The sequence below is a fragment of the Monodelphis domestica genome, chromosome 5 (genome assembly GCF_027887165.1).
Source record: "Monodelphis domestica isolate mMonDom1 chromosome 5, mMonDom1.pri, whole genome shotgun sequence".
In the NCBI taxonomy this organism is placed as follows: domain Eukaryota; kingdom Metazoa; phylum Chordata; class Mammalia; order Didelphimorphia; family Didelphidae; genus Monodelphis; species Monodelphis domestica.
Genome location: NC_077231.1, coordinates 275,074,940 through 275,135,887, shown reverse-complemented (window position 1 = coordinate 275,135,887; position 60,948 = coordinate 275,074,940). Strand labels below are relative to the sequence as shown.

General features: G+C 38.2%; 1 protein-coding gene across 3 annotated transcripts; it reads right to left on the bottom strand.

Moving 5' to 3' along the window:
* Nucleotides 1-4,614: 4,614 nt before the first annotated feature.
* STEAP2 (STEAP2 metalloreductase) lies at nucleotides 4,615-47,845 on the bottom strand. 3 transcript variants are annotated; one of them, XM_007504983.3, is made up of 6 exons: nucleotides 46,255-46,332; nucleotides 45,352-45,427; nucleotides 23,928-24,445; nucleotides 13,398-13,925; nucleotides 11,600-11,764; nucleotides 4,615-10,082 (listed from the first exon to the last, which is right to left on the bottom strand). In XM_007504983.3, the coding sequence occupies exons 3-6, from the start codon at nucleotides 24,417-24,419 to the stop codon at nucleotides 9,798-9,800; spliced, it is 1,470 nt and encodes a 489-aa protein (XP_007505045.1). In that variant the 5' UTR covers nucleotides 24,420-24,445; nucleotides 45,352-45,427; nucleotides 46,255-46,332; the 3' UTR covers nucleotides 4,615-9,797. The 3 variants fall into 3 exon arrangements, with proteins under 3 accessions (XP_007505045.1, XP_007505049.1, XP_001368664.1); XM_007504987.3 differs by lacking the exons at nucleotides 45,352-45,427; nucleotides 46,255-46,332 and adding an exon at nucleotides 47,664-47,845; XM_001368627.4 differs by lacking the exon at nucleotides 45,352-45,427 and having other exon boundaries at nucleotides 46,255-47,346.
* Nucleotides 47,846-60,948: the final 13,103 nt, after the last annotated feature.

The window sequence follows — 60,948 nt, the reverse complement described above, 5'->3', positions numbered from 1 at the left end:
TGTAGTATCCATTGCTGTGGATAGCTGAAAAGTCACTTCTATCTGATCCCATCATTATGCATTCATTTCTGAGTTTAAATATTAACCCCTTTATTGTTTTTTAAACCCTTAACTTTTGTCTTAGAATCAATATTTAGCATCAATTCCCAGGTAGAAGAGTGGTGAGCTAGGCAAATGGAGTTAAGTGACTTTTCCAGGTCAAACAGCTAATTAGTGTCTGAGGTTTAATTTGAATCCAGGATCTCTGGCCTGACTCTCTCTCTTTCACCCTCACCCCCCCCCCCCCAACTTAGATCTATTTGGCATATAGACCTAGTAGTGGTATTGCTGAGTCAGAGTATGCACAGTTTGATGGTTCTTTGAGCATGGGTCTAGATGGCTCTCTAAAATTGTTCTATCAATCTGTAGCTCCACCAGCTATTACTACTCTAATTTATACTACTACATATACTACTACATACATACTACATAATTTATAATACCACTACAGCTATTACTACTCTAATTTTTCCACATCCCCTCTAAAATTTATCATTTTCCCTTTTTTGTCATGTTAACCAGTCTATTGAATGAGTTAGTTCCTCAGAGTTGTTTAAATTTCTTTTGCTCTAATCAATAATGATTTGTAACATTTTTTCATGTAACTAAAGAGTTTTAAATTCTTTATCTGAGAATTGATTTCATATCCTTTGATCATTTGTCAATTGGAAATGTTTTGCATTCTTAAAATTTGACTCAAGAGAGAGTTCTCTCTATATTTGTGAAATGAAACCCTTTGTCAGAGATTTTGCTATAAAGATTTCCCCTCTCCCCCTAGGTTGTTTGCCTTTTAATTGTGTTTGCATTGACTTTGTTTGTACAATAACTTTTTAACTTAAGGTATTCAAAGTTATATCCTTTACATCTAATGTTCCTCGTGTCCTCTTTTGACCTAAACTCTTCTGTTATCTATAGGTCTGACAGGCAAACTATTTTATGCTCCCCTAATTTGTTTATAGTATCTCCTTTTATTTCTGAATCATGTATCCATGTGCCCAAAGGACTTTAAAAGACTGTCTGCCCTTTGACCCAGCCTTATCACTGCTGGGTTTATACCCCGAAGAGATCATAAGGAAAAAGACTTGAACCAAAATATTTATACCCACGCTCTTTATGTGGCAAAAAATTGGAAAATGAGAGAATGCTCTTCAATTGGGGAATGGCTGAACAAACTGTGGTATGTGTTGGTGATGGAATACTATTGTGATAAAAGGAATAATGAACTGGAGCAATTTCATGTGAACTAGAAATATCTTCAGGAATTAATGCAGAGTGAAAGGGGTAGAAACAAGAGAACATAATACACAGAGACTGATACACTGTGGCACAATCGAATGTAATGGACTTCTCTACTAGAAGCAATTGAATGATCCAGGACAATCCTGAGGGACTTATGAGAAAGAATGCTATCCACATTCAGAGGAAGAACTGTGGGAGTAGAAACACAAAAGAAAAACAACTGGTTGATCACATGGTTCAATGGGGATATGATTGGGGATGTAGACTCTAAATGATCACCCTAGTTCAATTATCAATAATATGGAAATAGGTCTTGATCAATGACATATGTAAAATCCAGTGCAATTGTGTGTTGGCTATGGGGGGGGGAAGGAGGAGATGAAAAGAACATGAATCATGTAACCATGGAAAAATATTCTAAATTAATTAATTAAATAAAAATTTTCAATTAAAAAATAAATTATGTTTCCATTTTGACTTTACTGTTCATATAAAGTGAGAGCTTTTGATTTATGCCTAATTTCCATCATACTGTTTTCCAATTTTCTCAGCAGTTTTTGTCAAATTTGTAGTTTTAATTTTAATAAACAAATTAGACACCAATTTCAGTGAAATCTTAAAAATGGAATGATTAATATGCTGTAACATTTCAACTTTTAAAAGTATACAAGGCCAAATTTTATATATGTATTTTTTGGGGGTAAAGATATTTTATTTTACCAATTACTTGTAATAAGTTTTCAACATACATTTTCTGAAGTTATATGATCCAAATAATTTCCCCCCTCCCTCTTGGAAATGGTAATCAATTTTATCTGAGTTATACATGTATTGTCATGCAAAACACATTTCCATATTGCTCATTTTTGTAAGAAAATATTCATATAAAACCAAAACCCCCAAATTAAAATAAAATGCTTAAAGAGAAAACTCATCTGCTTTGATCTGCATTCCAAATCTAACAGTTATTTCTTTGGAGATGATGCCATTCTTTTTCCTTGAGTCCTTCAGAACCAAATCATATTTCTCAAAGTAGATTAATTATGAAGAAAGAATCTGATGTTCATTGATTTTTTTCAGATTTTTGTTATACTCATTTGCTGTTTTCAGTAATGTACACAGTTGTATATTTGCTACTTGTTTAAATTAAGAAAGTTCTTACTGATTATTTTAGATTAGATATGGGAATTTAATATGTTCTATACTCATTCCTAACTTTAATGTTGTTTCTTCCTAAGCCACAACAATTTGTTTTATGCAAATAATTTTTATAGTACTTAATGTATATAATTGAAGGAGAGTCTTGGCAAATTAGCTTTAGAAAATGCTTATCAGAAAAAAATAGCTAAACTTAAGTTTTCTTATACTTTAGGGCAATGATGGTGAACCTTTTAGAGACAAAGTACCCCTCCCACTCACCAAGTGCTGACCACACCTTGTTCCCCCTCCCTCCACCCTCTGCCCTTGTTTATCCCACACAGGAGGGAGAAATCGATCCCATTAGGCTTTTGGGTGGAGGGGTGTGTGAAGTGAGGAATGTACTCAGGGGGTGTGGAGAGGGGGAGAGGAGTGACCTGAGCACTGCTCCTCCAGCTTTGTCTCCAGTGAGTGGCCTGGGCTCTCGCGTTGGGCTGCTGGGCAGAGGGGCAGGGAATGTAGAAAAAAAGTCATCAGAGTGGTGGAGGAGAGCTGTTCCACCTGAGTCCTTCTCCCTTTCTAGTAACAAACTCTTGGGGGTTGGGGGTGGCCAAGTGCCCACAGAGAGTGCTCTACGTGCCATCTTTGGCATCTGTGCCATAGGTTCACCATCACTGCTTTAGGGCAATGGTTTGTCAATTTTTCAGACTGCTAGAGTTGCCAGAAAAATTAAGTATTTTTTATAAACCCAAGTGAAATAATTATAATTTCCAACAAAAATTATAAGTGTAAGTCTAGGGAGGGCAGCTGGGTAGCTCAGTGGATTGAGAGCCAGGCCTAAAGATGGGAGATCCTAGATTCAAATCTGGCCTCAGACACTTCCCAGCTGTGTGACCCTGGGCAAGTCACTTAACCCCTATTGCCTAGCCCTTACCACTCTTCTGTCTTGGAACCAATACCCAATATTGATTCTAAGATGGAAGGTAAGGGTTTAAAAAAAAAACAAACAAATAAACAAATGTAAGTCTAAACCAGTAACAACAAATAGGTTCATGGATTTGAATCTTAGAGTTCATTTAGTCCAGTATTCTCATTTTACTGATATGGAGTCTGAATCCTAGAAGAATTAAGTTGGGTCACACATTACTATCTAAGGTGCTAAGTGGCAGAATGAACTAGACCTTTTGCTTACTATATCTCTGATACTGAAAACTTAGAGGAATAATTTAGATATTCAACATCTTGCATAGCACCTGCCACATACAAGGCATTTAATATGTGATTTTTTATTGATTTATGAATATGACTCTTCTCTTAAAGGACAAATCAACAATAATCCAACTCTAAGATAAGGTGGCACAGAGGGTTAAATGTTGGGCTTGGAGACAAGAAGACCTGAATTCAAATTCAGCCTCAGATACTTACTTTATCATGTTTGTTTCAGTTTCCTCATCTATAAAATGAGCTGGGGAAGGAAATGGCAAACCTCTCCAGTATTGGTGCCAAGAAAACCCCCAAAGGGGTCACAAAGAGTCAGATTACTAAAACAACTGAACGACAAGAGGCTTTTACTAAGTAACTGGTCAGTGAAAATATTCTTTAAAATTAAGTTGGAATTTTGGTCTTAAAAATGGCCAGTTAATAATGACTTCTATAAGACTCTTTGTTGTTAAACTGCTTTCCCTTCTGTGGGACAGTATATAAAATAAAATCTTTTTAAGGATTATACATATATCATACGATAAAAACTACTTATTGGGGCAGCTGGGTAGCTCAGTGAATTGAGAGCCAGGTCTAGAGACGGGGGTCCTAGGTTCAAATCTGGCCTCAGACACTTCCCAGCTGTGTGACCCTGAGCAAGTAACTTAACCCCCATTGCCTAGCCCTTACCACTCTTCTGCCTTGGAACCAATGGCACAGTATTGATTCCAAGACGGAAGGTAAGGGTTATTTAAAAAAAAAACAAACCAAAAAATTACTTATTAGCTGAAAAGACACATCCATTTAAGAAAACAATTTCATTAATGGAGTTTTTAATGACCACCATGTTGTAGAAAATACCTATAATATATGCAGTATCTTTTAGATCAAAAGAAATCAGAAAAATATTAAATACATGAAATCTTTTTCAAACTGCTTAGAATTATTATAAAAAGAAAAAGAAAATAACTGAAGCATTTCAAATGAAAAGTCAAAACATTTGATTCGTTACACTGTATTTAGTTTTATATAAGGCAAAACTATGGAAATACTGTAAAAGCACTACTTTTTAATTTGATATCTCTATTTAGAGAGATGACAAGAGGGACCGGCAAACATCATGTACATAGTTACACACAGAAGAAATCAGAAATACATCCACAGTAGACAAACTCTTTGATGTCAGACTACATGAGGCATCGATACAGCACATAATTAACAAATCAATTCTTTTGTAAATCACGTGTTCCAATTTCAAAGTGTTGGCTTTTAAAGGAAAGAATCATCGCAGTCCAGTTCCTTCTTGCCATATCGTGTTATGACACAATACTGCTGGTTGTTGGCGGGATTAACTCATATTTGAAGAGACTATCATTGTCAGAAACAGACTTCTTTGAAGGTAACATCATTGACAAAACATTTCATGAAACAATACAACTTGTCTGCTTCTGCAGCTATGAAAACTCCCTTTGGATGCTTTATAGAGTGGGCATTAATTTTGGCTTTTTTTAAACAGTACATACACTGGAAAGGCAAAAAATGAATGTGAGCCTTTTTGTTCACAGGACTGTCAAACAAACTGGTCTGACTCTATATAATAGGTGCGCAACAAATGACATTTGATTGATTGACTCAACTGGTGGTTTTAGTGTCATTTAGACATAGCCTTTATTTAAGACGTATATTTGCATTTTCTTATTACTATATCTTCAAAAGTACTCATATTTTCAAGAGAAGATCTTAGTACTTATTTACGTGTCCTATAAATGTCTCTATTCCAGCATGCAAAGTATCTCTACGAAGATTGTTGGCTTGAATTTGGTAACACTATATTGTGTACTGATAGAACATTGTTATAAACCAAGACATTTACATGTTTCTAATATTTCAAAAGCAGAGATTTTAGGCTGGCTACTGGGAGAATTAACTCAATATTCTTAAATGTACATGAATTACATTTATGGCACTTCAGTTAAAATGCCAGAAGAAAAATACTAGTTTTAGTGCCTTAACAAAAAAACATGTTTTTCAGTCTGGTTGGAAGGTGAGGGGGAAGGGGATGGAGTCCAGAGAGAGATTTCATCAGAATGAGGTACACGCTGTCTCCCAGTGCCCATCTACAACTGCTCTAGAGCTCATAGCTTTAGAGAGCTAGGTGCCTGAGGCCTTGAGATATATAACATGACTTCTCAGGGTTCCACAGCCAGAGGTCAGGTTTGACCCCAGGTCTTCTACACTCTAAGTTCAGCCTCTTTTAAAAAATGGGTATATGGGGGGCAGCTGGGTAGCTCACTGGATTGAAAGCCAGGCCTAGAGATGGGAGGTCCTAGGTTCAAATCTGGCCTCTGACACTTCCCAGCTGTGTGACCCTGGGCAAGTCACTTAACCCCCATTGCCTAGTCCTTATCACTCTTCTGCCTTGGAGCCAATACCCAGTATTGACTCTAAGACAGAAGGTAAGGGTTTAAAAAAAATGGGTATATGCATAGACATATGTATTATCTGATAGGATGTTTCCAGTATTGTATGATACACGCAGTTCTTTGTTTTCATGGAAAAATGCAATGTAAAGGGGAAGGTAATCTTTTTATTATATAAGATATAACCAATAAAAAGTTATGACTACAATGCATAAAACAATATATGGCCCAAATTCCTGCAGCCCTTGTGCACAAATAATTTCAATAATTTGATTATAGTAAAAGTAAGATTTTACTTTAGGATTCAGTGAATATTATTAAATATAATCTTTAACATAAATATTTTAAGTTGATATGTTAATTTGTAAGAAATTAATTATGTATCTTAACAATGGAACTCATTATAAAATCCCATAGATAGCACAAAATAATTATATCTGATAAATACCTACAAATATAATCTATTCCTATTTTAAATAAAAATTGTACATTTAACCAAAAGGCTTAAATTTTCACACATATTTTGAAAAATATACAATAGCATATTAATATATTCCTATTTAACATGGTTCTAAATATTGAAAGAATTAAGAATCTTCATACACAGAGGTTAAGCAGCATGATATAATATGGTCATTTTCCTTTTGGAATAAAATTACTTATTGCATAGGAATAAGAATTGATAGATTTCTCAATGACCTATTTTGGTTCAGGAATAGGGATATGCTACAAAATACAGATCTACCGCAAAGTCTTCAATGCTCAGTTTCCATTATATATCCTCTCATTCCAAACATAGGCTACCCCAAAATATCGACTGCATGCATGCCTAAAATGTCAGCAGTTTGAACAGAAAACAAATGCTAGTGTTCACTGAAAAAATACTTAGGCAAATTACTGTTGTTATAAATAGCGCAAAAAATTGTAAACTTTTAAATTGAAAGAAAAATAAAGAAATCGAAATAAAAATGACTGTTTATTATCACTGGTCTCATCATCACTTGTATTGCCATTTAAATTATTTTCATGCTTACGGACCTTGCTTAGGTTAGATTAGAGGAAAAAAAGGTATTGCCTATATTCTATTCAATGTTGTAATTTTGTCATAGTAACAAGTTTCTCTCTTTCTGTTACATCTGTCAAGATGGCAATAATAGAATTTAGTATTATTTTGAGAACAGTGAAAAATCATGAAAAGAATCCAATAAAAAACATTAAAGTACTCACTATAAAATTACCTTTATATATATTTCACAGTATTGTATTGTGAATAAACTTCATTATAATACTGTGTTTTTGTTTTGTGATACTTGACAGTGTATTAGTAGATGTATTGTGCAAAACTCAGATCCATTAACATCTGAACCACTATTTCAACAGTCATTCTTTTAGATTTTTTTTTCTAAAAAGCTTAAAAAATCCTTCAGACTTCATTAGTGTACATTAGTGATGAGTCTATCTGTACTATTGGCCCCTTGACATATTAGCATTCCCCTTAGAACCAAATGGCTTGGATACTGAAGGAGTGAAACCTTTCTCATACTAGGATTCTAATGATAAAGACCAAAGTAGTGGCATGTGGCATAGCATATGCAATAAACAAGTGCAATCATTTCAAAATTTTATTATTCTAAAGTAATTCTTAAATATTTGCCTTCAGGATTTTTTACACAACTAAATTTCTGTGAGGTAATAAATTACTAAAATGAACATCCATTAGAAAACATTGAAACTCACTGGGGATGGATGGATGAATGTGATGGGTGGATGGATGAATGAATAAATGAATAAATGAATGAATGAATGAAAAGGCATTTAAAATAAGCCAATTATTATGTTCAAAGCATTAAACTAAGGGATCCAGCCTCTGATTTGTGGGATCGCACATTATAATAGGGTAGGATAAAAATTGATGAAGGAAGAAAAGATAATACACTAATAATTTACCAAATATGCATATAAGCAGGAGTAGGGGAAGCGCTATAAGGAAGAGTGTTATCCTAAAGGGGAAAAGCCTCCTTTTTTTTTTTTAATGAAGCTCATACTGAATAAGAATTCCTTGGTGAGTAATTATAGGATCTTGCTCTGAAAATCCACAGAGGATCTATGAGCAGTAATTTTCCTTTTCAACCGAAATAGAGAAAATGTACAAAATAAGATACTAATCAAATATTAAATTCAGTAGAAGGTCGATACTGAAAAATGTTATGAAATAATTTATGGAAACAGAGTTTATAAAGCCAAATTATTTAAACATATTTTACATGTATGTAAACTTCACAGATGAATGCCGGGGCCGGAAGTCTTTGCAATGATTTTAAAAGGCCTGAATAAAGGAGAAATGATACAGCATGAGCTTTTTTCTTGCCTTTTGGAAGAGATTATTAGTGTGTAGGGAGTTGTTCAGCCTGCCCTTGGTCCAAAGGCTGACCTTAATTAGATTGGAGGGTGGGGAGGAATGAGGGCAAGTTACCATGTGTTGTTCAAGCTTCCATGTCTTAAGTCTCTCCTTGTCAGGCAGACTTTCTCCACCAATTAACAAAAAAAAATTTCCATCATGGCTGGCTACCAGACAGTTCCCAGGTTCATTAGGATCTTCCTGTTTCCCCCTCATTCAAAAATATACAAAGGAGAAAGGCCACCCCCAAAGCTATTGTAGAATTGGCCTCTAGGTCTTTGTAACTATTACATCCCTTGGAGCTGAGGTGAGAAGAAAAAGGGTCTTTATGTGGATGGAGGTAATGGATTTTTAAAACAAGGCAACTTTATGTGGCACATTACCATTTATTTTATCTTAAGTCAAATCCCACATGTTAGCCTGAAAACAGGGGTCAGGGGGCTTGCCTACAAGCTCATCTTGGCTTTGTTAAGATGCTCAGTTATGGAGGTAGAATATTGCAGAGACCTCTGTCTAGTCTATAATATACCAAAGTAATTGCTATATTGTGGACTGAAGGAATATAATCATGAGATGAACATTTTTAGTATATTACATGATTTTGGTACTTAAAACCACATCTAAACAGAATACAAATCCACATCCTTAATATATGTTCTAATGTAATTACTTGTTTCATTTTTCTTTTAGAAAGGAATTACTGTGTCCCCATATGTATGTTGATATTGTGAGACAGGTAAGCAGTAGAGGATAGTGACCATCTAACTGTGTGTGCCCAGTTTCCTATGCAACATTTTTTAATCAATCAAGTTTTTTTTTTAACTTTATGTAGTTTAAAACTTACCACAAAAGTTTTATAATGAACAATTTCTTTTAAAGGTCACAAATGTAATGTACATGTATAATGAGCTATGTTAATTTTTTATGTGAATTGCTTGGAAAAAGATTTTTTAAAACATTGATTATATGTTGGTGTTACTAAACAGAAATAGCATATACCTTGATTACAAAATAGAGCTTTGACAAAGTGATGGCAATAGTGATTAAGGCCGTGCAAAAGAGCAATTAAAATTCCAACAAATATGATTGGGTCCCTAAAAAATTGCAAATTGGCTAATATGACCTTGGGAAAATTATTTTTAAGGAAAAAAAACCCAATATCAATTTGGGTTTTGACTTTCTTGACTACATCTCAAAAGTACTATTACACCAAGTTAATGATATAACTACTCACTTTTACTAACAAAGGATACACCAGCCCCATAAGCAAGTTTTGCAGTCCAGTTAGATAAACTTCTGAAAATAGAGTTTATAATGATAACTCAAGTATAATTTCATATGATACCATTTCATACTATTTAGCATCACATTACTGTAACCCTTTCAGGTGAAAGGTGTGGAATTATTCCACTGGCTACTTCCAGAAACTGGCTCTTCTCCCAACCCTTTTTAATTCTTTTCAGTTTCCTGCTTATACATGGAAAGAGTAAAATGATTTTCCCCAGAATGACAATAGAGGGCAAAACGAGAGCAAGGACAAAGTTTGGTGGTGTATAAAACCTGTAGTACTCTTCTTCAAAAGCTCTTTTCCATCCATATATTAGAACATGGAAAGTACTTATGAGCAGAGCCACGTATCCAAGTGTAGACTTTAGGAGAGAAAAAAAAAGGAAAAAATTAATTTTCTTGACTTTCTCAGTAGCTTATCAATGGTATTGCTTCTAAAATTTGATTTTGAAATGTACCGAATTGCTCTTTGCTATGATATAAATTTGACTAGATTGAATATTAAAATTAACTTCATTTTGAAAATCTTGCATCACTTAAAGAGTTTTAGAAAGTAATACAAATAAATCTACATTGGGATGATTGCTTCAAATAAATCATTATGAATGCAACAGTTTGGCTCTTTATAATTTCAATATCAACCAGTCAAGATTCTTAAGTCCCTAAAATTATTTTGATTAGGATGATTCTACTTTGGGTTATTACATTTATCATATAAAATGAAGTATTTCAAATATAAAGTATTTCAAGATAATGATATAACAACTAACCTTTACTAACGTAGGATACAATAATCCCATAAACAGACCAGACTCTGCTGTTTGCAATTACTTATCTAAATTTAAAATATTTTGCACCTGTCTAGCACCTTTTATTCAAAGGCCTCCAACACTTTCCAGGTGTGATGAAAATCTTAGCTGAGAAAATATTTCTACTTCTTTACCATTAGCTAGAAAATTAATTTGGACAAGGATCAGGCCTTCATTTTGGGTAGAATTACAAGAGGACATGCAGACAAGAAGGAACTGAGGGTTATGCAAAAGAATTAATCACAATGTCTTCCACCATATTGTAAACATTTATTTGGACCCATCTAATTCAGAATTAGTGGAAATTAAAGTAGCACACAAGCTAATATCTGTCTTTTTCCCTTTATGCCAACTTCAAATATGTTTTAGCACATTTATCTATAAGATTCTAACTGGTGGTGGCAGCATTGTAGAGTGGCTTGAGTCTTAGCTGTGCCATTCATTACCTGTTTGACTTTGGCCAAGTCACTTAACCTTCTAGGATTGGGGAAGAGTAGAAATGATCAGACCTGTGCTGTGTAGAGAATAGATTGGAGATGGGAGATTCTGTTTTTGACATGTTGAGTTTGAGATGCTTATGGGGACAGACAATCCTCAAACTTTTGACTCCAAGTCCAATGCCCTTTCACCACCTTATGCACAATCTAAATGTTCTTTGATATTATGATTGTCATCAGGAGTTCAATATTCTGGTCCCATCCTTTCATTTTATGAACTAAGGTGCTACTGAACTGATCTGGATTTAACCACTCCTGTATGGCAGCTCAGAAGGAACTAATTTTTAACAAACAATGTCATTAAAAATGGAAATACCGGGGGCAGCTGGGTAGCTCAGTGGATTGAGAGCCAGGCCTAGAGGTGGGAGGTTCTAGGTTCAAATCTGGCCTCAGTCACTTCCTAGCTGTGCGACCCTGGGCAAGTCACTTGACCGCCATTGCCTAGCCCTTACCACTCTTCTGCCTTGGAACCAATACACAGTATTGACTCCAAGACAGAAGGTAAGTGTTTAAAAAAAATGGAAATACCTTGAATGAATAATGAAAATATTTCCTCCTTTCTCTACAACTTACCTGGATAAAGCTGAACTCTCTCCAGTTTAAGGCATTGCTCACTGAAGGGATAGAAGTTACTGCTAATAAGGAAAGTAAGCCAAGGCTCATTATTCCAAAAGAGATATACATTTCAATTCTCCACACTTCCTCTTCATTCCAAGAGTTTTCAATATTTGCATGAACCTGATAAGAAAGCACATTTCAATTTCCTTTATTTGAAAGAACATTCCCTGTATCAGCAACAGGACTTTGTATAATAAAAGGCAGTTTATATAAGAATATATTTTTAGTAAAAATGTCTAACTTCTATCTGATTTTTATTGTGAAATAACTTACTGGATACTGTTGACCTATATTAGTTCGTAAGTACTATATTTTTAAATTTTAATCTCTTTATTCTTCTCCTCCTGTGTATTGTTTCAAAGGCAGAAGAGCATAAGGGCTAGATAATGGAAGTTAAGTAACTTGCCTAGGGTCACATAGCTAGGCTATCTCTGAAGCCAGATTAATACAGGACTTCTGATCTCTAGGCTTGGCTCTCAATCCATTGAGCCACTTAGCTTCCCTCAGTACTATATTTCAAGAGATAGAATCTCTGATCAATCTTTTGTTGCTTTCTGAATTTTGTAGCAACAAGAAAATTATCTCTCTAATAAAAGTCCCCTTTTGATCTGCTCTCTGATTTTCTTGAAAGAATTAGATTCCATTTGTAGATGTTTGATGTAGGTTTTTTGTCAAAGAATTTGAGCTTTCATCTTGTAGGAAACATCAGCTCAGAGAACTCTCTACACCAAATAAGATGGGCAACTCATGTCTGTCTTATAGTTTTAGAGAGTACCCTGGGATGCTAAGTCATTAAGTGATTTGCCCATTGTCATTCTTTTTTTTTTAATCCCTACCTTCCATCTCAGAATCAATACTATGTGTTGGTTCTAAGGTAGAAGAGTGATAAAGGCTAGGCAATGGGAGTTAAGTGACTTGCCCAGGGTCACACAGCTAGGAAGTGTCTAAAGGCAGATTTAATTAAACCTAGGACCTCCCATCTCTGGTACTGGCTCTCATTCCACTGAGCCACCCAGCTGCCCCTCCCCCATTGTCATTCTGATAGTATGCATTAGGGGCAAACTTATGCCAGGTCCCTGGACTCCAGTGCTGGTCCCTTTGTCCACTATTTCTACATTGTTTCTCTTAATGCCTCAGATATATGAAAAAGTAATCATTGCTGTGACGTATCTTTATTAGCATTAGGGTATTTATGTATTGACATAGTAACAAATAATTCCTATAAAAGTAATGCTGAATATAATGTCTCTTATTGATGAAGATTATAGAATTTTCACAGATCACTTATGCTATCTGGTAGGTTTCGGGGGGGGGTATAGAATAACTGTAATCATCTTTTCTGTGACTTGTGGTTAGGTCTTGAGTCAAACACACCTTTCTTGTTCAACACTACAGTTTAAGACCTTTAACTTCTATATTAAAATATTATACCAAGGGGGCAGCTACATGGCTCAGTGGATCGAGATCCAGGCCTAGAGATGGGTGGTCTTGACTCTTCCTCGCTATGTGACCCTGGGAAAGTAATTTAACTCCCATTGCCTAGCCCTCACCGCCCTTCTGCCTTGGAACTGATACACAGTATTGATTCCAAATGGAAGATAAGGGGTTAAAAAAATTATGTCAACTTAAAATTTTCTGACAATTGAAGATAATTTGTTATTAACCTCATAACTTGTTATTAACCCATAATTATAAGATTAACCTCAACACAGAATTTGACTTCAACTGGGCAAATAAAAAGCATACTCCTTACCTGCTGATAAGCCATGTTGAGAAATAAGTATCGCTCTGATCTTCTCATTGGTAAGCAAAGGCTGTAGGCAACATGGACTGTAGCAAAGAAAAAGCTTAGTAATCCAAGCTGTTTTCTACATTGTAACCAAGTCTCTAGCCAGGGAGGAAATCGTCTATATTTGGTGCCATAATAAAGCTGATAAGCAGCAGCCAAAAGACCTGCTAGGTAGACCAGAGAGAGCAAAGTGATGGCAACAATGGGTAATGTCTTGTTCACGATTTCAATAGGAATCTTGTAAAAGTCACTCTGCTGGTTTCTTGCATAAGGATGTATCACATCTCTGACAAAAGAGTAAAGAAAGAAAAAAGTAGCCAGGCTTATTGCTACAACTACTGGCCCTCTCCACAAGGTGAACAGTCGCAAGGGTAAATTCTCAATCTCCCTGGCTGATGATAATGATCCCAAGTCAATAGGGATGAAGTTCAGTTGACGAGCAAGTTCAATAACTTGATGTCGAGCTTGAATATTGTTGCTACATAGATAGACCTGTATTTTGTAAAAAAAGAAAAAGATGATAAAATTCCGTAAAGATAATTTGTCCCAGAGTGTTAAAACTACAGAGTAGCATTGCTAGTTTTTAAGAAGTATGAATTACTAAAGAAACTAATATTAAGGAGTAACACACAAAGGTTTGTTATATTTGTCTCAGTGTGTGTGTGTGTGTGTGAGAGAGACAGAGACAGAGACAGAGACAGAAAGATAAGGAGAGAGATATTGAGACACAGAGATGTGACAAGTACTTCCTCTGCTTATGCAGATCACATTTCTTTGCTTTCACATCCTATATAATTCCTGATCATTTCTTTCCATAAATCCTTCAGAGACAATCTCCCCAATATTTGTTGCTCTGATTCAGTTCAACATGCAAACTATCCATGAGCAACCCACCCCATTTTCCAGGTATATGAGTTTTGGTCAAGTCTTTTACACCACTTTTTGTGTGGGTGTCATCATTGGGTATTACTATGTTACAGCCTTTGTCCCCATGTGTACCTCGCTATTGCCTTTTGGGTTATCTGCAATTTTTATTCACCATAATCTGTAATTCCCAATCATATAGTTTCACTGGAAGAATGTTGATATAAAAAAAACAGGGTTTGTAGTTGGAGGCAGACTGGTAATAATCACTGAAGAAGATGCTGCAGAATTTGCTGAAAATGTGAACTAGTCTGTTCTCCTGCTGGTCAGTTGTAGCCCAGCTCATGGTCTATAGGCAGTGCCTATTCAAAGCAGAGCTACTGATGGAGTCACTCAGTGTGTTTCCCTTCCAATTGCAGAGAGAAGTCCAAGGATCAAAGAATGAGAACTGAAGGGAGGCCATGTAGTTTGCGAACTCTCTTTGTCTCCTCCTTTGTTTTAGAGAAAAGGAACTAGGAATAAGTTAAATGACTTGTTTAGGTTCAACCAGCTAGAAAGTATTGGAATCTGGATTTGAATCTGGGGCTTCCAGATTACATTTGCTGCTCTTTGCTGCTTTTGTAACTGAACTGCTTGTTTTTGCCTTTATGGATTACAAGGTCAATTTCTGTTGAGTAGGTGAAGATTTCACTGGGGAGGCTCTGTGATAAGAGTTCCAAAGCTTGTGCTCTCTTCAAAGAAGGATACCTGGGGAACCTAGTCCTGCTAAAGAAATCCTTCTTCTCTTTGGATGTGTGCAGTACATTGTCCAGGACAGAATGGATAGCATATCGCTATAGTTTATTCCTTGATGCTGATAAATCAGAATCACTATGTCAACAGCATTTATTAAATGTAATTTTATGATTGCGTTTATCAAGTAATTTTATATGATCTTAATTTATTGAAAGAGAACTGTTGAGCCTATGTGTTGCTCTACCAAGTCAAATATTCTTTTTGTGTTTAATGAGGTTTTTACCACATGACCTTGGATTCTCTCTTTCTCTAAGACTATTGTATGAATATGAAAGCCAATGTCTGAGTCACCAGTTATCTAATAGGTCATATTGGAACTGTTGTAATCACTTAGGGTTATCTCAAGAAAGTTACTTGAGGCCAGGGGCTAATTTCATATTTGTTTTTGTTTTATCCCGGTCTTAGGACAGTGCCTGACACATAATAGGCACTTAATGCATGCTGACTTATACTAATGTAGTATTAATTTTGACTATTTCTCTAATCAGTTATTAATATTATTGGGTACTGAGAGCTGACTCCAAAATGACTGCTACACCAGTAATTAGTGGTTTTTTGTATTTCAGGATTGTGTGCTTTAAAAAAAAAACCTGTGTGCTGGAGAACTATATTCCCAGCCTTCTGCACCTTTAAGAAAAACTGTATGCTGGGGAACTACACCCCCCAGCATGCCTTGTACCTCCCAGGGTTCCCTTCCCCCTACATCCTGGCTTGCGATTGGTCTATAAATGGACCAATCCCACACTAGGGAGGGACCTTTGAATTGGACTTTGATCAGTGGAGCGAGTTTTTCCTTTGTTAACTTGTCCAAAACCCTTTTCTTTCTCACTCCATGGAAGTCTATTAACATCAGAAGGAAAAAGGGCATTTTTTTTTTTACTACAGTATAACGTCAACTTAATTTTTAAACCCATGTGCTTCTTAATGCCCTCACCCCCCTTTTCTACCAAGTCATCACTGAAATTAGGCGAGCATTGCAAGACCTGAGGATCATTTAGTATTTTTAGTTTTTAAGACACCCTCATGGCCAATGAGTTAATTATTCAATGATCACCTTGCTTTGACATAGGGCTACTATGAAATTTGTTGGGCTGGTTCTTAGGCACAGCTTGGAAGAATCTAGTAATGGAGCACGTACTCTGCTGGCATGATCTTTAAGAACCCAAGAAAATATCCCTGCTAGACAGGCATCAGTGTGGGACTTTTTATTATCTTAAAATATAATAACAAAATACAAACAAAATAGACTAGGAAGTCAGAAGAATAGTATAGGGATATTAGTCTCAGGGAAGAGAATTAAAGGGAGAAATTTGTGTTGCCCAAAAGAATGAAGTGGCAAAGTAAAATCTCCCTACAACCTAGCAGATGTTGAATCTGCACTGGTGGCCACCAAACCTATGTCCTAAAGCTCTATGCCTTAGCAGCAGTTATAGGGAGAAGTATAGTCCAGAAAGTGGCTCCCTGATAAAAAAAATTTTTTTTGATTGAATTTTGTTACCAAATTTACTAATTTGTTATTTGCGTTCATGTTCTCCTTGAACAATGGTTCAAGAACATGACTTTCTAAAAACATTCGGAAAGATGTAAAGCTGAGAGGAATGGCCACCAGTAAAAAGGGGGTGGGGTGGGGGAAAGGGATGCGATTTGGTACTATATTTCTTTTCCAAATGAATGATATGGTTGTGGGAACTCCTTGGGAGCAAGAGTTGGATTTGGTGGGGAAGGAGGTAGAGAGATAAGGAAGGAGTTGACTTTCTTTGTATCTCCAGAACTGCCGGGCACATAGTAGGCCCTTAATAAATGTACAGTGATCCCTCACCTTTCATGGGAGTTATATTCCAGAGACCCCCAGCATAGGTGAAAATCCATGAAGTGGTAGTTATATTTATTTTATTATATATATATATATATATATTTTAAGGCTTCATATGCCCTTTCCACTCTCCCATAAACCTTTTCTATGGTCTTATTATTATATAGTCACTGGGCTAATCAGTGCCCAGGATACAGAACACAGCACTGTGGTTGGTGGCCTTTCCTTCCATCAGTCAATAGCATGCCACTATATATATTTTTAAAAAAACCCATGATACAGTGAAGCTGTGATAAGTCAATAGTGATATAGTGAGGGACAACCATATCTGCATTCTCTGTTGAAGACTGATTCATCAGTCCAAATGTTTCTAAAAACCTTTGGATGGCCTTTGGCACAATCACTCAATGTCTTCAGTTCTCTTATTTCTAATGGTGATATCTCACAATACATATTAAAGTTAGCTAGCAAATGATAATAAAGCCATTTTTATGTTCAATGTTGTATAAAAGTTTAGTAGGGAAATTAACCTAATATGAAAAAGAAAAGTAAACACAAGTCAACTAAAAACATGAAAGATTCCAGATTCTTAAAGTCTAGGAGATTAATAATGTGATACACCACTCCCACCCAAATATCCCTTATAACTATCATTGATACTAATCAAATAAGTGCTTGGAAATAGTATGCATTTCAAAATTGTTACATAATTAACAGTATATAAAATGAAGGCTCCTAGGTGTCTTCTTTTTCTATAAATTATAGCACTTTATATACCAGAAAAAAAGGAAAATATCCTTGATGATTTAATCTATTAGAGTTTAACTGTCAGGAGTAAAATCTTGATTTATTTGAAGGAAAACATTCTCCCAGTTGATGACCCATGAGATCCATCACCATGGGCCATACTTTTGTCAGTTTCTCAGAGGTTCTCTTAAAACCCCCATTTTGAATTAATCATATGTATTTAATATTGTTTTCAAAGGAACAGACCAACTTAGATAGTTATTCAGAATAACTATCACAAAATCATTACAAGTGAGATCATTTCTGTGGTTTGTTAATGCCTGTAATTGTTTGACAACTTTATTTTCCCCTTTAAAAAATTCTAAGCAATGGGAAAATGTTGAACGAGGATTTAATTTGGGTCTCACAGAATCCCAGATCTGGTACCTTCAGTTCTCAGTCAATATTTAGTCTTTTGCAGTCACTCAAATAGAATAATAAACGAGAGGCAATAAAATAGGAAGAACTGCTGTACACATGGGGTAGGGATGAGAGGGAGAGAAAGTAATGCATTTATATAAGGTCTACTATATATATGCCAGTGCCTTCTTACAAATATTTTCTCATTTGATCCTCACAACAGCCTTGCTGAGGTAGGATTTTATTATCCCCATTTTTACAGAGAGGGAAACCAAGGCACACAGAAGTTAAGTGACTTGTCCAGGATGATATCTAGTAAGTGTTTGAGGCTAGATTTGAACTCATATCTTCCTGACTCCAGACCCAGTGCTCTACCCACTGTGCCACCAGCTCCTTACTAGGAGATAAGAGACCTAGACTCTACTTCCAGCTCCAGCACTGACAAAATGAGCTTGCCCTTTTGGGGTTAGATCAGTGGTTCTCAACCTGAGGGCTAGGGACCTCAAGGCCACAGCACTTTGTAGTGACACATAATGCCCGAAGTATCTCTTAGTAACTGGTTTCCTCCTAAGACATTTGGTATACACTTGCATAGTGTCCAATATATGTAAATACTGTTATGATTAGGAAAATAAAATTTATCTAAAAGCAGAACTGAATTTGTAACTTTGTCATTCACATTTTCTTAAGCATACTCTGTCCTATTTTCTAAATAAATGGAAATCTATTCTGTTTTTAAAGTCTGCATATGTAATCTTTTGTAAATGAAAAAGTACTCACTAAGAACCCTTTTGGGTAGATTTAAAATTTTTTTATTAAGTCCTGTCATATAAAAGGGAAATGCTAGTATCAAATGTCTACATATCATCTCCTTATTCAGTAGACAGATTTCTTATCAAATTAATTTATTAATAATCAAATTGCTGTTTTTGAGAAAATAAAGAAAAGCTATTTCCTGCTCATTTTGTCATTTGTAAATGTACTTATCTTTATTACATCTAGGAATGATATTTATTATGATATATAATATTTATAATTTGTAATATATCTAGGATCAGCATCTTGGATGCTGCTCAGATAATATATTTATAATTTAGAAATATAAATATATTATCTGAGAGCAGCATCCAAGATAGTGTTCAAATAAATTAATTTTGAAATGATTTGTAGAAAAATACCAGGTTAAACATAAATTAAAGAAAGATTATATGCAAGATGTTATGCCAGATATTTTGTGACTGTGTTTCAAATATGATTTTAAATGTTTTGTTCTGTGGGAAGGGATGTGGCCCCTTTATTTTTTAAACTTTACTTTCTGTCTTGGAGTCAATACAAGTATCAGTTTCAAGGCAGAAGATCAGTAAGGGTTAGGCAATTGGGGTTCAGTGACTTGCCTAGGGTCACACAGCTAGGAAGTGTCTGAGATCAAATTTGAACCCAGATCTTCCCAACTCCAAGCCTAACACTCTATCTATTGCGCCACCTAGCTGCCCCTGATGTGGTCCTTTTAAAAGGTTGCTGTCAGAGGCCAGATGACATTATAGCACAGTTTAGGAAAGTATTCAATGAGTCAACTTAAGATATTTATGTATATTTGTGATAAATACCTGATGGGGAAAACAGTTACTGTCAAAACAGCCAAAAGGAGATGTAAACACATAATATCATATTAAAATTCTTCTGCTTAGCCCCATGATGAAGGAAGACTCAAGGGAACCAAACAGAAATCTCATAACTGAGCAGGAATGCTAGGAAGGATAGCCTAAGATGAATGAATGGAAGGATGAAAATCTGAGGCCAAAGAAATAGTATTTCAAGAGCTTTTAATGCCAAGTTGCCCTGAAACACGGAAGCACTCAAATAATATGACTTGGAAAAGGTCTTTGACTTGACATATAAATATCACGGATTAGCTCAAAAACTGTTCAGTTTTAACACTGGAGAGGAAAAGCTGGCTGAAGTTAAGCAGTGACTGATACCAGTTAAGGATAATCTGACCTTTAATCATACTTAAGTATTTGAAGTGCATTAAATCTTATATCATATAGCATCTTCTAAAATATGAAGTTCCTTACAGTTTATTCCTAGATATTTTAATTTTTTAAAATTATTTTTTGTTATCTGAATAAAAAGCCCAGTTGAATAAGAAAGTATGTTATTCCTTTCACTCAGCTAACCAATCTTATAGGTAGCTTGGCTCCCCTGACTATAAACGTATAATTGATGCATTGCTGTCCAATTGGTGGCAACTTTACCTAATTGCAGGTCAGGCATCTATGAAAAAATACATAGCTATGTGTCTAGACCATGGCGAGTGCTTAATAAATGCTTAATGAAACTTATAAACACAAACCTACAAAGTGATTGCAAATACTAGTCATATAATGAGTGGTCTGAGCCTAGATTTGGAGTAAGTTCAGATTCTGAGGACTTGTCAGTTTTGTGGCTGAGCAAATCAATGAACTTTTCTCTGCTTCAGTTTTCTCATTTGTAAAGTTAGGGGTAAGACTAGATGGCTCAAAAGGGCCCCTATAGCTCTAAATCCTGTGAACTCTTAAATAGTTAATAATTGAATTAATAATTTATATTAAAACTTTATTTTAATCCTTTGAAAGATCCTTGATTTTATAATAGTGAATACCTCAATATAATCAGCCACTTAAATAGATCGCAATTCCTCCAATCTTCATCCTTTGCAATTCATACTCTTCCCTTTTCCCTGCCTCTATGTGGGGTTGAGCTCAGAACCCATCTTGGGTTCCTGCTGAACTGGTTCCATACCTCTAAAAAGCCTTCCCAAGGGGTAAGGCTTGTAGCACAGATTGAAGTTGGGTATGTGATGAGATGAGACCAGTAATAAAGAATATAGGTTGTAGAGCAAGAGGACTAATGGCTGTAAAGAGACTGACTGTGCAGCAGAAGCAGGGTTGCAAAGGTCTCAATTCTGGCTCGTGGTGGTTACGTACCTAGCTAAGCAAGCAAAAAGCTGTTGAATTTGCCAGAATTCTCTTCATTTGCTATCACAAATATCAGGGGGTATTTCATATCTGACCTAGCCCTGCCCTTCATGTCCTTCTGAATGCCCTTCAGTTGAAGAGCCCCTGCAACCATGACCCTCAATCTTTGGCATGTTAACAGCTGCCTCAAATTACATCAGAAAATATTCCTCTTTCTATCCTGCTTCTCCTCCCCTGGGAGACCAATGGTGGAATACCTCCACAAGTTCCAGGAGCTGAAGGTGATGGCTTAGCACCCAAGTGCTTCTAGTCTACCTCCGTTCCAAACCCACCGATGGCTAAATGAAACTGAATGGCTTTGATAACAAAGGATTTAATTCTTTAATTTACTCTTATAATTCAAGCCAGGAAAGAAGAGAAGGATTCTGGCTTATGCTGATCTAGGTCTGGGTGTGCTGGATCCAGTGAAATACCCAGATAGTTGGACCCCAAAGTGCCCACTGGCTTCCTTGTCTGAGTAGTGGAGAAGGATGCTGAAGCATGATCTTCCTGCTTTGAGGACTTGCCCACAAGATTTCAGATACTCAGCCCATATTTGTGAACTCTGTCCTGATACTTAGTTTTTGAGAGTTCCACCTTTTATATGCCTTTCTTGTTACTTTTAATCTACCTTGCAGCTTGTCCTAACTGTCTTCAGCTTCCTTCAGGAGGTATCTAAGTTGGTACTATGGCATGGGAGACAGCTAGAAACAAATGAAAAGTGAAAATCAAACTTTGAGTGCAAGATAGTGTTCACTGTAGAAAAGTAGAAAGCAGCATCGTAGGATATGACCATGGGTTGTCTGCCTGACGAAATGACTCTTTGGGAGATAGAAGTCTAAGAGTGCATGTATTGTTCTAGCAGTCATTTGATTCTTTCCAGGCAACTGGATTTTGGATGAGAAGCAGTGGAGAGCTCAATCGTACATGGAGACATCAGCAAAGCAGACTTAAAAGGCTCAAATTTGGGGTTCCAATATGATGTGATATGGTAGAAGAGTCCATGTAGCTAGAAAACTTTCTTAAGGAATACCATGCTGCTTCAGGGGCTACTGAAATTGGAACAGAGGCTGAAGCGAGTGAATTTGGGGAGCTCACATACCACTACCATATTATCATTAATTAAATCCTTAGGATTATAGTAGCCCCTGAAGGGTAGCCCACATGCAATCCAGGATCACTGAGAGGTTCATAGTAATTTTTTTTAAACCCTCACCTTCCGTCTTGGAGTCAATACTGTGTATTGGCTCCAAGGCAGAAGAGTGGTAAGGGTAGGCAATGGGGGTCAAGTGACTTGCCCAGGGTCACACAGCTGGGAAGTGTCTGAGATCAGATTTGAACCTAGGACCTCCCGTCTCTAGGACTGGCTCTCAATCCACTGAGCTACCCAGCTGCCCCCAGTTCATAGTAATTTTAAGAGTTGGGGATGAGGAAAAGTCAGGTTGTATTCTTGGTGGGGGAGTCTTCATTGGTCTCAGACCTTACTTGATAATACTATGCTATAGGTTGGACCACCAGAATCTCATGCAATGGTGCGAAGAAACTGTGTGACAAGGGTGATTCAATGGTTTGGGAGTCAGGTCCAGAGAGAGGAGATCCTGGGTTCAAATCTGGCCTTAGATACTTCCTAGCTGGGTGACAGGACAAGTCATTTAACCCCCATTGCCTAGTCCTTACCACTCTTCTGCCATGGAACCAATACACGGTATTAATTCTAAGATGGAAGATAAGAGTTAAAAATAAAAAGAAACAGTATGCCTCAACCCTGGTTTGTAATGGTACAACTGAGGCAGTAACATCCATAATACCTCTCAACATGGGATGTCAACCTTGTCCAAAGATGGACAGTCTATTTTGAAGAGGTGATAGACATCTTGGTCCAAGTATATGCATTTCCCAGAATTCATATAATATTTTCTGTGGGATGCTATATTAGGAGAGTGTTCTAAGAAGCCCTGCCTCTTAGACGTTCTGGCTTTGTGACCCTGGGCAAATTGCTTACCTCTTAGTACCTCCACACAGGTGGGGGTGATAGAATGAGTTTTTTCTCTGGGAATTGTCTATAGCAGTGGTGCCAAATTCAAATAGAAGTGAATCCTTGCATTTTTACTGACTTAGAACACTACAAATTAACTTCTATGCTGTATTTTTATATAGTTTATTAAACGTCTCCCAATTATAATTTAATATGGGTCAGAGCACTGTGGAATTTTGGTGGTACGCAGTCACGGGCTATGAGCTCTGGGCTACACAAGGAAATCAAGGATCCAAACAAAACTAAATTACTGCTTGACTTGTCTGTCCTCTATAGTACAGACTGCATCCAGAATGTGACATTTGCCAAAGAAATCCCCTGACCACAGCTAGACCTCGGAATGAAAATTCCTTGAAGTGTATGGAGCTGGGGCGTTGGCAAAGACTCTTCAATAATCACAGCAGCCTCAAAGGAGTATGGGAAGTTTAACTGGCTTTTAGGTAGGTTCCTAACACCTGCAGTTTCCAGTTTGGGCAATCTAAAATATGTAGAGACAGGTCATACATGCTGATGTTTTATAGACCACTGACTCATAAAAGATGTTAATGACTGTGAAGCCAATTTATGTCTATTAAAGTGAAAAGGAGAAGTGAAGCAATTGGCTGGGTAACTGAACCCCCAAAACTTGCCTTTTCTTGAATTTCCTGGATGCCTCGGGAAAGAGACAAATTTCTACTATGGTGGAGACGTGCCTTTATAAAGTCAGGAAATTACTGGTTAAAAGCTAATGGCAGCTATTTATGGTTCAGTAGAGTCTCAGTACTTGGTAGGATTCTGTCTGAAAATTAGTACACATATGTCCATACATCCATATGTTACATTTCTCCTCCAAAACAAAACCATACCTGCCTGCTGGCGTCCTTGGGTCCTAACTGGAGTGCCCAAGCTGAGACCACGTTAAATCCTTTCACGATGAAGGAATCTGGGAACAACGAAGCCAAATATTCTGCGTTGGACTCTGGGTACTGGTTTACCCTCATGTTATTGCTGACATCAATCAGGATTTTTCCAACTAGAAGATGTCGGAGGTCCCACAAAGAGGTATAATGTTCCCTATGTATTGCAATAAAAATTATATTGGTTTTTGTGAGGGCATCTTCATGATGGGTGACATCAACCACATGTGGAAAGAATTCTGAAGCAAATTTTGGGTTTCTGCTTCCGATCACCACGTGATACCCACATCTGATAAGTCGAATAGTCAGAGATTTGGCAAAATCTCCACTTCCAATTATGCCTATGGTAACCTTACTTGCATCTTTGATACCATTTATGCCATTGGGTAAAAATGTTTCATTAAGACTCTTGGGGCTGCCCATCATCGATATTGATTCCATGATTTGAAGACTTCTACAATGCTAACCTAGAAAAGAAAAGAAAACATTTTAAAGTCAATCAAAGAGAAAACTTTAAAACTGTTCCACTCAGAGTAAGATTAGATTTAGGCCAATCCAAATCAACTGGGAATGAAATCAAGATCCTAGAAAGAAAATAGGCCTTTGGATAGCTGAAATAGCTGTCACAATGATGATACACTGATACATTATTTGAATAGAAAATTATCTGTTTCAAGCTCTTTTAAAAATGTGATTTTAGAGGGCAGCCAGGTGGTTTAGTGGTTTGAAAACCAGGGCTTGAGATGGGAGGACCTGGATTCAAATGTGGTCTTAGACACTTCCTAGCTGTGTGACCCTGGGCAAGTCACTTAACCCCCATTGCCTAACCTTTACTGCTCTTCTGCCTTGGAATTAATACACAGTGTTGATTCTAAGATGGAAGGTAAGGTTTAAAAAATGCAATTTTATCTGTGAGGATATACATGAACTGATATAAAGTGAACAGAACCTGAACTTTGTACACAGTGACAGCAATATTTTTTGATGAACAATTACAAATGACCTTGTTATTCTCAGTGATCCAAGATAATCCCAAAGATTCATGATGAAAGATGCCATCTGCCCTCCAAGAAAGAAATGATGGCATATGAATGCAGACTGAAACATATTATATTTCATTCTATCATATCTCCTCCTTCTCCTCCTTTTCCTCCTCTTCCTCTTCCTCCTCCTTCTTCTTTGTTTGAGATCTCTTCCACAAAATGACTAATACGAAGAAATGTTTTACATGATTGCCTATGTAAATCTATATTAATTTGCTTACCATCTCAGGGAAGGGGAGGGAGAGAATTTGGAACTCAAAACTAAAAAGAAGAATATTAAAAATTGTTTTTACATGTAAGTGAGGAAAAATGAAATATTATTTATTTTTAAAATAAAAATGTGATTTTATCATAGATTAGAACCCATAATAAATTGAGTTTTTCCCTTTTTCTTAATCAGCCCATTCACCTAACATTTTTCAAGAGCCTACCATATGCAAAATGTCTTGCTAGACCCTGAGGATTTATGGATACAATAAAACAATCTAAGCTCTTGAGACATATATAAACATAAAGTGGGTATGAGATACTAATAGAAAATTACAATACAGGATAGAGTGTTATGGAGGCAAAGAAGAGTTGGTAAAGTGCCATGACAAGTTTTAGGATGGAGAGATCACTTTCCACATAGGGGAGGAGATCCTCCTTTGGAGGATTTCTTGGAGAAGGTAGCAGGAGTTAGCCAAGGAAATTGAGGGAGGGGAGGAAAGCATAGCAAAAGTCATGAACAAAGGGGAGGATGGAGAGTGGAAAGAAACTCTTCTTTCCACGTTAAGAGAGCAGAGCTTTGGAGAAGGCCCATATTCAGACAGCTGAAATTCCAAAGAGCCTTCTCACCTTTTTTATATAGCATATTCACATTTTGCCCATCTGTCTGTTTAGATTCCAAACATATGGGATAGTGGTGTGACAAATGCTAGTTCTTGGATGGTGAATACAGTGAAAAAATTTAACTGAATAATTGGCTGTAGATAGGCTAATAAATCTCAAAAGTTTAAAAAATGTTTTACTTGTATGTATAATATTTATGAATCTCCACATTTCTGCCAGTATCATTTTTATCTGTTTAACCAATATTAAGCATTTATTTAAAACCTACTGCATACTATTCCCTGTGCTAAGCCTTAGAAACCTTATATGGAAACCTTAGAAAGAATGAAAAGACTTCCATTCTTAAGGAGCTTAATTCTTTCAGGGGAGAGTTGCACATTTTTTTAGGATAGGCAAAATAAGTCTGAAGAGACTCACTATAAAATAATACAAGGTAATTAGGGAGAGAGATGGGGCTAGCAATTAGGACTGGGAAAGACTTTCGTAGACAATGGGATAGAAAGGAGTAGACAGAACTGAACTGTAAAACTAACTTTGCCTGCAAATTGCCAAGTTCGACTATATACTGCCCCCTACTCACTGTTGGTGCTTTAAAAAAACCTGAGCCTCAGATTGTCCTAAACATCCCATCTTCTCTATATCTCTTCACTCAATGTTACACAGAACTGGAGAAAATGACATAAATATCCTGTGTCCCCCGCAGATATGCTATTCATTCCCAAATGGACCGTCCCCGCCATAAGACAATTCTTTTCTTCTTTGTTTTTCAGGCATTTCAACCATGCCTGATTCTTTATGATCGTATTTGGAGTTTTCTTGGCAGAGATAATGGAGTGGCTTGCCATTTCCTTCTCCAGCTCATTTTACTATGAGGAAATTGAGACATAGTTCAGAGTTCCAGGGTCACCCAGGTAGTAAATATCTGAGAATAGATTTGAACTTGGGAAGATGTCTTCCTGACTTCAGGCAGACGACACCGTGCCATTTAGCTGCCCTCTTCTTTCCTACCTATATTTTATTCCCCACAAGTTTTGTTCCAAACTTTTTCTCTCTTCAAATGTCCCCAAACACTCTTAATATAGCTTAAGATCACATTAGCTCTTTTTGGGGGGAGGAGGGAGGTGCCAAATCACACAGATGCCTCATTGAATTATGATATCTTATATATATATATATATATATATATATATATGTATAAACAATTTCATTCCTTTCCATCTAAACCTTCTAAGATATCCCTATCTAGGAGTTGAGTTAGATACAGCTAGCTATAGCTTACACCATTCTTGTTTCCTAGCGTTAGTGAGAAATCTCATAGTAATCACCAGCAGGATGGAACATCACAGAATCTGACTTTGAAAGAACCTTATGGACCACTTAATCCAAGCATCATCCTTCACGAGACTCTCTTCTACATCACTACAAATAATCAACCAGTCTAGTCCTAAAGACCTCCAGAGAGAAGGAGCTTACTGGAAAGTTCTAATTTTTAGGAGGGTTTTCCTTATATCCATTCCAAACCTGCCTCTCTGAAAATTCCAAATGTTAATCGAAGTTTAATACAAGAAACATTTATTAAGCGCCTATTGTGTGCCAAGCCAACTGTGAATTGCTAGAGCTATAAAGACAAAAACAAAAATAGGCCCTGAAACTCAAGAAGCTTACACCCCACTGGGGGCAGGAGTGGGAATAACAAGAACACAGAGAAAAAAAAATAAGTGCAATATGTGTGAAACAAATATGAAGGATTTGGGGAGAGGGCACTAAAATCTGGGAGGGGTCAGGAAAAGCCCTGTGTAGGACGCAGCACTTGAAATGAGTCTTGAATGGAATTAGGTGTAGGTGAGGAGGGGAGATTCCAGGGATTAGGGACATTAGGATGTCTAAAAGAACAGAACCAGCACAGAGGAGAATGTTGTGTATGGACAATAAATGGAGGAGAGAGAGTATTGACAAATGAGCTGGGAGAGATAGTTCTGAGCGGACGGGGAAGGGTTTTAAATACTACCAAGAGAAGAGTTTGCATTTTATTTCTGAGGCAGTAGGAAGCCACTGAGACTTCTTGAGCAGAGGAGTGACATGGCCAGGTCTATAACCTCTGGGGACAATGTTTAATTTCTCTTTCCCAATACCACCCAATAGTCTCCCAAACACCTGCATTCCCTCTGCACTAAATGTGCTTAGTTCTTTGAAATGATCCCTAGAAGGGACGGTTGAAAGTCTTCGCATCATCCTAGCACCTTTCTCATTCAACACATCTAACTCAGACACAAATGTACACACACACACAGAAAATAGAGTGTTGTTGTCGTTCTTAATATTCATCATCAATCTTCGATTATTCAGGGCTTTAGAATTCCTGGGAACATTTCCCCTTATTTTACACATATCTTTCAAAAGAAATCTGACTTTTGTTGATGAGCTCCCTGTGCATCCACATAGTCTTAAGGCAGTGGCTCCCCCTTTTCCTTCTTACTAGGGGAGAGGGAAGTGAAGGGAAGGATCTTGTCGTTCCTCTGCTCAAGAAGCTTCAGTGGCTTCCTACTGCCTCAGAGATAAAATACAAATTCTTTTTACCCCCCTCCTTGGAATGCTTTTTCCATTTTCCAAGCTGGGAAGTAGAAATGTATCCCTTTGGCCCTTCTGCCTCTCCAGCTTTTGCTTTCATCATACATTTGGTGCTTCCAGAAACATCAGACACAATCTCTCCCACAGCAACCTGGCCCTCCCCATCGCTTGGAGTGAGAGCTACAGGCCTGTCTTTTTTATGGTAGTTCTTTTGCCAAACCCTTGTAATTATCTTCACAGAAATGGCCAGATTGACACCTGCGTAGACAGGCCAATTTCTGAGGCTCCTAAGTGAGGCTTTGCATTTATGGCAGTATTTTCTTTTTTTCTTTTTTAAACACTTACCTTGTGTTTTATTTAATATCAACTCTAAGGCAGAAGAAAGAAGTAAGGGCTAGGCAATCAGGATTAAGAGACTTGCCCAAGGTCACACACTAATGAAGTATCTGATGTCAAATTTGAACCCAGGTCCTCCCCACTCCAGGACTGATGCTCTTTTCATCTAGCTGCCCTAATGGCACTATTTTCTGACAATGGAGGGATGGTGGGTATTGCATCTGTTCAGCTGTGTTTAATTGGCAAATAGCACATTAAGGAATCAGAAGCAGAAGCCTCTGGGAGGAGCTAAGGTCATTGGAAGTGGTCTCAACCCAACTCCCCGCATTTTATGATCTTACACTAAGTTGGCACCCTTACCTTTACACTTCTTGGTTTGAGAACTGTAATCAAATCACCACTACCACAGCCTCTGTAAACGTTATGTTAATGGGTTGCTTTATTATTCTCCTCACCATCTTTGTGATTTCTCAAACCATAACTCCCTTCCCATCAGAATGGGAGCTTCTTGAGGACCAGGCTTATCTTTTTAATTTGTATCCTTAGTGGCTAGCAAGATGCTAGCCACAAAAGAAGCACTTAAGACATTCTATTTGTTCATTCATGTATTCATTTAATTACCCAGAGTAGTTTTTGTTATTTTGATGATTATTTCCTTTTCCTCTTGAGATCCACCTATCTCCATGTACTCTGTACTCCCCTAATTGCTCAGCCTTTAAGAGATACAGAATAGGAAATAGTCGAAAAATCCTAGAGAAGGCGAAGGCAGTCAGCACATGACTCAGAACAATTTAATTAAGGAATTACCCATTTTCTTAAAAATAGGCATCTATATTATGGCATTCTTCAAATGTCCACTTGCTATCTTCTTGTGGCTAACCAAACATCCCATAGTTCTTTTAGGGAAGGGACTTGCAACGCCAAGTCAAAATATATCCAAAGAGCTTTCTTGCACCACAGAATAGAAAATTTCTTCACTCATTTTCATTTTCTGAATATAAAAACTGCAATGAGGCTTTTTTTGGGGGGGGGGGGGAAACATGGGATATATTTTTTCTTTTTGAGTGATGATCTGAATGTGTGAGTTTACTGTTTTTAATAATTCACCTTAAAAAAATAAGCCATATTGCCCAGAAAGAGCACTGGGTTTTCAAATGAAAATCCTTTTTGCTTTCCTCATTACATAATTTCCTGTCTAACAGCTGATGTGTCCCACTCTAAAGGATCCAGCCCATGGATGGATTGTGGTGCACAGAGTTTGAGTAATTGTGAAACATTAGGAAATCAATCCTTTTTTTTGGCTTTGTGAAACCAAAGCCAGGAATTGTCTAGTGCTGAATACTTGAAATGGTCTAACAGATTAGTAAAGGCACCTTTACGAAGTCATCTTCTCCTTAGTGCCAGTGTTATCCTCTAATATTAGGCGAGAAGCTTCAAGAAGGCTATCAGTTCTAGTTATAAGGGTACTTATGACTTAATTAATTCAGTTAAAAATTGAGATAATGCTTTAAAGTCTGCAAAACTTTCCATATATTGACACTCACAATAACAGGGAAATGATTATTATCTCTATTTTAGGGGTGGTGAAATAGCTTGAGAGCAGGTGAGAAAGTGACAAGAATAGGAACACAAAGCTACTACTAGGGGTTTCAAGTAGGCTTCCCAGTGCTCTTTCAATTTTTCTCAATGGTCTGTTAGAATCTCATTACCCAGAACTTACATCAGATACTTAACCTGCTGTAATCTGAGGGGTGAATAACTTGGATACTAAGGAGGATAAAGCCTTCTACTACTATCTTGTTTCTTCTTATAAATTTCAATTCACAAAGCAGTTTTAATAGTATTTCTGCCAAGAGGAGTGGCAATGATCAGATTTACCCTGGCTCAGTTATGATCAAAAGCCCAAGATGAGGAACACAGGCACCAGCCAGCTTGGGAAAATCCCTCATCATCCTCTTGGCTACCCCTCAGGGCTTCAAAAACTGGTTGTCCCTTTTTTGTTGTTGTTGATGATGAGGACACACAGGACAAACTGTTTCTGGCAGAAGATTGATGGACTCACACCGAGCTGCTAGTACTGAGTTCTCTTTTGATAAATTCAGGTAGCCTCCTCCTTGTTAGAGATGTTTGAAAATGGGGAAAAATCATGAAGATCAAAATAATTAATAATAGCGAGCATTTATGTTGTACCTACTGTGCTCCAGAGCCTGTGTTAAGTGCTTTATAAATATTATCTAAGTGGATTCTTATAACACCTCTAGGAGGGAGGTGCTATTATTTCTACTTTGCAGCTAAGGAACCTGAGACAAACAGAAGCTAAGAGACCTGCCTAGAGTGTCTGAAGGCAAATATGAATTCAAGTCTTCCTGGTTTCATGATTAGCTTTCAACTGCCCCCCCCCAAAATGCTTTTCTATGCTATAGAATAGCCTTTTGAGGAATCTGCATATTTCACAAAGTGCAAATACCTCCTATAAATCATAGTATAATTTGGTGACTAGGTGGAACAGTGGATAAGAGTGCTGGACTTTGAGTCAGGAAGACATGAGTTTGAATCTCACTATATATATATATATATATACATATATATATATATATATATAATATTTACTTAGTTATGTGTCTCTGGACAAGTCACTTTGTTTCTTTCAGCACCAATTTTGTCATCTGGAAAATGGGGTTAACCATAGTACTTACTTCACAGAGTTAATGTCAAGATCAAATGAGAAAAAAATGTATATTTTTATATATATATATATGTACATACACATCATTTTATGTATACTGGGCTTTTAATCATAACTGAGCCAGGGTAAATCTGATCATTGCCACTCCTCTTGGCGGAAATACTATTAAAACTGCCTTGTGAATTGAAATTTATAAATAAATGCTATACACATGTTAGCTATTACTATATAAACAGGCTAAGTTATATTAGGGCCCATTAGTAGTCATTCATTAGCATCTTCTTATACTATAATATTTATAAGTATTAATGAGTGACTTTGATCTAATTTATTTATATTGTGTTTCTTACCATAAATTCTAATGGAGTCTTTTAATCATGTGATTATGGCTACTGATAGAAGGTAAGCTCCTTTCTTCATTAAAAGGTATAAAAGAATCTGAGGCAGGTAGGTACTACAGTGGGTAGGTCAAGAAGACCTATGTTCAAATCTGACTTCAAATACTTTCTAGCTGTATGACCCTGGGCAAGTCACTTATCTCTGATTGTCTAGCCCTGGAGACTCTTCCCTCTTGGAACTGATGCTAACATAGGTGGTAAGGGTTTTAAAAAAATAAAACAAAGTTATTTTTAACAATCTGACACTAGCAGGCAAGGAGGGTTAAGCTAGTCTATCTGGGTAGAGTATTAATCTGACACTAGCAGGCAAGGAGGGTTAAACTAGTCTATCTGGGTAGAGTATTTGTGCAGCACTTAACCCTTCTCTTCTTTGACTATTGATCTCCTCAGCTTTCTTTAAATCCCAACTAAATCCCACCGTCCACAAGAAACCTTCCAGAGCTTCCTCCTGTAAGTTATTTCGCATTTAGCACAAGTATATAGCTTGCTTTTTACATTTGTTTGCATGTTGTCTTGCTCATTGGATTGTAAGTTTCTTAAGAGCACAAGCTGTCTTGCACTATGCCTGGCACCTGGTAGGCTCTTATTAAACGTTCACTGATTGATTAATTGTAGACCATTTTAATTCAATCCATTTCTAAATACCAGTTGTCATCATGTTTTTAAAAATGACATTAACTTCTTGTATAAAAGGAAAACACAATCATTCACCATGTTTGCCCCCAATCGAAGCTTATATGAAGAAACCTCTAGACATTTTTCATATATCTAAGAAACCTGATTATGCCAATCTAGTTATTCTTGAGTTTTTTTTTTCCTTGGATTGGGGTTTGAGGTGAGGGGGCAGAAGGAGGAATTATAGATCTCTACTTCCTTGACTTTTCCAAATGTATCTATGGGGAGTTTTTCTTTGTTCAAATAAGAGAGCCTTGCACAGAGTGTGATTCTAGTTGCCCCAGTAGTTGGCAACTTTTCTCTGTGCCTCGATGAGACTGGTCCCTTGGTTTTCCTCCCACCTTTACATTTCTTTTCTATCTCTTTCAATGACTCCCCCTCCTCCTTTCTGCGTTTAGCTCTGATCTCTCTCCTTAGGTCTAGTGTTACATTTCTATCTATTGACCCTTTGAAATCACCACCTTTCTCCAGGAAGACAGAACCGAAGATTTTTAGATACGATTTACAGGAACCAAAGAATAAAACCCACCATGTCCTCTCCCCCTCAGCCCTCCACATCTAATCCCCCTCCTCCAACATTCCCAACACTGAATGTGGCCATGAAATCCAATACAGGATGGGGGAACAGGGTCCAGATTAATACTACTGGCAAAAGGGGGGTATAGTGGGGCCACAGCCTTCAGGCTTCCTAATTTTCCTCTGTTGTCTCCAGTTGATGACATTATGCCATCCTTCCAGTAAGTCAAACTTGCAACTTGAGTCATCATTCATTTTTCTCCATTATTCATCACCAACAGAGAATTAGTTGCCCAATCCTAGTAATTTGACTTTTGAAATACTTCCTGTGGTCAATTCCTTCTTTTTTCTGCCTACTTCCTGCCCTGCTAGTTCAGGTTTTCATTACCTCTCATCTAGACCTTTTTAATAGCCTCAGAACTGGTCCCCTTGCTCTGCACTTCCTACTCTACAATCTATCCATTGCCAATATAATCATTCCAATGCAAATGTTTTCTTACCTGTGATTTCCCCTCAATCAAAAATCCTCGCTAGCTCCCCACTGCCTACAACATACAATTCTTCATCTGGTATTGAAAGCCCTGTAAAATCTTGCTCTGACCCACTTTTATTTCATGCTATACTCATCTACGTCTTAGCCAAACTGGATTACTCTCTGTCCCCTGATCTCCTTTCCTCCTGTGATGCAGAAGTCAGCATGGGGATCATGGAGACAGCACTGACTTTGAGTTTAGGAGCTCTGACTCAGAGACTGAATAGCAGTGTGCTCATGGGCAAGACAGCCCATCTTCCAAGCCCTTGGCTTATTCATCAGTAAAAGGAGGATAAAAATATTGCACTTCTTATTTCACAGTTCTGGGAAGGCGTCTTATAAACTGCATTGCACTACATAAATGAGGGTATTGGCCTGCCACTCCTGCCTCAAGGCATTTCTCCATGTTCCTTCCCAGGCTTGGGGTGGGCTTTCATCCAGCCTTTAAAATTTTATTTCAAGATCCAACTCAGGTGAGTTTTAGCTATCATTAGCCTCTGCTAAATGTGCTTTAGACATCGGAAAAAACTTTCCATGTGAAGCAATCTTCTCCTGATCTTGCTATGGTGAAAGCCCTCTAATTAGGAGGGAAGAATTACCTTTTGACTCAGGGGTTCTGAGTGCTTTCCCTCAAGCAATTAGGGGAGATGGGGAGGCATGTTACTCTGGGATTTTCTCATGAGGGTAGCTACAACCTAGACTCACAGTATCAAGTTTTCCAACACAGTTTCCTATGAGTAGATGTTGACTGGGGACATTGTAGTTTTGGGGCTATGCTAGAGCCTTTAATATCTATCATATGATGCCAGTTTTTATACCTGTGACATTAAACAAATTTAAGGTGAATTTAATATCTTTGTAAAGGATTTGTGGACCCATAGAAAGAAGTAGGTTAACACATGCATCACTTGGGGGCAGCTAGATGGCTCAGTGGATTGAGAGCTAGACCTAGAGATGGCAGGTCCTGGGTTCAAGTCTGGGCTGAGACATTCACCTAGCTGTGTGACCCTGAGCAAGTCACTTGACCCCCATTGTCCCATGGGTGAATCACTTAATGCCATCACCTAGCCCTTACCACTTTTTTTTGCCTTAGAACCAATGCACAGGGAGCAGCTGGTTGGCTCATTAGATTGAGAGCCAGGACTAGAGACGGGAGGTCTTGGGTTCAAATCTGGCATCAGATACTTCCCAGCTGTGTGACCGTGGGCAAGTCACTTAACCCCCATTGCTTAGCCCTTACCACTCTTCTGCCTTGGGACTAATACACAGTACTGATTCCAAGAAGGAAGACAAGGGTTTAAAAAAGAAGTGAGACTTTGTGAGAGTGTTCCTATAAAGCAAGAACAATGGTGAATCTCATTTTGAAAAATAAGAATGTGATGTGTTAAAGCAAGATTTTATTACTTGGCTGTTTATTTACAATTTCAAGTCTATGGTTAAAGTCGGATTATGAAATATTCAGACTCTGCCAAAACTTTTTGCTAATTTACAATGCTTTCTCACTTAAAGTTATTTCCCCCTAAATTTAAATGTAAAATTCTCCCACTAAGGTACTGCTCTAATGTCTCATCATGGCCTCTTTGTGCCTGGAGCCCAGACTTTGACAGGTCCTGCACCAAGTGGAAAGGCCTCTTTCTAGTTACTGAATAAACATTTATTAAGCTCCTACTTTGGGCCAGGGGCTGGGTTAAGCAGTGGAGAAAAAAAAAGGGAAAAAAGGCAGCCTCTGCCTGCCCTCCAGGAGCTCACATTGTAATGGGGAAAACAACATGAAAACCATGAAAACAAATCTGTACAAACAAGCTATCTACAGGATAAACTGGAGAGAAATTGGAGATAATTATTCAAAGAAAGGCAGCAGAATTAAGGAGAGTCAAGAAAGGCTTCTGATAGAAGATAAGACTTTAGCTGGGATGTGGAGGAAACCAGGAAACCAAGAGATGGAGAGGAGGAAGGAAAACATTCCATTTTAGTGCAGGCCCAGGGATGAGCAGGAGGTCCAGCCTGAGGAAGTTCAGAGAAGGGTTGTGACAAAATCATTAATAATCTGAACTTTTGAGGCATTTATAAATTAAAAGAATAACATGAACATACGTTATAGTAGCAAATATCCATTTCAGAACTTAAAATTGTAATCTATTATAAGAATTCTTCATTGGCAAAAAATGAAAGAGTTGGACTATTTAGACTAGAGGAACTCTGAGGTTCCTCCTAGTTCTAAATCAATGGCTCTATGAAAAATTCTTTTTTTTTTTAAACCCTTACCTTCCGTCTTGAAGTCAATACTGTGTATTGGCTCTAAGGCAGAAGAGTGGTAAGGGCTAGGCAATGGGGGTCAAGTGACTTGCCCAGGGTCACACAGCTGGGAAGTGGCTGAATCCAGATTTGAACCTAGGACCTCCCGTCTCTAGGACTGGTTCTCAATCCACTGTGCTACCCAGCTGCCCCCCTATGAAAAATTCTTAATGGCTTATGTACATACACCTAAGCTCCTTTCAAAAATTCCTTTGGTTGGTTTTATGCATAATCTCAAGGGAAGAACTAAAAGATTATAGTATCCTTCACTTAACTGAATCTGACTAGAATGTTCCATTAACACAAACCCTTTTTCTTTTCTTTTTTTAAGTAATCATCTTTTAGGAGAAAAAGTAAAGAGAGAGAGAGAGAGGGAAGAAAGGGGGGAGAGGGAGAAAGAGAGAGAGGGAAAGGGAGAGGGGGGAGAGAGAGTATTAAAGAAAGAGAGAGGGAGGGAGAACTAAAGAGAGAACTAAAGACAGACAGAGAGAGGGGGAGGGAGAGAGAGAGAAAGAGAGAGAGAATGGGAGGGAGGGAGAGAGAGAGAGAAAGGGAGGGAGGGAGAGGGAGAAGGAGGGAGAGAGGAGTGAGGGAGGCAGAGAGAGAGAGAAAGGGAGGGAGGGAGGGAGAGAGGGAGGCAGAGAAAGAGAGAGAGAGGGAGAGGGAGAAGGAGGGAGAGAGGGAGGCAGAGAGAGAGAGGGAGGCAGAGAGAGAGAGGGAGAGGGAGAAGGAGGGAGAGAGAAGGAGTGAGGGAGGCAGAGAGAGAGAGAGAGCGAGAAAGGGTTGGAGAGAGGGAGGCAGAGAGAGAGGGAGAGGGAGAGAGAAGGAGTGAAGGAGGCAGAAAGAGAGAGAGAGAGAGAGAGAGAGAGAGAGAGAGAGAGAGAGAGAGAGAGAGAGAGAGAGAGAGAAGGGGGAGGAAGGAGGGAGAGAGAAGGAGGGAGGGAAAAGGGGAGAGAGAGAGAAGTCCAAGAGAAGCTACTTCTAGTGTATTTCCTGAGATTAGAACATATACATTCAGACTAATATCCTCTTAATTTGTTTGTGTGGAAACTAAGATACTATCATCCCTTCCCAACCTTCCCTCCCCCCAGCCCAGGTTAATTGACATGCCAAAGGTTACAGAAATAATATATAGCAAAGTGGGGATCGGAAATCTTTTGATTCTAAATCCAATGTTCTTTCCATTATACCACGTTTAATATATTAAATTGTGTGAGACAGAATTCCAATATAGGTAATAGCTTGTCTAAAGTCATTAGTCAATGCTACAAAAGCACAAAGTTAGGTGAAACAATGTTATTGGGGCTGGTGGGTTTTACAAGAGCTGAGAAATTCAGAGATGAGGATGGGGGCAGGAGAGCTGTGGAAAGAGAAAATGAGAGCTGTCTTTTACATCAAAGATTAAATTTAAGAGGAAATAGGGGTGCCAATTGCCAGGTGGAAACAATTTTGAACTTGTGGGACTAGTGGAATAGGAAATACATAGTAGTGGTAAAACTAGGAATCATCCTTTCTGTTCTGGCTGAGCAACTAGATGGGGGAGGCTGAAGCAGTCTTAGATGGCGACCATATTTGTCAGTGTATGGCAGAGTCAGGCACTCAGAAATAAAAAGTAGGGGCTCAAGTTGAGCCAATGCAGGGACTGGCATCTCTCACATTGTGTGACCTTGGGGAAGACACTGAACCTTTGTGGTACTTCAGATTCCTCACCTGTAGAATGGGGAGAATGGATGAAATAGCTTCTTCCATCTCTAAATCTCCCAATCCATTTTCCTAACTTCGAGGAGGCTGGGAGTACAAGGATAGAACATGGTTATGGTTTGTTTGTCTTTTTAAACCCTTGCCTTTTGTCTTAGTATCAACTTTTAGAAGAGTGAAAAGGGCTAGGAAGTTGGGGTTAAATGACTTTCCCAGGGTCATACAGTTAGGAAGTTTCTGAGGCCAGGTTTGAACCCAGGTCCTCTTAACTCCTGGCCTGGCACTCTATCCACTATTCTACTAAGCTGACCCAGAATGTGGTTCTGTTTTAACAAACTGCAAAATACAGTACAAAATAATCTGGACTTGGGTTCTATCAGAGACTTGGATGTAAATCATACCTCTGACACTTACTAGTTTTATGAGCTACAGGCAAGCCATACTAATTAGACAATATTCTGTTTTCTCATCTGCAAAAAGGGGAAATAGTCTTTATTCTAGGATTATCAGGGAGAGAGATCAACATAAGTCTGCATTATTATGACATCAGATGTGATAATCCTATAATAATGATGATGAGAGTTAACATGTATATAACACTTTACAGTTTTCAAATGCTTTACATGTAAGAATTCCTTTGATCCTCATAGCAATTCAGAAAAGGTTTCGCTGCTATTCAGTCATTTCAGTTATACCTGACTCTTCATGTCCTTTTGTGGGGTTTTCTTGGCAAAGAGCCTAGAGTGTTTTTTCCATTTCCTTCTCTAGTTAATTTTCTAGATGAGGAAATCGAGGCAAACAGAGTTAAGTGACTTGCCCAGTGTCTGATAGCTAATAAGTATCTGAGGCTAGATTTGAACTCGGGAAGATGAGTCTTCATGCTTCCAGGTCTAGTGCCCTATCCACAGTACCGTGAAGCTTCTCTATTATTTTCCCTACCTTACAGAAGAAGAAATTGAGGCTAAGAGCTTAAGTGACTTGCCTAGAGCCTCCCGTTTCCTGTTTGAATCAGAATTCTAGTGCCTGGCTTTCTAACCCCAAGTCCAGTGTTCTAACCACTCCAACACCTAACTGACATTTTATGGATGGCATCTGTTCCTTTTAAAGAGATTCTCAACATGAAGTGGAGGTACACGGAACTCTTTCTGGTTAAGCCAGACTTCCAGTTAGAAGTTTCAACAGATTAAAAAACCAAACCCAAACAAAAACCCAACTCATTCTACTTTTATGGATATGCAAGATCACCCAGAACTTCTCTCTGTGCCTTACAGAGACAAGGGGAACAGAAGATCATTCCCTCTCGGGTCCCACAGGCAGAAGGCTCAGGAGTGTGATGGTCTGCGATAAAGCAAGAGTAGCCTTCCTCCCATAGATGGCTGGAGCAATTCCCCCATCAGACAGGCACGCGACAGCTATCTTTGAGGAGGAAAAGCCTACGTTTGCAGCAAGGTAAGCAAGCACAGGGTTTTAACTCTGTGGATGAACCCTGCCTTATCCTAGGACGAGCCTGATTATTTTCTCCCATGCCTACTTTGTTACCTTCTCCATCTAGATCACTTGCTAAGCTGCAGAGAAAGTGCTGACCTGAGTTGGAAGGGAATTTCCTCCTATGGGAGTTCCCCAAACTAATTCAACCAGAGGTCCAGTGTCTCCCCCTGATTTCTATAGTACTTAGCCTCAGACTAATCTTCACAGCAACCTTGTAGGGTAAGTAAATAGTCCAAGCGTGATCGGCTCTATTTCATGGATGAGTTCAATGATTTAGTTAAGAGACTTGCCCAGATGACACAATCTGGTAAATCCTGAAAGCAGGACTTGAATTCAGGTACTCTGACCGCAATTCTACTACTCTTTCCCTTGCACAGCCCACCTAAATCTCAGCACCTATTTGGTTTTCTAGCCACCCACTAAGGGAGCCAGATTAAGCTCGTCATTCACTTTGGAATGCATGTTCGCCTCATTTGCTCACTCCTGCCTCTCTTCGGACTGTTGTACATCCAAAGGGGCCGTTACCGTACCTTCTTGTACTCATGGATGCAGTATGAACATCAGTATTTGCAGATGCTACAGTCACAGTCTTCAGAACTTCTTACATTTTGTGACTTCTCTCCACTTTATAGGATGTTCCATCCCATTACTTAATAGGTGATAATTCTGCCTTCACTGCTTTTAGCCAATTTTTAAACTTTTTTTGCTATTTTATAAAGACCAGCACTCAAAGGGGTCCTTGAGATGTCTCTTCTATTTGATATGCATCCAGCCAAATGCCTTTTGGTCTTATGCAGAATTAATTTAATAGAACATAACCTCGATGCACCAGGGGATTCTAAAAATATAATTCCCGGTTATGACATCCATGTCCCATCTCCTTTAAGTCTCAGGGCTCATGCTGTTAAACAGATACTACCACTGACCAGCAGAGACAGGCTCTCTCTTAAAACAAAATACCAGCTAGATGGTTAAATGGATTGAGAGCCAGGCCTAGAGATGGGAGGTCCTGGGTTCAAATCAGACACTTCTTATCAGTGTGGCACTGGGCAAGTCACTTAATTCTCATTGCTTATCCCTTATTACTCTTCTGCCTTAGAACTAAAACACAGTATGGATTTTAAGATGGAAAAGTAAGGGTGAAAAAAAAAATACCAGGTTTATGACACATGATCTGATGGTTACTTTAATGCTTTGCATGTTTTCCAAAATTGATGTTTGGATCATTATCCATGTATGTAAGACAAAATGAAGAGGATTAAATAATTCAATTAAGTTTCAACTCTGTCATTTATTTTAAATTTAATTATCTATGTATATATTTTATGTCCCTGCTCCAGAAGGATGTACATTCCCTGAGGATAGGAACTATCATTTTTGGCTTTGTATCCCTAGTGCCTAGCACAGTGTTAAACTTGTAGGAAAAGTGGAATACATGCTTATTAGGTAGAAATGACTGTCTGATAGATGTCTTTCTATCTATATAGATATAGATATAGAAACTATAAAAAGATAGTTTCACAAGGAGTTCTCTGCCTGTAGACTCTTGCACATTGTTGAGTTTCCCCATTCTTTATTTTTTCCTTGAACCCTTATCTTCTGTCTTAGTATCAATTCTAAGACAGAAGAACAGCAAAGGCTAGGCAATTAGGGGTAAGGGATTTACTCAAGGTCAAACAACTAGGCAGTATCTTGAGGCCATACTTGAACCCAGATCCTCCCAACTCCAGACCTGTTGCTCTATCCACTTTGCTACCTAGATGCCTCAAGGATTTCTCCCATTCTTAAAACCCCTTCACCGCATCCTTCCAACCCCTTGATTTATTGCACTATATTTTTCTTCCCTTTTGTAGCTAAACACTCAGGAGAAAACTCAACTACTCTCATTGCAAACTCCACTTCCATACTTTCCATTCACTTCTCAACCCCTTGAGATTTAGTTTCACTCCTCATCCTTTAACTGAAATTTCTTCAACCAAAGTTACTAGGGATCTCTTAAGTACTAAACCAAAGGGCCTTTTGGTCCAAACTTCATTCTTCTTGACCCCTTGCAGCTTTCAGCTGGATTCACTCTTGTCTCGGATACTTTCTCTTCCCAGACTCAGACCCTGGCTTTCTTCTAGCCTTGCCATTCCTTGGTCTCCTTTCCTGGGCAGCTAAATGACTGAGTGCTGGACTTCAAGTTAGGAAGACCCAAGTTAAAATCCAACCCCAAGATACTATCTAGCTATCTGACTTTGGACAAATCTCTATTTGCCTCAGTTTCTTCTCTTCCATCCTCAATCCTTCCCTCTCTTTTTTCCTTCCCTCCTGGGGTTGTTAGGAGAATAAAATGAAATAATATTTGTAAAACACTTAGCATTCATGTCCAACCTTTCATGACCCTATGGGCCATAGAGTCTTCTTGGGAAAGATACTGGAGTGGTTTGCTATTTCCTCCTCAGTAGATTAAGGTAAACTGCAGGTAAGTGACTTGCACAGGGTCAAACAGCTAGTAGTAAATGCCTGTGGTCAAATTTGAACTCAAGACTTCCTGTCTCCAGGCCCAAGCACTTTATCCACTAAGCCACATGGTTGTCCTCCTGACACATAGTAAGTGGTTAATAAAGACTTGTTCCCCTTCTCCTTCTTCCTTATAATCCATGTCTCACTATCTAAGCATGGGGATCTTCTTGGCTCTCTTTCCTCTTTATACTCCTTTTCTTGGAGACTATAGAGAATTATTTATTAATTAAGTAAGAGTTCATTAGGAAAGATAGTTAAGTAGCATAAGTTATTGATAGATTTATAAACTAGATTCTTTAAAATACCTGAATGGAATCTCAGATGGACTTGTGGGTAAGAGAGAATTTTCCCAGAGTGCTTTGGGAGACAGTAATCCAACTGATGGACTCTTGCTCCATGAGATTTAGAAAATCTCAGTGTTTTCACATCTGAAGATTTATCTAAAAGACCTGACAAGTGAAGGAGATTGTTGGTGAAATATCAGTGCAAGCCCAACAGGTTTGCTGGGCGAGTGGAGAAAGGCTAGAGATTCAAAGCTGTTTATTCATCTATACAGCGAGGAAGAGAGAGAGAGAGAGAGAGAGAGAGAGAGAGAGAGAGAGAGAGAGAGAGAGAGAGAGAGAGAGAGAGACAGAGAGAGAGAGACAGAGAGACAGAGAGAGACAGAGACAGAGACAGAGACAGAGAGAGAGACCTACATTATTTCTCTTGTCTATAATTTAGATAAGGTAGATAGATTAAGGTTTTGGGGGATTTAGATAGAATAGGAAGAAAGAGTACCCTCAACTCTGTTGGGGAAGAAGGAGATCTGCAAGAATCAGATTTGGGTGGTTGGAGTAAGAAATTTATTATAAGAATTTCTTTTCCACTTGTTGCCTTTTATTATTTCTTTCATTAGATTTTTTTTGGGTTCATAATAAAAATATAATTTTTATATATCTGGCTGAGCCGGAATTCTTAGGCTGCTCTGAGAAGCCTTATTTCTCAAACAGTCAAATCCAACAGCCTGTCCACACAGGACATAATTATTGGTATTGCTATCCTATCCCAATAATCAATAAGGGTTAGGAAACCCTTATAACAAGACTTTGTCAGTTTCTATATGTTTGATGTCTATATCTTTATGGAAATAACTTCCAAGTCCATGTAACAAGTCCTAACCCCTTTCCTGAGTTCTAGTCCCACCTCCCCAGCTGTCTGCTGAACATCTTCCCATGGATGTCTTATAGCTATCTCCAATAAAACATATTTGACACTAAGCTCATCTTCTCAACTTCTTCCTCCAAAGCCGTCCTTCCTCATAATTCCTCTTTTTATATCAAGCAATTACAGCCTTGTGATCTCATTGTCATCTTTGACTTTACATGACATATCCAATCAGTCTCCATGTCTTAATTCAGCTTCTACAACATCTCTCCCATCCACATTCTTCTTTATACTCCCTTAGTTCCCACTTTAGTTCCTGTCCTTGATGGATGTTCTCTAACAAGGATAATGGCAGGAGGCTATTTAGATGGAGAGTCTCTCCCTTTTCCAAAGACATTTCCTACAGGGCTGCGAAAGCATCAGCCTGACGTCACTCTCTTGCTCAAGAAACATTAGTGACTCCTTACTGCCTTGAAGATTAGAACAAACTCTTCCATTTGACATTTAAAGTTCTTGACAGTTTGCCTTGTCTGCCTTTCTCTACGTATTTTATAATAATCCCTTCCCCTGTTTCCACTCCAGCCAAAGGGTTTGCTTATTCTTCTACTAACTCAACATTCCATCAGAGGCAGTATGGGATGGTGGTTAGAGAGGTGGACAAAGAAAGTTCTAGGCTCAGGTCCATCTTGACTTCTTGGTGCTTGTGTGATGGTGGGCAAGTCACTTTCCTCAACTGTCAAATGAAATGATTGTACTAGATACCTGCAGCACTCTTCCAGTTCTGAATTGGCAATTTTATACCTTTGTGCCTTTTATAAAATTAAATTATATTCTTTTTACTTCTATTTTAGTTGCTACCTCCTATTTCAAGCCTTTTCTGATTCCCTCATTTTTAGGGTCCCCTGCCTCCTCAAATGAAACATTTGATTTACCTATTTGTTTACGTGTTATATTCCACTAGTAGAATGTAAGCTCTGCCAGGGCAGGATCCTAGGCATCATTTTTGGGGATTTTATTTTTGTATTCCCAGGATCTAACATGGCAATTTGTATGTAGTGGGAACTTATGTGAGAGATTACTGAATTAAACTGAATTCTCTGTTTTGGGGTTCTTTTTCATGTTTTTATTTAAAAAAATGTAAACCCTTACCTTCCATCTTAGAATCAATACTAAGTATTAGTCCCAAGGCAGAATAGAGGTAAAGGTTAGGCAATGGGGGTTAAGTGACTTTCCCAGGGTCACACAGCTAGGAAGTATCTGAGTCCAGATTTGAACCCAGGATCTCCCATCTCTAGACCTAGCTACCTGGATGCCCCTCTTTCTCAGGTTTTAAGGATAGTTCATCAGTTTATAGTATTTTATTGTCTTTAAAAGGTGATCTATAATTTTTTCCTTGTATGTGAGCTTCTAGGGCAGCAAATAATTGGCTTTTTTGAGGATCAGACTTGTGATTTCTTCTGAATATGGGACTCTTGGTGGGGAAATTCCTCAATCAGTGCAGACAGTCAGCTTCTCTGCAGCTTGTAGTTAGGCACCTTGTACAGTGGCTTGGGAATTGGTTAGTAATAATTGCTAAAGACCTATCCCAGGAAATCCGGACATTTATTTCTCTAAGAGGTGGGTGGCTGAAAAGCTTTTCTCAACGTGATGGAATTTTAGATCTGTAAATAATTTTGGAGATTATCCAGCAGAATCCCTTCATTTAAAGATGAAGATGTGGAGATCTCAACAATTTTTAAAGAGACTTGGGTCTAGAAGCTAGGACCCCTGCCTCCCAGGTGGCAGAGTTCATGCTTCTATGTTCTTGGTCATGCACCACCTCTCCAGCTCTTCTCAGATTTTCCCATTTATTTCTCTTTATTTTTATCTGGGCCAAAGGATTTTCAAACAAAACAACTGAGTCAATCATTTGTCACCCAGGCATTTTCTAGGTCCCATTGTGCAATGGATTATTCACCTATTTCTTAGATTTATAATATTATTTCCTACAATACTAACTGCCCCTTGGAATGTTATTTTGCCTAACCCTTCATTTTCAAGGAATAATTGACATCCAAAGTTAGGGTATGTCTGTGGTGTATTTAAATTCTCACTTCTGGGTTGAAATGATTTTTTAAAAAACACCTTAAGAAGTAAAGATGTAATGATGTGTAAACTTCCAATACTAATAGAAACTTCTTAAAGTTGCCAGGGGCACTGGGCTGATGAATGACTTGTCCAAGATCACACAGGCAGTATGTGCTACTTGAAACCATGTCTTCATCACTCTACAGTGATCTACACAGATAAAAAGCAAGTAGCCAAAAAACTTTCCCAATTACTTCCATTCAGTTCACCCAAAATATTTATGTTGTAGAATAAAAGAAATTCATTATGGTTTGATTATAATTTCCCCTCCTTCCTCCCTTTTAAGAATTAGATATACTTAGCTAAAAGGAGAGAGAAAAATGCAAAAACAAGAATAAATGATTAATTTGGATGATCTTAAATTGCTAAGGATTCTGCAAAATTATGATAGGAAAATTTATAAAAGTTTGCAAAATACTTTAAACATTATATCACTTAAAGTTCACTACTACCCTGTGAGATCAGTGCTACTTTATTATATCCATTTTACAGATGAGAAAACTGACTTTGAAAAAAAGTGGTGACTTACCCAGGGTCACACAAACTAGCAAATGTCAAGAGATATTTCAAATTGAGGTCCTTCACTAGATTTCAAGTTGAAGACTCTATCCATTGTCACAGAACAGCAACAAACAAACAAACAACAACAACAAAAAACAAACAAAAGTGCTGGTTACTTCTCTTTGGATCTTAGGGTCTGGGACTGTAAGGGATCTCCAAGGCCATCTAATTCAGCTCCCTCATTTAAAAAGGTGAAGAAAATTACCTACATGATAAGTAACTCAGGTAGACTTTGAATGCAGGGCCTCTGACTGACTCCAGGTCATGTTCTTTACATCGTTATGGTCTGAGACCGAGAGAGAGAGATAGAGGGAAGAAGGATACAGATAAGCAGTAGAAGAAAAATGAAGGAAGATGAAGGCCATGGAATGAAATGGTAAGAAGCAAGAGTGGAGGCAAAAAAGCAAAGTAATCAACCAATCTCAAAAGGCTCCTGTCCATAGACTTTTCCCTAAAAGCCGAATCCCACCATTTATTCATTTCTTTTCACAAACAGGGACATTAAAGAATTATTGTGTTGCAGATTTCCCCTATCCTTTAGAGTTCTTTAGAATCCTTCTTTATCATCTCCTAGAAAGAAGTTTTCCAAAGAGGAAGTAAACTGCCAAAGGAGTAAAAAACTGCCCCCAATATTCATTTCCCCATGGAGTTGGGGAGAAATAATGAGAAGCCTCCAGAAAATAGTTCTCTTTTTCTGCTCTATTTTAAGGGCACAATTTGCAAGAAGCCCTGGATTAGTCTGAATCCTGAGCTCAAAGATAATTTAGGACACTCAATGCAGAAGCTGGCCAATGATTTCATAATACAAAATGGCATAAAGATCATTCTCACATTCCCGGATAACAGACAAAATATTTACTAGGATACTTACTTGTTTGCAAAGCACACCTCAGGTTCTTCAGAAGAACAGAGCTTTAGCCACAAAGTAGTACAGTATTATTATGCAGGCGAATGCAACCTGTATGTCCGGGACAGTGGCGGGTGCACTTCACCTGGGTGATTTCTCTCTGGGGTACCCCTCAGTCTGAGAGGAGGAGGATGGGAATTCCCGTCTCCCCTTCCCCTAACGGGTCATCAATCAGTGACCCTGCTCCTTTCCGAGAAGCTGAAGCCCGGGGAGGATGGATGCACTTCCTTCCCCCTGGCGTAGCAGCCGCGGCGGAGGCGGAGGTCCTGCTGCATCTCACCCCTCCCCCCCCTTCCTCCTCCTCTTTCTCTGCCGCTAATGCTGCTGCCGCTGCCTGGGCTCCTCCTCCGATCGCTCTGCCTCGGGGTAGGTGTACCTGGCCGGCTGGGGCCTACCGGCAGCTACCTAGTAACCAGGTGGCTTCCCGGCCTGCCTCTGTGGCGCCTTTCTCGGTCCTTTACTTCTGGCCAGATCGCAGCCCGCGATGCGGAGGGGAGGAGGGCCAGATGCCCAGTGGGGCGAGCTGGAGCGGGAGGGAGACCGGGGATGGAAAAGAAGATGGAGTTGGGCAGAGGAGGGGGAGCGCTTTTCCACGCTGCAGCGGGGCTGCGCAGCCCACAGGGACAGCGGCCACTGCGCTGGACGAGGCCGTGCGTGGCAGAGGGAGGGAGAAAGGGATCATCCGTTCATCGGTCTGTCGATCCTACGGAGGAGAGGTCAGGCCAGACCTGGCGAGCGCGGCAGTGCTGGCTGTGGCGGGAGATCAGCGCGCAGAGCTCTGCGCAGAAGAGCAACTCCGAGTTCCCACCCAAAGCCCTGTGCTGCCCGCGGGCTCCCGGGCCCTAGGAGGGGAGAGACCCAGGGTCTTTTGGGAAACTGCTTTTCCTTCTTCCCTGCCTGTCTCTGCGGCATGCGATTTCTCCTTACATTCCTGCTTCAATCGTTTTGATCATTTCCACCTTCTCACCTCCTTCTCGAGTTTAGAACGAAAGCATTTTTATCTCGCATTCTCCCGCTTCCCCTGTCACCCTGGTCCCTATGGCTTGCTCACTCCCTGTCGCCCTCCCCCTCCTCCCTCCTTCCGAGGCCCGCTTTTTGCCTGATTGCCTCTTCCTAGCTAATGTTCAAGGGCTTTCCTTTTACAAACCGCACATTTAAACTCCCGCTAGGCTGGGGGAATTGGCAGCCCATCGATGAGTAGCATCTCTTCTCTGTGACCTTGAGTCTAGCCCTTCTGTGAGCACTTTGATCTTGAGATTATCCAGTGCTTTGCTAGCTGCCCCTTCATCCTTAAGTGTTGCCTTATGATCTGCCTACTAGGGCAACCTCCAAACAGAACAGAGGCTAATCCTCTAACCAGAATCTCTCAGTACCTCTTGGATTTGGCCCCTTTCTTTGTATTGATAAGTCCCATACAGTTTAAGGGACCAGCAAATTTCCTGACTCTTAAAACCATCTTTCCAGGTCGTTTATTAACCAGAAAGACAGAAAGGAGTGTTCCTTTGATCATCTCAAACATTGCCCTTTTTTTTCCCTGTGCTGACTACTTGCAAATTAACCAACCATTACAAATGATCCCATTATGGTGCCTTTGGAAAATACTTCCTGGATACTTGGTACAAAGGAAGAAGCAATGGTGACCAGTCAATGATATTTATTTGCTGGGAAAGTTTTCAGGTTTAAGCTTACCATTAAGTTTCTGATAAGATGCCAGGATACAAAGTATTCTCTCTGCCCATCAAATATGATCCTTTTATTTTGGTGGTTGGGATAAAAATGATTTTAAAAGACATTTTGGCTTTTATTTTATTTTATATTTGGCTATATTTACATCTTCATTTCTACCTATAGTCAATTAAATTTAAGGAAGGTTAAAGTGGCTTTTAATAAATTTTCAAGATGGCTAACAAAAATGGTAGCCAATTACTGGAACATCTACAACCAGGGTTTTAGTAATATCTAAAGAAAGATCTTTTCAACATGTAGGTAATAATATAACATATCTTCAAGTACCCTGATGAAAATATAATCTTTTGGAAACCAATATATTTCTAATTCTGTTATATATCTATGTATATGTATCTATATCTATTGCTATATTTTAATGTCTTTGAATATCCAAAGAAATTCCATGAATGTGTGAATAATTTATCTTGGAAGATAAACCAGTCATTTCCCAGGAAGATAATCTGTTTCTTTTTTACTTGAAAAATCTAAAAATAAATAAATATATTCCAAGAGAAATTCCACAGCTAAAGAGTTTCTGAAAACACTTGGGATGTTGGTAAACTTTTTGAGAAAATGAAAGATTGATTACCAAGATAGTTTTAGCTCTATTTCCATTATTTTTTAATCCAAAAGACTGGGAGAATTTTTGCAAGACCTAATTCTTTTTGTTCTTTCCATAGTAACTGCTGTTTTAAATAACATTTTAAATGTTTAGAGTTTTATGGTATAAGAGGGAAGAATGATGCCTTTCAGGTCATGCCTAAGGTTTTTTTAAACCCTTACCTTCTCATCTTAGAATCAATAATGTATATTAGTTCTAAGGTAGAAGAGTGATAAAGACTAGGCAGTGGGGGTTAGGTGACTTGCCCAGGGTCACACAGCTAGGAAGTGTCTGAACCCAGGATCTCCTCTCTTTGGGCCTGGCTCTCCATCCACTAAATCATCTAGCTAGCTGCCCATCTAAAGTATTCTTTTAGAAGAACCCTTACCATTTCAGGTTTCAGAAATGATTATTGATTTCAATAAAGTTTTCAATTTCAATTTCAATAAAACTTTCATTTACTCTATGGTACCTGCAGGGCCTGAGGGTGCTAACTTTAAAGAATCCATGATGTCATCAGTATGGTTACTATCTCCACTTACAGATCAGAAACAATCCATTTTTTTCATCTTGTGTGATTCTTGTTCCTATCTTTCTTTATCATTCAATAGGATCCATCCATTTAAGATGCAGAAAATGTTTTTGATATGGGTGATTGCACCTTATGACCTTGAGGAAAACCACTTCATTTTTTAGATGAATTAAACTGGAATTTGTAGTGAATTTTGGTTGTTCCAGGGATTTAGGAGTTCTATAATTCAGGAATATATATTTCTCTATGAAAAATTATGAATATAACTAAATCATGACTGCCCTTTATTTTTCTTTGACTTTGCTTAGGTAGCAGCATTTAGTACAGGTACCAAAAAAGCCTTATTTTATACATCTCTCAATTTTGGATCTGTTACTACATATGGAAAGACTTTAAAATCTGTTTTATGTCTATAAACATCTGACTAGTATTAAATAGTTAATCATTATTTTCACAAGTTAATTCTTTTAATACAGTTAGTACTTTATTAAATTCTTAAGCCATAGTTTCTCTTCTCATTCGTGTAATATAATTTCATGTGAAGGTTTACAGTAACTCATAATAAGAAAATAATGCTTCTTTCCATAGTAACTGCCGTTTTAAATACCATTTCTAATATTTAGAGTTTTACATGTAAAAGGTAAAAGGGTTGCATGATACTTGCAGGTCATGCCTGAAGTGTTTTTCTGTAAACCCTTAACCTTCCATCTTAGACTCAGTACTGTGGAAGTACATGGAAAGAGGAACTATTTACTAGGTAGACAGATACATTAAACATTTTGTTTTGGTTCTTGTTTGAAACTTTTATTGCCATCACAGTTCAATACAGAATATCAGCTCAATTAATTTTAGTTGCTTCCATTTTCCTTTTTAAATGGTGTTGTTTGCTTGTTTTTTTTTAATTCTTATTTCTATATGTAGACTTGAACTTTGAATCTACTGATAAATTGTTTTATCTTAATCTTTTTTTGTTTAAATGCTGAACATGTTTTTAAAAAATTCTAAATAAAGTGAGAGCCATAGCCTTTATTTTGTCATTTTTTGAAACATCCCGACTAATGTATAAATAATAAATGTAGAGTTTGCTATTTAGTGACCTGAAATATTTTTGTTTTTTAACATTACTATATTAACTAAAGTGAATGTGTCCTTAATTGTTTCAATCTTTGAAATAAAAGGATGCACCTTTGTTTTAAGAAAATCATACTTCTTAAAAAATTAAAAAATATTTCTTTTCCCAATTACACCTAATAATAATTATTTTCAGCATACAATTTCCAAAATTATCACATACCTCCCATCTCTCTTCCTCTCTTCCCTCTCCCCACTTGGAGATGGTAAACAATTTGATTATTATGCAAAACATTCTTCCATATTGGTCATTGTTGTAAGAAAATATTCATACAACTCCCCCCCCCCCATACATTGATGTAAAAGCTAGTATTCTTTGATCCACATCCTTCAGTTTTTTCCTCTGGAAGTGGATAGCATTCCCCGTCATAAGTCTTTCAGAATTGTCTCAGATTAGTGCATTGCTGAGAGTAGCTGTCTTTCGCAGTTGATCACTGTACAATATTGCTGTTACTATGTACAATGTTTTCTAGGTTCTCGTTATTTTTCTTTGTGTCAGTTCATGTAGATCTTTCCAACTTTTTCTAAAATCATCCTATTTATCATTTCTTATATCACAAGAGTATTCTATCCACAGAAATGTAAAGGTAAAAAGTAATGATTGGACAATGATTTTATGAAATTACGTGGTCACGATTATTTATTATATCTGAGTCAGAAATTTATTTATAAATATATACAAATAGAGAAGAGAAATGTGAGGGGGTTAGAGAGGTTATTTATCCTATCAACTTAAATATTTACTCCGGGTCTTCTTAATTCATGCAGAGATTAATTAGCTCTCAACTAGGAAGGCTGGTGGTGAGTAACCATGCTACCTCCTCCAAGATGGAAGCTAGTCTCTTAGGAAACTAGGAAAGGAATCAGCCTTTCACTCACCCAAGGAAGTAATCCAGGAGTCAGAGTCCAAGTAGAAGCAGAGCTCAGAGCCCAGGATCCAAGGTGTAGTCTCCAGCAAAGCTCCCTGGAAGACCATCTAAGACTATCTTCAGAAGACAATCTCTTCAGACTATCTTCTCAAAGACAATCTGCTCTGAGGGAGTTCAGGGCTTGCTTTTATGGTGACTTCTTGTCCCTTCCCCTTTTCATAGGGGCCAATCACAGTTTCCAAATTGTCTAGCACTGCTCAGGGGACAGTGTCTGTGGAATTCACACCTCTAATTCTCTGCAGGTGTCAACTCTAATCACAGGATTCGAAAGTTTCTGACTGAGTTAAAAGGGTGAAGCTCTCCAAGTAAGTGACTGTGAACTCCCTTATTTAGTGTTAAGTAGGGGTGTTTTAAAATTTTTGGTTGATTAACTCAACATAGACAAAGAGAATAAAGAATTCCCTTTCACACCAAAATGTTTTCAGTCATTCCCTAATTAATGGACATTCTCTCAGTTTTCAATTCTTCGCCACCACAAAAAGAGCTGTAGTGAATGTTTTTGTACAACTTGGTTCTTTCCTCTTTTTTTTTTTTTTGATAGAGACTCAATAGTGGTATTACTGCATTAAAGGGCATCTTTGATTTTATGGCCCTTTGGGCATAGTTCCAAATTACCCTCCAAAATGGTCAGTTCACAACTCTACCAACAATGCATTAGTGTCCCCATTTCCCCACATTTCCTCCAACATTTCTGTTTCCCTTACTGACATATTGGCCGATTTGATAGGTATGATGTGGTACCTTAGCATTGTTTTAATTTGCATTTCTCTAATTAAGAGTAAAAGTATGATTATTGATATCATATGAAAACCCTGAATGCTTTTTTCTCTTCTAAGATTTCAGTCAGTCACTCAATCAACAAGTATTATTACTAGAAATGCTTACTATATCTCAGGCACGGTGCTAAGTGTTAGGAATATAAAGGAAGCAAAAAACCAGTACCTACTCTCAAGGAAATCCTAATTTAATGGCAAAGACAACATGTAAATATCTTGGTACATGCAAGACATAAGAAAGTAATTTGACAGGAGAAAGCATTAGCTCCTAGAGGAGAGAAGAGGCCAGGAACAACATCCTGCTGAAGGTGGAATATGAGCTGAATCTTGAAGATAGCCAGGGAAACTAAGAGGCAGAGAAGAGGGCAAAGCATTCTGGTCTTTGGGGACAGCCAGTGCAAAGGTACAAAGAAGGAAGATGCAGAATTATGTTGAAGGAATTGTAAAGAGTTTATCTCGAATCACCAGGGCCCTGCGTGGCTTTCCATCATCAGTCTCATTTTTGACAGCGAACTCCCTCTACCTGCATTTTGGCACATAGATTTCCCTCAATTTTGCATAAAATCTGTGTCAATACCTTCTTTGGTGGAAGTTTATACCCAGGGAGAATTGTAATGGTGAGATTCTGAATTTATTTATTTATTTATTTTTGCCACCTAAGTACATGTTAACCAATATTCTTCCAGTGATGCTATATGATGACCTAAATAGTAGAAGAACACCATCTCAAAAGAATTCATATTACCAGGTCCCCAAAGGCAATGAAAAGTTGTAAGGTAAGTGAGAGTGGCTGCATCATATAATGGTGACTGATATACACAAAGATATGGCACAAATAGTGTTTTAATGAGGGGTAATCTTTAGGAAACCAATATTTTTCTCATTGTAGACTGTCCATTGTTTATCTTTTGGTCTTATAATGAGATAAGCATATCTTTTTTGGCCATACATTTTTTAAAATCCTTAACTTCCTTCTTAATTTTTTTTTCTAAAACCTTACCTTCCATTTTGGAATCAATATAATGTATTTGTTCCAAGGCAGAAGAGTGGGAAGGACTAGGTAATGCAAGTTAGGTGATTTGCCTAGGGTTACATAGCTAGGAAGTGTCTGAGGCCAGATTTGAACCTAGGACTTCCTATATCTAGGCTTGACTCTCAATCCACTGAGCCACCCAGCTGCCCCCCAACCTTGACTTCCATCTTAAACTCAATACTGTGCATTGGTTCCAAAGTAGAAGAGTGGTAAGGGCTAGGCAATGAAGGTTAGTTAAGGGGTGCAAACAAGAGGTTGCCCAGGGTCACACAGGCAGGACATGTATGAACCAGATTTGAACCCAGGACCTCCCATCTCTAGGTGTGGTTCTCCATCCACTGAACCATCTAGCTGCTCCCTTGACCATACTTTTTTAAATGAGATACTTTACCCTGATTCTCTTACATAACTAACTGTTGATAATGTGGTATTTCTTGTTTGTGTCCCATCCAAAGGAACCATATTGCTCTTTGAGTGATCCCCAATCTGAGCTCTTGTATCATGCTTCATAGCCATGCAACATCACTGAGACTGCACCTGGAATTTTGTTGTGTTGGTCACTACAAAATGCAAAAGGAACCGGAGAAGGGTATCTAGCATATTGATCATATTCCCAAGGATGGACGACATAGGCAAAAATTGCACATCATGAGAAGGAATGAGAGGGTTCACACCTACACCAGTGTAGGCAATACTTACATTGACAAGATCACAAATTCACCAAAGTATTCATATGTCTTTTATCAGTGTTTCAGAAAAGTCCTTAAATCTATTTAATGCCATCTGGGTCACTTTGTAATGAGTGAATTCAGGTTCTTATTTTTTTTTAAGCCCCTACCTTCTGTCTTAGAATCACTACTGTGTATTTTGGGTTCTAAGGCAGAAGAGCGGTGAGGACTAGGCAATGGAGGTTAAGTGACTTGCCCAGGGTCACACAGCTAGGAAGTGTCTGATGCCAGATTTGAACCCAGGACCTCCCCTCTCTAGGCCTGGATCTCAATCCACTGAGCCACCCAACTGTCCCCTAAGATCCTTATTGATAGAAATTTCACTAGTGAGTTCTTTTAACTTATTTTCATTGAAATAAAAAGAATCAGTCTTAAATGGCAGTTTCACGATCTGAAATCTAAGCATGTGATAAACATCTTCCTAAGTTAGAGACGTTCAGAGTCATAGAGGCTAGAGAACCAGCATCTTGGAAAGAATAGCACCCTAATGTCCAGGAATCTTGTTTTATTGGTTAGTCTTCAAAATGACTATAACTGGGAAGAATGTTTGTGGGGCTTTTAAGCAAGGGAGACGACCACTTCCTATCATATGCTATGGAAGTGAAGGCAGCCCTTGTGGTTGTCCACCTTTACTCATCGTCATCAGCTTTGACTCATGTTCCCAAACGCCAGCTGGTGGGCAGTTGTATCAAGAGCCAGCAGATGTTGGCTAGATAGTCTGCCTGGGTCCTCTTTTGAACCAAGCAGTGTGGTTTTCTGAGTCTGCTGATTTTCACAAAAAGCCTATGAGATAGATATGACATAACCCAATTTTACAGATGAGGAAACAGAAACTCAGAGAGTGACTTGCTAGAGATCAACTAGTTAGCAAAGAGCAAACTTGAGGACTTGAACACCTAGACCTTTGGACTCCACTTTCTACTATATCCCATTGCTTCTTCAATCCCAGGAAGCCCTAGGTTGAGCAATGAAGCAGAAAGAACACTGGATTGGAATCAGAGGGATGGGTTTGAGTTGCAGCTCTACTGTTCACCATCCCCTATCAGCTTGGGGAAGTCATTTAATCTCCATTAGCTTACTTCCATATTTCCAAAATAAGACCTTATCTTAGATGATCTGTGAGGGCCCCTTCCAGTTTTAGAGCTCTGTTCCAATCATGATCCTATGACTTCTTTTAGTTCAGAAAACAATGATCCTTTTATGAAGAACGTCAAATCCTAGGTTTCTAAAAAAGAACTCAACCTCAGCCTAAAGGGTAACTATTTTCCTGGCATTCCGCTTCTCCTATTAAGGCATGATGATGGTTTGTCCCCAAAGTACGTTTATACAGTCTCCTTTGTTGACTAGGAAACTCTTAAAAATGAGGTGGGTTTTTAATTTTTATTTATTTTTTTATTTTTGTAGGTGGTGGTAATGTGTGTTTGTTTGAGTAAAAGTTGAGTGGGTCCAAGGATCTCAGTTGAAGATGGTGCCAGCATATCACCATTGCCTTGTGATATCAATGCTTGATGAGTTTGAGGCTTGAGTTTGTGGCCCAGAGCTGACAAAAAGAACCTACTTGGCCCCTGGAACTGCCTTCATTATGGATGCAAGTCAAACCTTTCTCCCTTTACCGTTCTCCTAATCATACCCTACAGCTCTCTTTCAGTCTATTTACTATATATGTATATATTTATATGTCTATGTATGAGAGAGATTAAAATTACTTTGGGGGCTGTATATATGTCTGAGAGAGAGAGAGAGAGAGAGAGAGAGAGAGAGAGAGAGAGAGAGAGAGAGAGAGAGGGAGGGAGAGAGAGGTGTTTAGGTCATTTAGACATGTCCTTTGCCCTGGTAGGTAGTTAGGGGATTAAGGGAAGGTCATTTCAGTGGAGAAAGGCACCCACAAAGAGCAACCAAAACCCTGAAATTAGAGTAAGGAGACTATTGTCTCCTGAGTCTGAAGCATTTGGTGACTTTGACCTTCAACAGGTCCCTTAACTTTGTTCCTATGTAAAATGAAAAGTAAGTCTCCAGGTCCTCTCCTGCTCTAAAATTATAAGAAGCATAGCAAGAATGCAATAAATTTGAAGGGGAATAATTAGTGGAGTAAAATGGAGTTTTGTGTCTCTTTAAAGTTTTAATGTTTCTCTTAAGTGACTTTAAGCATTGAGAAGAGAGAGTCTGGCTTCAAGTTCTTATCTTTTCCCACCCTCTGGTGTCAGTTTGAAAAAAGCAATAAAGGTGCTTAAAATAGTAGGAGGGAGGAAGAATAGAAACAGAGACAGATGGATAATCGACAGACAGAATAATCAGCTTCTGAATGATTGAGAATTGGCTCTACAGACTCACAGAAAGAATTCCTGTTTTCTTTACATTTTTCCCCCCTAGGAATTGGAAACCCTGAAGTAGCTTTAATGAGCCAGCTGTACCGTCTTAAAAAAACCCCAAAAAGGTGAAAAGAGGACAAGAGATCTTGAGTTTCTCTTCCAAACAACCATGTACCTGACTGAAAAAGTACTTAGGAGCTAATTTTAAAATGTCAAAAAAGCTCTCATGAATGTCACATAATTTTTTAGTTTAATGCTTATCTTTTATTTTGTTTTGCATAGGGGATCCTCAAAGTCTTACTGCAATTTTAAAATGCATTATTGTTTTTAAAAATTCCTTAAAATGTAGTTTTGCCTTAAAATGACAAAAGTTAATTTTACATAATTTCTTTGTAAAGCTTTCCTTCCTTCCTTCCTTCCTTCCTTCCTTCCTTCCTTCCTTCCTTCCTTCCTTCCTTCCTTCCTTCCTTCTTTCCTTCTCTTTCTTTCTTCTTTCTTTCTTTCTTTCTTTCTTTCTTTCTTTCTTTCTTTCTTTCTTTCTTCTTTCTTTCTTTCTTTCTTTCTTTCTTTCTTTCTTTCTTTCTTCTTCTTTCTTTCTTTCTTTCTTTCTTTCTTTCTTTCTTTCTTTCTTTCTTTCTTCTTCTTCTTCCTTCCTTCCTTCCTTCCTTCTTCCTTCCTTCCTTCCTTCCTTCCTTCCTTCCTTCCTTCCTTCCTTCCTTCCTTCCTTCCTTCCTTCCTTCTTCCTTCCTTCCTTCCTTCCTTCCTTCCTTCCTTCCTTCCTTCCTTCTTCCTTCTTCTTCCTTCCTTTCTTTCTTTCTTTCTTTCTTTCTTTCTTTCTTTCTTTCTTTCTTTCTTTCTTTCTTTCTTCTTTCTTTCTTTCTCTTCTTTCTTTCTTTCTTTCTTTCTTTCTTTCTTTCTTTCTTTCTTTCTTCTTTCTTTCTTCTTTCTTTCTTTCTTCTTTTTCTAAGTGTCCTGGTTCCTGGAATAATTGAGTCAGCAGACTAGTACAAGGTCTGTTGTCAATAACTGGTAAAAAATCCTGGCTTTGAATGGCCTGACTCAACAACTGGAGCAACTGTGAACACAAACCTTTAACCTTAAGCACTGCTGAAAGAATCAAAGGGAATTTGGGAATTGAATCTTACTTGAGAGAAAAAAATAAAGGCCAGAGCAAGAGCCTTAAAACCCTGAAATTCCTGATTTTCTCAATGATAATATGGTTCTCTCCATGATTTAAATTAAAAAAACATGTTGAAGTCAAACACAATAATTGTTGGGTGTGGAGATACACTGTCCATCAAACAACAGTTTAATGAAGTGCCTACTATGCACCTGGGACTGTTAGATGCTACAAAGACAGAAATGAAACAGCTCCTCCCCTCCAAGAGGACCATGCATTCTAATGGGGGACCAGTATATGCCTGTATAGGCATATGTAAAGCACAGAAGTTGAAAATACAAGGTGACCTTGGAGGGGAGACACTAACAGCTGGAGGGACCAGGAAAGGCTTCCTGATGAAGGTGATTCTTAGATGTCAGGCTTATTGATACCAGAGGGGAAAAGAGCAGAACCATTAGAGTTGTGTGATTGAGTAGTACAGTAATATGGTTATTTCTTTCCTTTCAGAAAATCACTTTGGTGACTTTGGCAGACATAGAGGATGGATTGTATTTGGGAGAGTCCATAGGTAGGAAGACCATGGGAGAAAATATTGCAATAGTCCAGTGAAAACTGATGAGGACCTGAGCAAAGATGGTAACTGTGTGAATGCAGGAATGCAAGAAATATTTGGTCAAAGCAAAATTTGATAATAGATAGGCAATGTGAGTGACAAGAAGAATCCAGAATGATATCAAGGTCATGAACTCAGGTGAGTGGCAGGATGGTGAAACCTTCAACGGGAATAGAAAAGATCCTAAGAGGGATGGCTTTGGGAGTAAAGAGAATGAATTCTTTTCCGGACATTTTGAGTTTGAGATACCTGTGGAATGTCTAGTTAGAAATGTCCAGGAGGCAGTTGATGATGCTGGACCTGAGCTCAAGAGAGAGGCTAGTGCCGAAAATATAGACTTAGGAGGTATTTGTAGAAGATCATACTTAAACTATAGGAGCTGACAAGGTTACCAAGTCAGGGAGTATAGGGAGAGAAGAGAAAAGGGACAAAGACAGGGTCTTGGGGTATGTAGAGAGCTAGGGGTCTTCTCCACAAAGGTTACAAGAATTAATGTTTGTAAGGTGCACTGAAATTCATTCAAGAGAAGAGTAGAAATGCACAATGTTAGGGTGGAAGGAGCACTGGATTTGGTGTTCAAGTCCTACCTTTTGATATTTTACTATCTGTGTGACCTAAGACAGATCACATCTCGGGACCTCAGTTTCTTTATTTGTAAAATGAGTAGGTTCAACTGAATGACCTATAAGTCTCTTCTAGATCTAAATTCATGATTCCATGATCTGCAAAATACTCTTATAGCTGAAAAAAAGAACCAATTCGCAAAGAGTCTTTAACTCCTTCAGAGGCTCTCATCTAACACAGAGTACAGTTTGAGGGATTTCCTACACCTCTGACTTGCCTCCACCTAGAACATATGAGAGCTTAAACTACATGGCATCACCTAACATACTATTGCCAATTCCTCTTGCAAGCACACCAGTCATAAAACTCAAGGAAAACATACTTTCAAATTACAAACAAAACGTCTGTCACAGTTGCCATTTAATACTTTTTTGAGTGATTGAAAACAAACACCTTTTTTCAGCTCATCAAAGTATGGATACACCTAGATAGCCCTGATTGTTCAGAGCATTAGGTGGGGCTCCCATAAAGTATTTCTTCTCAGTGAATGGCTCCTATTGAACTCTCCATAGTCACTAGCAGGTAGTACTTGTTGTCTCTTCTTTATATTCTTAAGGACTCCTAGAAGGTAGAGGTTATCTCTCATTGCTCCCATAGTTCTTTGTTTCTTGACCCTATTGGCACTTCAGATAGATCTAGAAACTTGACAGAATACCTTAGTTTTCCCATTGTGTTCTTCTAATTTCCCATACATTCATAGGGTGACTATCAATTAATCAATGAGCATTTATTAAGCCTCTGCTACATTGTCAGGAACTTTATTAGGCACTGAAGACACAAAGAGAAAAGTGAATTAATCCCTGTCCTCAAGGAGTATGAGTATATACTAAATATGTGTTTGTGTGTACATATATACACACATACACATATATATATACATTTATACACATATAAAATATATACATATATATAGTAAGTTTTTGGGTGTAGGAAATGCTAGAAGTAAGGATCAGGAAAAGTCTCATGTGAGAGGTGGCATCATAGGAGCTGAGCTTTAAAGGAAACTAGAGATTAAGAAGTAGAGGAAAGGAGAGAGTGAATTCCAGACTATGTGAAAGAATGTCATATGTAACTAGTCTGAAAAGGTGGGATAGAGCTAGAGCATGAAGGGCTTCAAATGCCAAGCAAAGGAGTTTTATTCTATTCTTCTTCCTAGCAAAAGGTACTGCTGGACCTTCTTTAGTGTTGAAGATGGATTAGTATTGGCAGATTCTTGAGGCATGGTATCCAATTAGAAGGCTGTAGCAATATTCCAGGTGAGAGGAGACTGGGACCTGAATGTGGGTGATGGCTTGAGTATCATGAGTAGATAGAAGGAGACGGATATGAACAGTTTTTTGGAGTTAGAATTGATGAGATTTGGCAATGTAAAGGAAGGGAGAATGAAGAATCAAGGATGACTCATGCTATGAATTTGGGACCTAAAAGAATGGTGGTACCCTCAAGAGAATTAAGAAATTTAGGAAGATGGTTGAGTTTTGGGAGAAAGAATATGAGTTCATTCTATTTGGGCATAATGAAGTTGATTTACATGTCCTTGAGAGTGGAGTCTGTTTCTGCTTTTCCTTGTATTTCCAGTGCTCAACACAATGCCTGGAACATTATATGTTTCTTGACTTGTTGACTATGGAAAATAATCAGTTGGAAATGTACAATAAGTAACTTCATTTCACTATAGTTTAGTTAAAATTAATATAATGCAATGCAACAAACATTTATTAAATCCCTGCTATATTCTAGGAATGAGGGTTCAAAGACAAGAATGAAGATTCCCCTATCCTCAAGGACATTATATTCTATTGAGAAGGATCCAACATGTTCACAGATAAGGCTATACAAAAGGTATATAGAGTAAATGACATTTAATCCTCTGACACTCTTGACATGTGACACATAAATTCTGGTATGTGGATTCTTTATCCAAAGGATTCAGATAGCGGTATGCCTAGTTTCTGATCATTTTCCTTCTAAGAAAGGGAGGAGGGTTGTGAAAATGAAAGTCCTCATGCTCCAAAAACACTTTGATGGCTTGTTATTTTATGATGTGGGTCCTCCCTGGTCCCAACCCACTCATGCCTTCAAACTAGATTTACTGAGAATATTGTAGGTCTTCTAGTTCTCTCTTCTTCTTCTTCTTCTTCTTCTTCTCTCTCTCTCTCACTCTCACCTTTTGTCTTAGAATCAATACCAAGCATAGATTCCAAGTCAGAAGAGCAGCAAGGGCTAGGTATTTGAGGTTAAGTGACTTGCCCAAGGTCACATGGCTAGGAAATGTCTAGAACAAGATTTGAACCCAGGACCTCCTATCTCCAGGTATGGCTCTCTATCCATTTAGCCATCTAGCTGCCCCTGACTTCTAGTTCTCTTGATCTTACATGAATACCAAAGAAACATGTAGATTCTTCATCATTTATCCCTGGCTTTTGCTACATCACTTCTGATTACATCCTTTATACGTTATCTCTTGCAAGAAGACTTCCCCAGTCCTTTTTAACATAAGGTTAATGAAAGTATCTTCCCTCTGAGATATCCAA

What these genes read in the sequence shown, in the direction of transcription:
- STEAP2 (XM_007504987.3), bottom strand. Translation starts at nt 24,419, where the DNA reads ATGGAATCAATATCGATGATGGGCAGCCCCAAGAGTCTTAATGAAACA. An exon ending in TCAACATGGCTTATCAGCAG is followed by an intron (nt 11,765 to 13,397) that starts GTAAGGAGTATG and finishes CTTTCTTATCAG; the next exon opens with GTTCATGCAAATATTGAAAA. An exon ending in GAGAGTTCAGCTTTATCCAG is followed by an intron (nt 10,083 to 11,599) that starts GTAAGTTGTAGA and finishes TCTCTCCTAAAG; the next exon opens with TCTACACTTGGATACGTGGC.